The sequence below is a fragment of the Heterocephalus glaber genome, unplaced genomic scaffold, assembly GCF_053883595.1.
Source record: "Heterocephalus glaber isolate CG9 unplaced genomic scaffold, H.glaber_assembly_v1.0 deba00001503, whole genome shotgun sequence".
NCBI lineage: Eukaryota > Metazoa > Chordata > Mammalia > Rodentia > Bathyergidae > Heterocephalus > Heterocephalus glaber.
Genome location: NW_028258323.1, coordinates 2,921,248 through 2,989,820, shown reverse-complemented (window position 1 = coordinate 2,989,820; position 68,573 = coordinate 2,921,248). Strand labels below are relative to the sequence as shown.

Below are 68,573 nucleotides of genomic sequence, written 5' to 3'. Positions count from 1 at the left end.
GCTCATTGTAACATCTCATGACCTTTGGTGCATTCATCTATGGGTTTGTGTGTAGCAGACATCCCTGCCCAGTACTAGCAGGCTATGAATGGCACATGCTTGTTGCCTCCCTTAATTTGGCTATATTGTTTTATATCAGGACTCAGACTGAAGCTCTACATGATTCAAATGGGCATGTCAGCTAGTAGAGTTGAGCTAGTATTGCTCCTTTGCTAATGGCTTTCACTGAGGCCTAAGTCCTGGTCTGTGAAGTGGCAGGGCTCTGCTGAGTTATATGCAGCTGAGGTCAGCATGATCCCAGTTAAAATCCTTTTCCCTGAATTATGGCTTCTCACTGACCCAGTAGGGTGCTTCCAAATTGCACCCAATCCCAGTACCTGTTCTATCCAAGCTATATAATCAGTGCTTATTCCCTAACAGCCCTACCTGGAACCATTATGCCAGGTGTTCGACAGTATTTCACTAGATGCCTTCAAAGCATACCTGGCTCCCTATTCCTTCCCATGATTTTATTCAATAAATATTGGATGAGCTTGAGGGCCTTTGTCTTTGTTGCCCAGAGCAGTATTGATTAGGTCCCAAGACCCAGTTTCTCTAGTTTCATTTCCTGTCTTTAGCCTTGTGCTATAGTGGCTCACAGGAGGCCAGGACCCACTGCATGGGCTCTGGCAATGTCCCCTTCACCATTCCCTATATTTGTAAACCCAATTTAATACCTGGGCTACACAGTAAGTTCAAAACCTGCCTCAACTACACAGTGAGACCCTGTCTCAAAAACAAAACAAAACAAAAACACCAAAAACCAAAACCAAATTTCTTGTGAACACCTTAAAGATAATTAACTCTTAAACTGCAATGATAGGGTTAATATGTCATGCAAACATCAAAGAGTTAACTCCTAAACTCATCTGAGACTGAGAAAGACGAAAAAAAGTAAAAGGGGCTTTTCTTTAACCATGCTATCTTGAGAACAGCTTCACCTGAAAAATTTGGTTTACATTCTTCATAAGACTAAAATGAATATTTTAATGTCTTACCTTTCTCTCTTTTTATTTTTCCTAGATGGGAGAAAATAGAGCCGCTTGGTTGGACTAGCTCATCCTTCCCAGTTATTAAGGGTGAGCAGCTCACTGCCCCTGCTCCATGTCTGGATATTAGAAAGCACTTTGACCTGTCTGTCCATGAAAGCTCTGGGAGTACTAACCTGAAATCTAGGTAGTATCAGAAGACAGTTGCCTCTTTTCAAAACAGTAAATGACTAAGGGATGTTCCTTGCCTACCTGTGTGAGTGTGCTAAGAGCCACTTGTGATTGGCTACTGTATACAAGCATGGAAGTTCACCCTGCTGCTGGACCTGTCCATCCTGTACACATTTCCCAGTGTGCATTTCTCTTACAGAGCAGAGGGGGCAGGGATTGGCTTCTCACTGGGAGACTGGGGCAGCATCAAGTTAAATTAATAGACAGCTACACAATCCTAATGTCACCCCAAAAGCAGTCTCAATCTTAAGCCCAGGCATTGTACTTCCCACTAACACCAAAGAACACATTCATGATTATATTCAGACAATGGGACAAGTTTGTTCTAGCCATCCTGATCTAACAGTCCCTGGAGAATACAGGTCTGGGGATGCTCACACATATGAGCAGTTTTGTGGACCAAGGAAAGAACAGGGTGGGGATTTGGTGTAACCTAGGAAAAGACAATGGAGCAGCAGCCCTTCCCTTGATCCCTCTGGACAGAGAGAGGTAGCTCATAGCTGTGACAAGTGCCTTCCATTTAGGTAAGAACAATTTTCACTGATTCCAAATATGGTGTTGGTGGCTCATGCCCACGGAGCCATTTGGAAGAAGACAACACCCTACATGATTGATGTAGTTGAACACCTTTTGCTTTTGTCTTCCTTTTGCTTTCCACCTTACAGTGTATATGGATGCTTTTAGACTTTACTACCTGGCTCCTTTTTATGGTAATATTTGTGTACTTCAACTTTCATTCAAGACCCAGCTCTTCCCCGTCTCATGTTCCACTTGACCAACATCAGCAAGGACCTACTACTAGCTAACTTGCTGGCCAGGGAGCCATGGGTATTTCTAAAGTGAGTGCTAACCTATTTCATTTGTCCAACTCAGATCTACACCTCAGATCATCAAGAAGCCAGAATGGTCATTCCCCCAATTCCCTCAAGGATTATGAACGAACAAAGACAAGGAGATGGAAACTAAGGAAAATCATGCATAAACCTAGCTTTACTGAATTGCTTTTAGTTGGATGTAAGTATCACTGACTTTGGAGGTCTTGCAGCTGAGCTACATATTACTAGTCTCCTACTAGCTTTGCTGTAGGTAAAAATCTCTGGCCTATCAATTATAATAACCATTCCCTGGGTTATTTCTAGGGCCTCAAGGGCCATTTTTTTTGAAACTGCTGACTGTTCACTTGGGCCTGAGCAGTTGTCGTATGGATGACGTTTTTAAAAAATTATTTTTATTTGTACATGTTTGCAATTCATGTAGTTTACAATCATCTTGCGAGTGGTTACATGTACATATTATAGCTTGTTTCTTTTTTTTTTTTAATCCCTTTCTCTTTCCTTGCCCCTCCTCTTCCCTCCCCATCAGTTTCCCTATCCCCTTTTACATGCTTGTTGATATTTTTTGTTTTAGCTCCTGTAATGGCCTAGAGTGTTTACATTAATTAGGGTTATTAGGTTCATGTACATGATATATCTTTCTTATTATTTCCCCTTCCTCCTCCTTCCCACTCCTTCATCCTAGTTTCCTTGGACCACTTCCCTTTTTCAAGAGATCTGTCCCCTTGTCCCTTTCTATCCATCCTATATCATTTTCTTTGTTTGTACTTTGCCTCACTCAAGTGAGAGATACCATACAGTATTTAAGCTTGTGTCTGATTTTTTTCACAACATTATATTTTCCAGATGCATCTATTTTCCTACAAATGTCTCAAATCTGTCATTCTTTACGGCCCAGTAGTATTCCATTATATACAGATACCACAGTTTCTTTATCCAATCATCTGTTGATGGGTATACAGGCTGCTTCTAGGATTTAGCTGTTATGAATTGTGCTGCTATAAACATTGGTATGCAAGTATCACTGTAGTATGATGACTTAAGTTTTTTGCGGAAGATACTTAGGGGGTTAGCTGGGCTGTATGGAATTTTAATTTTCAGTTCTTTGAGAAATCTCCATACTATTTCCATAATGGTTTTACTAGTTTGCATTCCCACCAACAACACAGGAGGGTTCCTTTTTCACCACAGCCATGTCATCATTTGTTATTGTTTGGTTTCCTAATGATTGCCATTCTTGCCAGAGTAAGATGGAATGTTAGGCTTGTTTTAATATGCACTTCCCTAATGGCCAGAGACATTTTTTCATATTATCTGTCAATCATTTGACTTTGTCTGTGAAGTTTCTATTTCCTGTGTGATTCAGGTTCTGTTTAGAAAATCTTTCCTACTCCTATGTCAAATGTTTCACCTATTCTATCTTCCAGAAGGTTTAATGTTTCTGTTTTAATGTTTAGATCTTTGATCCATTTTGATTTTAATTTAGTATCATATGGGTGACCTTTGACATCAGAGGAATCAATGCTGCACCATGGAGGAACTGACTTCACAGATTGTGGGTATGACTCCAGTTCTAAGAGGCAGGCCTGAAGACATCCTCACTGTGGCTTAAAAATGAAGAAGGACTAAAAGATATTTCTGCATGAGTCTTTAAGAGTCTTTAAAATGACAGGACAGAGTCCAAAAGAGCAATTTTGCCCAATGTTTGGACACATCATGGAGACATATTTTAATGCTCTTTAAAAGTAGACAATATTTCCGTGTTCTCAGACATTATGTACAGCAATTTTCTGACTTGGGCTCCTAGTCTGACACTGTCCTGTACTGGGGGAGGAATTTACAGAAATTCCCAGTGTGCCCTTGAGCACTCTGATGTTACAGCTTCTGTGTGTAAATGCAAACCAGGCAGCATCTTCATGCAGGTGCTGATTTCCAAGGCCACAGGCAGCAGGGATGTGGGGTGGTGACAGCATGCAGAGGCCCTGACACCCCGCCTGCTGTCCCTGGCCACTTTCCAGCGAGTCCTGGGCCCCTCCACAGCTCAGAGCAGCTCTGAGCACCGCTCCCCTGCGCCCCTCACGGCGGCGCCGCCCACCGGGTCCCCAGCCCAGATTCTGGTCCTGGCTTCCTGGCCCTGACGCAGCCCTTCGACTTTTCGAGGCTCATTCAGAAGCTAAGGGTGGCCAAGACCTCAGTGGCGGGGTCCCTGGTGCCAGCTCCGGGGCAGCTGAGACCGAGCCCCGCCGGAATGCGGGGTCCCCCAGCCAGGACATGCCCATGTGCCCAGCGCCATCGCCGCTGTTCCTTTGGGAAAACGCTCAGCAGGCGAGAGTTTTGGGTTTGTCCCAGGGACTCCAGGACAGGTTCTTGGTGACCTGACTCCGCTGGAGGGTGGCAGCCAGTCCAGTGGGCAGCGCCCCGCCCTGGGACAGGGACTGGGACAGGTTCAGGAACAGGCATCATCCACCCTGCACGGGGCCTCAAACTGGGGCCCCACACCTTGCATACCCCATCGTGTCATCGCCAGGTCCCGCTCAACACCGCCCGCCTGCCCGCAGCCCGGTCGGGTCTCAGTCCAAGGTCCCAGCCCAGCGTGAGTGCAGCGGGCAGGGAAACAGGCCGGGTGTTCAGGATGGGGATGCCGCAGGCCATGTCCTGTGTCCTGCAGACCAGGCCTGGGAGAGGGAAGGCAGGGGCAGGGGGATGCGGAGAGGACAAGCCGGAATGGAGCGGAGCCATTTGGGGAAAGCGCTTAGGGCTGTGCAGGACTGGAAGGGCCAGGCGTGTGGCCACACCTGTAAACCCAGCCACAGGGAGACTGAGGGAAGAGGATCTCTAGAGTCCAGTTTCACTGAGCCTTGGCAGCAGAGTGAGACCCCTTCTCAAGAAGAAAAATGCTAATAAAATAAAACCACCACAGGTGCTTGATCTCATTGCACAGCGGCCCTGTGTGGGAGGTTTGCAAGGCGTGGCTGATCCATCTCGGCTCTATGTCCAGAACTCTGTGCCTCTGAGCCGATGTCTGAGACCCAAGCCTTTGGTCACCTGAATGCTGTGATACCGGGTGAGTAAATTCTGACTATGCGGCCCGAAAGGTCAGTAGGATTGTGCGTACATTTTAGAAAATAGCGCACTGCCCAACAGAAGCAACTGAGTTTGTTACCCGTGCAGTCTCATTTGAAAGTAAGTATGAAAGAGAAGATGTGGGCAACTGATTCCGGGTCTGAAGTGTTAGGGGCCGATGGTGAGGTAAAACTCTGTCTTTCCACAAATGCGGGAAGATAAATGTGATGGCTAAAAATTTACGGAGCAGGGGAGCAACTGCATGCGGAGGAGAGGGACAACCTAGGAAACCCTGTGTCAAAATAAAAATGGTCTGAGAGTGCAGCACAGTGCAAAGGCCCCGGTTCAATCCCTAGTTGGGGGGGAGGGGAGGTTGAGCAGAGTCTCCATTTGAAATTTTCTGTAGTTGAATTTTAATAATTAACTTGAAAAAGTAACAAGCATATTACAATACTTATTAAAATAATATTCAAAAAACTTTGAGCAATAGAAAAATGTAAGGCCAAATTAGATTCTATACCTGACATGTTGCCTGTTTTATTTCTTGCCCTATAATAGAAATGTAATTGCTCTTATGTACGTACTGAGTGGGAAAGAAGGGACTCAAAGTCAACAGTCCAAACAAGTTTATTGCTAAGCCTGAGGGACCTCTCTGTGGGAGCAGAACAGAGAAGATGTCTCCTACAGGCTGAGGCTTTTTTTTTTGGTATCGGGGATCGAACTCAGGACCTTGTGCTTTCGAGGCAGGCGGTGGCACCACTGAGCTAAATCCCCAGCATTCTAAGAGGCTTTTTAAAAAAAATTAATTTTATTGGTACATTTTAGGTACACAATATGATGACATTCATCATTGGAAATTTGCACCTTTACATAGTTTCTCTTGGTTCTTATTTTTTCCTCCTTCCCCTGCCCTCCCTTCAACCCCTCCATCCCTCCCAATTTACAAAGATTTTGTTTCCATTTTCTCATTTTCTCATATTAATTCCATTCCTTTTTTTCCTTTCCCCTACCCCTCCTACTTCCCCTTTCCCTTTGCCCCTTTGAAAAAAGAGGCTTTTTTAAATGGTGTTTTTGGTGGGGTTTTGAGGGGGTGGGTCAAAGAAATGGGCTCATGGCTTGCTGATGTGTCCTCTGTGACCTAAATAAAATGAAACCTACATTTTGCTAACATGGTGAGTGGGCTCATTTGACCTGGCAGTGTCCCTGTCCAGGGTCTATCACATATATATATACATGCATGGTAACACGTGCTTATTGTGCATATTTGTTCCAGGTCCTGGGCATTCTGCAGGGCTCCCTTAAGAAACAATCTTTTGCATCAGGATGTTTAACACACACACACATACACATACACATATGCAAAATCTGTTTCTGCAGTGCTTTCTTTAAGCATTCCTGAAGCATTTGATGTGAGCATAAGTATGATAAAAGGAAAAGCAAATACAACCTGGAATGGAAAGGTGCCATGAGGAACACATTGGAATGGACATGGTGGACTGAAAGGTCCTCTGCACTTAAGGATGCAACCATCCTGGAGGCCATGGTAAAGAGGGAAGGGCCAGTTCAGTGACAATAAAGGGGAAAGCAGGTTGCTCTTCAGATAAGCTTTTCCTGGCATTTACCTTGAGGGAAATGTCTTGTGTGTATGTCACACGGGTGCGGAGGACCTAAAAAATGGCAATGAGAGGGACGGTATCTTCATTGCCACCCATAACACACCCATCAGTGCATGAACTCCATGTGCTGAGAAAGCTTGTGTAGTTGTCATTGGATACCTTGAGCATCTGTCCAAATCCTTTGTGCCACAGGACTCCATTTTGTATCTACTGATGTTTACCTACCAGGGTCTGCAGCTCCTTCCTTGCTCAGAAGCCAACCGGGGCTGCTCTGTCTATCAGAAGTTCTAGGGAATTACTACCATCCTCCCAGAGAGCCTTTCCAACCAAAATCTTATTTCCTCAGGCAGTGTTATGGTTATGATAGGAAATGTTGCTCAAAGTCTGACGTGCTGAAGGCTTGGTTCCCAAAGCAGCAATGTTCAGAGGTGGGACTCTTTGAAAATGACTGTCTTACTTTCATCAGTGGATCGATCTATTCATGGATTCATCATTTGATGGCTTTTCTGGGAGGTGGGGAAATTTATTAGGTGGGAGTTAGTTGAAGGGTGTTGTGGATCATGGCCTTTAGGATTGTATTTGTCCCTGCCACCCCCACTGCCTTTCCTTACTCCCTCCTCCTCTTCTTCTCCTTTCCCTTCTCCTTCCTTCCTGGCTGCCATGATGTTAGTTCTACGTCACTCACAACACCAGAAACAATTAGGACAACCATGGACTGAAACCTCTGAACCCTGGAGACAAAATAAATTGATATTCTTCCTGTAAGCTGTTATTCTCATGTTTGTTTGTTTTTCCACAGTAACAAATGGCAGACTAACACAGGTGGCACAAAACTGAATCTGTGTTCTGTGTCGTTTCCCAGTTTCACCAAAGGAGTAAGACTTCAGCAGTGTGAGCCAGCTTGAGAACACACCCTTCATCAACACCTTGCCTTTCCTGTTATTAGAGTTTATACCTGGGTGTCCTCCAAAACCTTGTGTTTGGAAGGTGACTGGATCATGGGGGTGCTATATTTATCTGTGGATTCATCCACTAATGCGTTCATAGTTGACTTACTATTAGGAGGTTGGGCCTGGTTGGAAGTGAGTCACTGGGGTGTGACCTGAAAGGGTGTATCTCCCTCTGCAACTCTTCTCTTGTCTCTCAGCTTCCTTGCCTCCATGATGTGAGCAGCTTTTCTCTGCACCAGGCCCACCACCATGCCATTTCTGCCATGGAGCCAGCCAACTATGGAATGAACTCTAAAAACCAGGAGCCAAAATAAACCTCTCCCCTTTAAGTTGTAGGTATCTAATATTGTGTCTCAAGATAGTAAAGTGACTAAGACACCTACAGTTTTCCTCCACTCTACTACTCCTATTCCCGGCACCTGCTAAAAAAACCACTCTCCTAGAATCCTTGTCTCAGGCTATCCATTTGAGGGAAAAAACAATAAGACAACATGATGACAGCCCTATGCCTAAAGGCTAGTTACTTGAAATGTGTATTTGGTATAATAAATATATAATTATGTCAATTATGTTGTTTTAGGATATAAAAAGAGAACTTGCAGTTTTCAAAGTCTATTCTTTTACTAATAGGAAACAGAAGGTTCTTACATCTGTTATCACATCAAGCCTTTATTAAAAAGCAAAGTGTTCAGTATTATACAATTAAGAAATTCTTAATTGTTGAGAAAAGTTCACATATGTAATATCTTCATTACAACAATGCAGAAGGGAATATGGTGGGAGAAGGGATGAGGAGTGAATTCTCCATGATGGAAGCTGAAAAATGTATAGAATTTACAGGTACAAGGGAAGAATTATGCAACATTTTACATGTGAAATGAAAGACAGCACATTACTAATAACAAATATAATAAACACTTTCTTGTGACCATGATTGATACATGGCACATGGTCAGTACACATAGACACTAGACAGTGAGGATGCACTTCACAGTGAAGCTTGTTTATACTTAGTAACATGGTACACACACACACACACACAAACGTACACCCAATTCCCCCGGAGTGTGTACATCAGTACCTAGGAATAAAGAAATGTGTGCAGCATATGAAAGATAAAGGTGAAGTCTTGGAGAGTGACACTGAAGAAACCCAGGCTGCTTCACTCCCATAGAAGTCAACATGGGAAGGCTGGTCCACTCACATTTTCACTGGAAATTATACTGACATTTTCTACCCACTGAGTGAGCAATTTGGGAATTAAAGACCCAGCATTAAGAAATAGGACTTTCTTCTACTGGTTCCCCAGCTAAAGATTTCTCACCAACACTGCACTGTCTCTTGCTTCTCCCATAAACTCTCAAAAGGTCACATTATTCAACACTGTTTTAAAAAAAATTTAATTTTTTTTTTGGTACCAGGGATTGAACTTGGGACCTTCTGCTTACGAGGCAGGCACCGGAACCACTGAGCTAAATCCCCGGCCCCCCAAAATTTTAATTTTAAAAATAAAAATGTTTTATTTTTTCTTGAGAAATAGATCCCCCTCCCCCATATGGGTAAATTTATGTCGCTACTAATCCTGATTATCAACTTGACTGGATTAAAAGGCTCCTAGCAGATTAGTAAAGCACACTTATTGGGTGTCTGGGTTGGTCAAAGGGGTGTTACCTTGGGGAGCATATCTGGTTCCAGCCCTTTCCTCTCTGGCCCTCTTTCCAACCAGCTGGGCATCCTGGCCACCATGAAGTGAGCAGCTTTGTTCCACCACATCCTTCCGCCATGATGCTTCTGACTTGAGCCAGCAGACCATGGACCCAGTTTACAACTGTGAACCAAATTAACTCTCTCCTCCTTTAAGTGTTCAGTATTTTGTACTAATGAAGGGAAAGTGACTAATACAATTTTATACTAGCAAATTACTGAAAATGTCAAAGTTGGAAGCAAATTAGGGTTCCCTCAAATTCTCTTATGTTTTAGTAAGAGATACTGTTTATTCTGTAATTGATCTCCAATGGTTTTACTCACTTTATTTCTAATGAAAGATAAAATAATATAAAAAGTGATTTTGTTCTGCAGATATTAGGTATGAGAAAATAACAAAAATTACATAGTACTTAACATTTACATTAACCATTCATACAGATTCTAGTATAATGGCTATATACCCATTCTGTGCTTTGGAGTTTTAGAAAAGTTCACCCCAGGAAGGTAGCTGAATTAAAACTCCTTTCTTATAGGAAAGCTATATATTCAGCTCATGAATAGCAAGGATGCCTTCCTTTCCCTTCATACACTGAATGGAAGTGACAACACTGGTTTTGTGGCTGGAAGTGCAACTCAGCAGCCCCTTGACACTTCTTTTCCAGCTTTAAAAGGCTACATCATTGTCAAAAGGGCAGACTTAGGCAGAGTAGCAACTGGGCATATCACTCTAGTTGCTTTTCAATAATTTCTTTTTCCTGAATTCAATATTTACATCTTGATTTCTTATATGAGAAAATGAAAGAAATCTTTGATCCATGGGTAAAGTTTATATACAATAAATTAAAGTGCAAAAGATTAATAATTGGTCACACAGACCAGTATCATATGTTACTTAGAGCATATAAATAGTGAAATCATTATGGTAATTGGTGATAGCCACCATCTCACCTGCTGGGTGACACATAGTGACACAAGTGTTACACATGGATGTTGGAACTGCTGTTTCCACCCTCACCTTCCAGGCCATCTGCAGACTGGGAGGAGGAAGGGCGAGCACTTCTAGGACGAGGCTGTCCACTGAGTCCTGCTGGTGTGCCTAGACCATGACTGAGCTGAGAAGCTGCATCATCAGATTCCCAGCGCTCCAGCTCTTCCCGCACTAGTCGCTCCATCTGTTCCCTGTGGATGTCATTGTCACGACCCAGTCTTTCATCCTCACAAGAGAAAAAGAAGTTGGATGTTACTGGCAGGGTCATGTACATACAGAAACTGCCTTAGGAAATCTGAGCCACAAATTATTTATAGTTAGGTGAGGGTGGGGAGTTATAGCAAATACAGTGGTACCTTGGTTCATGAATTTAATTCTTTCAGTGATTCTGGTCCCAGAGTGAACTGGATAAGAACTGAATCAAATTTCCACTTAAGGCCAACAAGGAACCTAACCATTAAATTTGATTTGGTTCTTGTTCAATTTGGTGTGTGACTAGAAGTGTGGAAAGAATTAAGCTCGTGAACTGAGGTATCACTGTAACAGCAATTTTCAGACTCACTGGAGTAACTGTTCACCAAATTCTACTCTCCAGTGAAGGCTGGGCCAACTGTATGCAGAAGGTTGAGACAGTCACATCTCCAGATGATCACTGATTTGCAGTTAGGAAGAAAAGCATGTCAGGGTAAGGGTTACAGAATATGACTACCCTGATAGTTTATAGAATCAAAAAGTGTTTCTGTTTCAAAGGGGAAGAATATTTGAAAATGAAAATGGATGGAAATTATGTTGTGAATGTCTGTAATCTTTCTTTTTTTGTTTGTGTATTTTACTTTTCTTCAATACTTAAACTAGAAAGCAGTGTCACCGATGTGTCCTTTCATCAACAGTACTCTTGCTCTCTGGTCAGGTGTTTTCCAGCTCACAACCACTTACCTCAGCCACTCCGTCCAGCAGTCTCCCTAGCACCTCCCGCCTCTTCAGTTTGGCCTGCTCCATGATCTCCAGCTTTACAATAACAGCATCAATCTTGGACACAATGCTGCCAATGGAGTGCTCCATGCGGTCTACTCGTCTCACCAGGCTGGGGGAAATCAGAGTTTAGAGGGGGAATGATCCTCTCATTGTCTTTTTCAGCCCAGCTGGCTCTTCAAAGGGAAATGTTAGAAATTTTTTCTTAAACAGTATGATAAAAATCTTTCTTTTTTTGCACTGAGGGGAATGGAACTCAGGTTCTGAAACATGCTAAGCAAGTGATCTACCCTTGAGCTACCCCCCAGCCCTGCTACACTTCCTAAGTGGTCTCAAGCTTAAGATAAACTCTCCTATGCTGCTGGTGTGATGCTAATTGGTGCATCTTTCTGCCAGTCAAATTGTATCTGGAGATTTAAAAATTTATGTCCATCACTTTGTTCAGATGTTTTATTTTTAGAAAATTTTCTAAAGCAGTTTTATATATGTAATATTTTACTGCAAAGATATAAACTAGAGTGTTGCTTTTTAATAGTGCATCACTAAAAACTGATACATTAAACAATCAATAAGAGAGACTATTTATACAATGAAATTCATAGATATCATCAGAAATTATACTGTGACAAATAGTGACACAGAACTGTGCTCACCATATATTAGATAAAACACTTATGATTTCTGTTTTGAATAAAAAATATATAAATACCTTTAAACCATAAACTAGAGACATCTAGAATGGTGGCATTAGAGTTCAATAGATTAACTCCTCAGTGAAACAGTTATGACTGTGTAATGTTATTTTTAAAAATTCAAACATTGAAGTGCTCTAGAAATTTTCTTAAGGGTATACAGCCATTGAAAAAAATCAACTAAATGTCAGTAAGAAGACAGTCTATGGAATTTAAGAAATACAGCAATACCTCAGTCCATGAATGCTTCTGTTTGCAGTTTGGTTCACAAACAAAAGTGTTTGGCAAAATTTTGCTTGCACTCAAACTCTGCATCTGGTGACAAACACAACCATGGCCATCTTCCCCAGACAAACACAAACACAGCCATCTTTCCCAAAATCATAAAACAAATTAAGTCTGTAAACCAATGTACTACTGCATTTGCAGAAATAGTATTTGGAAACCTCCAAAACTTGGTGAAAAATATATATCCAAGAAACTTGTAGAACTGAAAATAGGATAAACTTGAAATGCTCACCCAGACATACATAATAAAAATGTTGAAAGACAAAGATACAGTATGTGAAAGCAGCAAGAGAAAATGGACTTATCATGTACAACAGACTCTCAATGAGATTAACAGCTGCCTATTCATAAACAGTGGAGGGCAGGGGTACTGAAGATAACATGCCCAGATGAACCCAGAAGGGGAAAATTCATCGCTAGCAGACCTGCTTTAAATGAAATACTACAGGAAAATCTTTAGGCTGAAAGCAAGTCCCCAGAAACTAATTAGAATATTTATAAAAAAACAGAATACAAGTAATCATGTAAGTATAAAATATAAATAATATTTCTTTTTTCTCTTTTTACTAGTTTTAAAAAAAATTGCTTAAGATCTGTACATAATTCGATTGTTGGGCTTATACAGAAATGTAACATATTTGACAACAGCTGGCCAATGGAAGTAAGTAATAGCCAAGTTATATTGGAGTAAGAAAATGGCATCAGACAGAAAGTTGAATTCAGAAACACATGGAGAGAGTCAGATATGGTAAGTAAGAATGTTAATATAGTAAATACTATAAATACATAATTTCTCTATACAGTGATAATTATAGCAATGCAATGTTGGATTTGCAATATATACTGATGAATATATCTATATATCTAGCACAAAAAGGGGAAAGAAGGAAAAGAACTATAGAAGAGAGTTCTATATGTCACTGGATTAAATTAATAGAAGCTAGAAGCAGGTTCTCATAAGTCACTCTGTACATGTTAAGTATTATAGCAACCATTAAGAAAATAACTTAAAAACTGAAAAAAAATTAAAGGAAGTAAAATGGTACACCAGGAAATATTCACTTAAAGTAATAAAGGAGGAAGAAGAACAAAAGGAACACAAAATATATAGAAAAGAAAAGGTAATATTGTAGATGTAAATCTATATCAATAACATTAAATATAAATGGATAAAAAAATCTAAACCAATGACAGAGACTGTCCAACTGGATAAAAAGTTAAGCTTTGTCATATGTTGTTTACACGAGACACGTATTACAAAGAGATATAAAAAGGTTTAAAGTGAAAGGATGACAAATTGTATGTGAATAGCAACCATAAGGCTGGAGTGGCTACAGTAATATGAGACAAAACTTTAAAAGAACACATTTTACTAGAGGTAGGGTGAAACCATCTTATAATTAAAAACATGATCAATCTATTAGGAAGAGACATAACCATAGAGTTCCAATATCCACAAAGTAAAATCTTATAGACTTGAAAGGATAAATGGGTAATTTAATAATTGTTGGAGACTTTAATACCCCACTTTCCAAAGTAAACAGAACAAACAAGTAGATCAGCAGGAAAATAGGTGAGCAACTTGACCTAAGAAACATCTATACTTCCCTAAGCAACAGAAGTGTACACATTTTTCTCAAGTCATCCTCCAGGATGAACCACATGTGAAACCATAAAACATATAAAAATACTGATGAACACACAAAAAAGGAGATACAATATTAGTAGATATTGTGGTTGGTAGAAATATGGGAGACTTTCATGTTTTACTTTCTTATAATAAACTCATTTTTTATAAAGAGAAAAAATTACCAATAAAGTTACAAAAAACAACTGGTGATTGGTAATGGAAAAGAGTGAATTGAAAGAAATGAGGGTAACTGCTATGTCACACATGGACTCTGGTCAACCCAAATTTTGCCAGTTCCTTTATACTCACACTTGAAACTCCTCATAAGAAACCCCACTGGAGATGCTTCCCCTCCTCCTAGAGCTGTGTCCACTGTCTTCATCATCATCCTCCTCAGAATCATCCAGGCTCCTTGGGAAACTTCGGCTGCTCATGGGTCGTGGTAAAGAACTGTGGTCCAAGTCCAGGTCCTCCTGAAGAACATGGGGTCATCAGGTGAGGAGGAGGCACACAATACCCCACACACATGTTACCAAGGTCTTGGGCTGGAAGGAAATGAGTGTATGCTGTATATCTAGGACAGTGATGGCGAATCTTTTACAGTTTTCAAGGATAATAAATGGTGGGCTGCAGCACATGTACCATAGGTTCGCCACCACTGACCTAGGTTTTCTTTGTATTCAACATGTTTTCATGTCAGTTTTGCTTCACTCTTCACTTTGACTTCCTTACACTCATGCTATTTTATTTCATCTTAAATAATTATGATATCTTTTTTGGAATAAGCTTTGTACTAATACATAGATTGACTGAAGGAAAGAGTGATATATAATAGCCCACCACTCTGTGTAGGATCTGACACATGGAAGGTGCTGAATGAAATCAACTACCCCAAGATTAGACTCACCCTCTCTTTTTCCAAGTCATCTCTCATCTGCTGATGCTCATGTTCGGTGAGTTCTTGGTCTCCATCTTGGTCATACTTGGTGAATATTGCTTCAATCTCCGCATCAGTGTGTCCTTTCCTGAAATGGTTGAGAGGGACAGATGAACTTATCCTGTATGTGGTCCAACCCAAACTCAGAGACATCAAAATGCAGGAAGAAGGATGAAAGAAAGCACTGGGTGGGGCCAGTCTTATAGGATATTACAGAAAGATACCTGCCTCTGAAGAAAAGCATCTCTCTATGAGTACTTGGGCCAGAAACACTCTTATCACCAAGAATTTATCTTCAGAAGCAGGAACTTCAGGAAGTATGACTCTTACCCTTTGAGATCTTGCCGAAGTTCATCAAAATTTAACTTGCCTCCCCCTTGCCGCAGACTCTCTGAAATGTCATCCACAGTATTTTTCTTCAGCTTTAGTTTGACCAAGGCTTTATGGTAGCCCTATTTTGGAAGGAAATTTAAAAAAATATGGGAAAGGGAACAGAAAAGGGAAGGAAAAGGGGAAGGAAATAAAAATTAAAAAATAGAAAAGGAAAAAGAAAAAGATCTGGCTTAGTTTATTCTCCTTTTGCATTTACTTTACGTTTTATTTATAAATCCAGTAGCTGGTAGAGCATGGCGACTCAACAATGTGTGTTAATGAATGAATAATGAACATAAAGAGTTATATGGAAAGACTTGGGGTTTTTCAATAAATCAAGAAGAACTGAGGCTCTTTTCCTCATATGTGTACTCAAATTTAGGTAACAGAAGTGAAAATCACTACATATTCCATAAGGGTCTGCCCTAGAATATAGGAATATGTATTATTTCACAAGAAGACCAAGAAACCTGAGACACGGATTGCTTATTTATTGTTTATCATTTTATTATTGAGGGACTAGGTCTCACTACGTGGCTCAGGCTGACCTTGAACTCCTTGGCTCGTGAATCTCCTGCTTCAGCATTTTGAGAAGCTACATCTACAGGGGTGTGCCACTGCACCATGTTTGACTATTTAATTTTATAATATCTCATAGCCATTATTGCCTTATGTATATTAAGTATGTAAAAACATCCCAGGGAAATATCAGTGAGGATTTTTCACTAGTAAACTACAGTGAAAGACTGTAAAAGCTGAAAAATCAACTGAAAAAATTTCAACCTTCAAAACTCTTACTCAAAACATTAAAAACTCCCTTGGTATCAGTTATAGATTTAGAGAGAAACAGGAATAAACCTAATTATTTTAGTACACAGAAATTTAAAACATTACAAATATTTAAAGTACTTTCTTCGTAGAAAGCATAACCTAAGTAGCAGAACAGTGCTTCCTTCCTCTTCGGAGTATTTCCTTATCTGTTGGACATGTGACCTGAGTGTATTTACTATGAGTTAGGGACGGTGACATTCATTCTCATTATAGATTAGCCTGCAACATTTTTCTTTTGTACACTAATTAGTATTAAATTTCTCTGGTGTTTCTTTAAAATGAAAGTTTTGGGTGATGTCACCTCCTCCAAGACATCGTCATTTTTTTCATCACAAGCGCAATCCTCATTTACATTGACAAATTGGCCCTCACTTAAGTTCTGTTTTCCTGGACCTCTAAAATGGGGGCAGTGTCAACATTCCCACAGTTAGCCATTTCTTCTATAAATCCATGTCGTCTGGTTTGATCTCACTTCCAATATCATCTTTTGTCTCTTTGATGTACTTTCCTCTTTGCTGGTCAATTCTATTTTTCAATTATGCATTTGCATAAAATGTAACAAGGGTTCATTATTGACCAACAAGAAGCAAAACTACACTCTGTGCATGAACTCAACACATGTCCAAGGACCAGTCAACACCCCACTGAAAGCAATGTCCCACTGGTCACTCAATGCCATGGACATCTGTTACCCAGGTGATGGATGTATGGACTGAAGAGCCTGGAGTGGAGTTTATACATGTGCAATATTACTCATAGGTAATCTGCCCTCAGAGCTCAAATTTGAACCCTGTCATTAAGGTCTGGTATTGATAAACAAAGCCAGGTTAACTGAGCTTGGTGTATCTCAAAACCATATCGTGTGCAGTGCGACATACACAGCAGAGCTTGGCTAAAATGTAGTTCACTGTGGTGCAGAACTCAAGATCATGTGAATCTTAGGTCCCTTTAAAGGAGCTCTGCTGTAAGCTGAAGTTTTCCCTTACACAGGATCCACATACAACATGGGCAGGAGCCTGGTGTCAATAGAAACCAGAGTGAAGGTGCCACTGGGTTTCACCAACATGATGCTGGAGAACAAACTGTGTACCTCACATTCCTTATTGTTGTTGTGTAACTTTTACTCTAAACCAAATAGTAAAGGCATACTGAGAAGCACAAAGCCATCCCACTTTCCTGTCCTGCCCTCTGTTTAACAAACACCTCCTGAGAAGGGAGGCAGGAGATGGTTTCAGACCCCAGGCTGCAGCCTCCATTCCAGGGACCTTCTCCTTCAGCTATTTCGTAACTGCCCTAGAAGGTCCAATGTAAATGACTACATTTCCTCTAAATGTTTTTAAAGTGGTAATTTTGAAAGAAGTAGGAGAATTAGATGTATCTTTATATAATTTTCCCTTCCAGTTTATTCTGAACTCAGGATCTGGAAGTGACAGTCCATAGAGGAGCCTTCACAACACAGAAAGACACTCAGCTCTCAAGTCACAGGATTATTGAGCACTAGATTCAGGGCATAAAAGGATTCTAGAATTTAAGTCTGAACTACCAACATATCCACCAAGCATCCAAACAGAGAGGTTTTAAATTATTCTTGAAATACAGCAATCTACTATTTCTTTTAAACAGTGTCAGTGGATTAATGGTGTCTTGGAAATTTGGCTGAAATAATCCTCATTTTATGTAGGAAGTAAAAAATATTTTGAGAAATAAAGTTTAGCCTACCTTTCTGATAAGATCTGAGAGTTCCATTTCAGCTTTCTGCTGGGCCAAATCAGATTTCACTTCTGAGTAAGTATCATTGATGATGGCCAAAAACATATTCTGTTTGTAAATCAAAGGAAGGGAGAAAATAGAGAAAAAAACCCAAATATATTTCTAATAATTAACACATGCCTTTTTAGTTACTTTTTTTTCCAAAGTCTGAATGCTTTATAAATTAATAGTTTTGCTACTGTATTCTTTGATAACACTATTTTCCACTGTCATGCCAAAGGAAATATTATATCCTTACTTATAAAGCCATATATTATAGTTTTTAAAAAGACAATAAAATAAAGTGCTAGTGTATTTAGTATATTTACTTATGAATAGTGGGATCATTTTTTTCTAATTTTCTGTACATTTCAAAAATTTAACGTTATGTTGTAGAGCTGTTTAGAAAAGCTATTTACATTTCAACAGTCAACACAGACAAGAATAATCCTGTGCTTACTCTAAATTTTGTTAAATAATCATACTTGAGATGAACAGATCATGCTTCAAAAGGTTAAGAAGACCTCTGCAAACAGGAATGTAGTAGAAATAGAGTAAAGAAAAGCTTTGTTCAGAAGATGAAGACATTGTAAGTCAAGCAAACTTGGGTTTCAGTCTGGAAAACACCAAGACTAAGGCCATTTGAAAAAACATTTTTTTTTCATTCCCTGGTGTTGAATCCAAGGCCCTCAATACTGAGATCCATCCTGAGTGCTGGGATTGCAGGTGTGAGTGACGCCTGGCTTTAACTGTTTTAAGGCTCATTTGTTTGCTTTTGCATTTATACACTGGGAAAGCAAACAGTCCATTTCTTACAGACTGGTTGTGGGAGTTAATAGAGTAATCTGTGCCCTGTGCTCAGGACAGGCCCTGATGCACTGTGGGTGTTACAGCTGCCGTTGTTTCTTGACAGCTGGCACCCTTTCCTGACCGTTCCCTCCCCAGTGGTAAAGTTTCTATCACCAACATGTTTCCAACAGACATTCCTGAAGCACTGTGCCAAGGAGTGCAGGTCCCTCTTTCACAGGTCCTGAGTTTTTAGGGCATAACATGTTTGTAACTATAAGCTGGTGTGTTTCATTATGTCGGTTTTCCCCACAAGTCCAGGCAATCTTCATCAGGGTCGGGTCAGGGTGTTTTCCTTACCATGGTATCCTCAGTATATAGCACACTACCCCATCGTGTGTAATACATAGTAAGTAATAATATATATATTATATATAATATGCATAAATACAGGAATATAGCTGCTCTATAAATATTTATTAAGTGGCTGATGAATGAACAAGTGAGAGCTCTCTTATTAGTAGGCTACTACATCTCTATCCATTAAGGCAATTTTGAGAACCCAACATAGAGAATACCTAAGTTCCTGGCTACATACTCTATTCCAAGGGTGGAGAATGTCAGTTTTAGTAACATCTCCCACCTTTGGCCTCTACCTCAGGCATCTCACATTCTATAATTTCTTCCCCATGGCTAAGTGATGCCTGGATGTCTTAGGTGAAATGGGTCAGAGCACTCAGGAGATTGAGGAAAGCAGACAGTGGCAGAGAAAGGCTCTTGAAGGTGTGAGGACAGGAAGTTCACCTGCCTCCTTCCCATCCTGGCAGTCAAAGGGCCCCCTCATTGTCAGATGGGCCCATGTCCTATGAGATCTTTCCCTGGTGTGGGTTGATGGGGAATTCTGGCTCAGCTGAGCCATTTCACACCCCCACTGGATTCTTTCTAAACAGAGGAACTAAATTAACACCAGGCAGGCAGCCCAGGAAGTGTCCAAATCTACCCTCAGTTCCTCATTTCCTTCAAAGACAAGTTTGTATTGGAATCAGCCTCCCCTCCATCTGTCTACCTGTCTTTCTGCTGTCTGTCTGTTTCTACCTATCTGGGGGCAGGGGGTGGGTGGATATGAGAAGAACAATTCCTTTTTGTGCAATACTACGGAAATTATTGTAGGATAAAAACAAAACCTAAGGGCTTCTTTTCCTGTTTTGGTGATTGATTTGATAAAATGACCAAGTAACATAGAAGGTGCTGCCTACTAAAGCACATTGTTCTGACAAGTCCTCAGCTGAGTCCTTCAAAGCCCCAAACTGTGTCCCTCATTTAGCAGATGACACACTCAGAAAACCAGGTTGCTCGAGGTCAATGGAAGGGTCACTGCAGGACTCTCCATTCCTGGTCTGTATGTTCTTAGAAATTCAGGTGCCCCAGCATTGAAAGTAGCAACCATGTTAGTGAGTGAGAAAGGCTTATTCATCCCCTAGGACAGTGGTGGAGAACATATGGCATGCATGCTGCAGCAGGTTGTTTGTATCATTGAAAGCTCTAAAAGATTTGCCGACAACACTGCCCTAGGATCTTTACTATAACATAGGAAGAGGATTAAATCTAAAACCTAGCCACAGTGCATGTATGCAGTAAGCTAAGAGTGGACCTGCACTATCCTGCAGTTCCCTGTGCAACCAATGAACACGTTCGCCAACACAGGAACACCTGGGCAAATTTGGAAACTTCCCACTGAATTGCTGAAACCTATTAAAAAAGATCTGTGAAAAATTTACTAAAAATGGAAACAAATTTGTTATTTTATTAAGATAATTCTTTATGTAAGGAAAGTCTTATGTGTTAGGGTGTAGAGGTAAAAAACCCACTGCCTAAGTTAAGCCAACTTAACTTTTTATCTTCCAGTGGACAATTTAATGCAGGCAAACAACCAAACACTTTTCAAAGAATCTTAACTTTGGGCAAAAACGTAAGTGTTAATGTGTGCTGAATTAAGAGAACAAAAATTTATTTCTGAATATAATTTTTAAAGGAACACCCATTCATTGTTGGTTTTAAACTTATTATTTAAGTATTCTTTGTAGGCAGTCTCTAGATAGTGTAAAATGTGAATAAGTTAGAATGTCTTCATTTTGACAGGCAAGAATTCATTCAAATATTACTCTTGACAACTTGGACTTTTTGTCAGTTCTTATTTTTGTTTAAAAGAAAAAAGAGACAAAGGAAAAGTCAAGAGAGCAAGTGAATAGGAAAGTGATGAGATTTATGTTAAGCAAATAAACATATTCTATCTCTGAAGCAAAGCACTCTCTGGGTAATTGATAAATTTGTTCTAACTTTTTTTTGGAGATTATCTATCTATCTATCTATCTATCTATCTATCTATCTCCATGAGAAGTTATTTGAGCAATGCTTAAAACTGTGAATCAATAAGAGTAAAACAGGTTTTCTAATATAAACATTTCTTCCTATTTCTTGGGTTTGTATTTGAAATGCAGTGTGAGACAAAAGAGAAGGTGGTGATTTGTGATCATGAAGTTTAAATCACCCCACTATAAACAAAAATGTACATACCAAAAGAATGAAGAACATAAAGAACACAAAGGTAGTGAAATAAAGTGGTCCCAAAACTCGATTAGCTTCCTCAATCTCTGCAAAGTTGACATCTCCCAAAATGATACGGAATTGAGTGAAGCTATAAAAACAAAACAAAACACCACAATACAAAACCAAAGAATGTCCAACGGTTGATGCAACATTTCCTAGGGTGATTTCACAGCTTTGGACCTTTTTGGCAGTTATGGATCTGTTTGCAAAAGTCTTGCTACTTATATCAATAATAGAAGCAATTTAGGATATTAAAACATTTGCTTTCATATGACATATGTCTCCATTTGGTAAATATTAAATATAATCATTATTAAATGACTTATGTTGCAGTTGGCTCTAGGAATCCACACTTAATCTGGGTAAAACATGGTAACTCTAAATCTCCATGAGGTCACCTTACAAGGGTGTGAAATTACAAGCTCTTAAAAGTAAAAAGAGATGATTTTTGAAGGACAGGTAGAATTCTATGTGTTCAAAGATCCAATATGTCCATAGTCACTCAAAGTGAGGTCTAAGTAGCTGAATGTTGCTTTTAGGTCTAGTAAAATCATTTCCATTCCTGACTTTTATCAATCAGGAAGATGAATCAGGCATCCCTACTGACAAGGCCCTTTCAACTTGCTTCTTCTCCTTTCCTAACTACTAATTCCTCATAAATGCCTCAGAAATATGATAATGGCCTCTATTTATTTACTGGCAGTGTTAGGGAACAAACACATGGCCTCATGCATGGTAGACAAGTGTGCTCTAGGCCTGAGCTGCTCCTCAGCTTGGTTTAGGATATCTGAGAACTCTGGAAAAAACCTAAAAATTCCTATGGTGTACTGTTTCTTCTAGAATATTGGAAGTACCTTTTTTCTTATAAAATAACTCGAAGTTCAACATAAATAACTTGAAGTTTATTCAAACTTGAAGTTCCCCATATAGGGCAAGCATATTCAACAGGAATGACAATATTCACAAATGACCCCTACAGAAACCCCAATCTGTGCCATGTGCTAAAACCTCTGTCTTTGGAATGTGCTGGCTTCTCTGGCTGTCTCTAGCTCATTCCTTGAGGGCTTCAGCATTTCAGACTGCATTATCTGCTTTGCCTTTATGGGTCACTGTTTCCAGAAAAAGTAATTCATTCTTATTTTAAACTGTTTTGAACACTTGCTGGTCAAATAGCAACTGAGAAGATTTCTTTATCCTTGAGAGAGCACTGCCATCTCTGATTAAATTTTCTTCTTAATTTCATAAATACTTACATACATTCTTGGAAAGTACTGAAGTCATCGACCTGAGTGCCAAAGACGAGGTACGCCAACTGAGCATATGCCAAGAAAATAATGAAGAACATGAGGGCAAAGCCAAAGAGGTCTTTGGCACACCGAGACATGGTTGTGGACAGCTGGCTCATAGTCCTGTTAAAGCTAATGAATTTGAAGAGCTGCAAAAGAGGCAGATGGTATAGGTGAGAGGACAACACCAGGTAGCACACACCCAGTGGAGTGTTACTCCACTTGGAGGAGGAATGGCATCTGACAGAGACTGCCACATGGGCTCTACAGACATTAAGCCATGTGAGATGGGTGCAACATAAAGATGGAAATATTTCCACTTAGGTGAGGCACCTCCCCCCGAAACAATAAAAATAAAAGGAAAAAAGCCCTAATGAAAACATCAGAAGATATTACTATGAATTGATAACCACTGTTTATCATGCATCTCCTGGGCAGGGATGGCTGTATGTAACTGCTCTGAATCTTCACAACCACCACAACACTGTTGTTTTATCCTCAGCAGTCAATGTTGCTGGGAGCCAGGACCTAGGCCAGCTGTCCCTGTACAAAGCCACCTTGCTGGGGACAAGCCAGGCTGTGCAGCTCACCACACAGGTGCAGGATGACCTAGGGCACTGGGAAGGGCCTTGGTGGGAGAACTGAGGGTCAGCGGTGGAGCTTGGTCCCTGCCTAAAGAACTTAATGGCAGAATTTGGGGAAGGGAAGCAACAAATAAGACCCAACAGCCAGAGGCACAACAAGATGGAAGGGAATCTCTAGAACTTTATTTCATGGTCTCTTAGAAATTGTTCTTGGCCACAGTTAAATTCTTCTGAAGGCTGCTATAATGGACATCACTTAATAAAATTCCTGTTCATCTCAGATTTTGGCTACTTTTCGTTTTATGACAGAGGTTTGATGTGTAGTGAGGGCTTCTCCTGAACAAACAGGTGACTGGACAAAAGCCCTAGAGACATGAGGAGGTGAGGATGTGCCCTTAGGTGAAGCTCAAGTCTTCTGGGTGCAAATGCCACCTCAAGAAGACACAGAGATGGGGGAGAACCTTCCAGAAAGCTGCTATAGGGAACTCCCGTGAGGAAGGAAATGTTCTATTATTTCCATTTCCTATGCAGTAGCCACTAGCAATACAGAGACACTGAGCACTAAAAATGTGGCTGGTGGGGCTGAGGAACTGAATTTCTAATCATACGCCAGCTTCACTTAATTTTAAATGTAAGTAGCACATGTGGTAATAGCTGCCATCTAGACAGCACAGTCATAGCCCGAGCTGGTGGTGATGGGACCAGGTGGATAGCTGCCTCAGGATTACTGAAACTCCTACATCTCCAGAACGGAGGCTCACTGTGCATGAAATGCCCAATCATTCCCACACCTGGAATGCACATCACACCTTGGGAAAGAGGAAAGTGAGCAAGGAAGGGACTCCTTGGAGAAAGTGACTGTCCTGCCTCAATTCTGGTGAACCTTCCTCCTGGCCTCCTGGAGAGAGGCGATCTTTTCAGTGAGCATTTCCAGGTGCAGCTCCTCTTGATCCCCTGTACCCTAACTTCCTCCATTTTTGAGTTCTTCTTCCTCCTCTGCTCACCCCTGAGGGAAACTGGGACCTGCCCTATGCTAAAGCAGCCTGGGCCCAGGCTGAGTGAGCATGTGTTAAAGGAAGCCCAGAGGGACAGACCCTGCAGGAGTTCAGGAAGCAGGGGAAGCAGTCTCATGCCCAGTAAGAGGGGTGGCACAGGGGCCCCCCTGGCTGCCCACTTGAATTTGGTCACAAGGCAACTTCAAGTCCTCTACGCTTTGTGTGATTTATATTAATGCGAAGAAAGAAAAAGTACTAACAACCCAGAAGGTGAAATGTATAAATTACCTTAATCCAGACCAAAAACACTGTGATAGCAGCTATACTGTTGAACTGTATTTGCCAGGATGCCAGATGCTCGAAGTTGGGGAAGGTGTTTTGATCCTCTAGAAAGTACAGGAGCCCCTCCACACTTGATGTTTGGTAGATGTTAATTCCTATTGCTATCCCTGAGAGCTGAAAGGCAAAAGAGTTATATCTCACTATAGTGCTTTAGGAATAAATAGCTTACTATAAATGACCACTTTATTTGCCTCACCACTTACAGGTTCCATGGCTGGCCACTGTGTTCACCCAATGGCACCAGAAAAGCCACTCAGGGTGGCAAGTGCTGAGCAATGCCATAGATGTGCATGAAATGTACTGCTTGTGTTCCCTCTGGTTAGGAATAGAAGCCTGATCAATGTGTGTGTGCATGGCTGTGTGCTCACATATACACACACACCCATACACACAAGTGTGCAGAGCAGAGATGGTACCACGACAAGCTCAATTCAAATGGGCATGGCTGGTTTTCTGCCACTCTCATACAAATCACTTTCTACTCTTCTGTTTGCTTGGCCTCATCTTGGTTTCTGATTTTGTTTGTGGTTTTAAATTTTCTGGTTTCTCTCCATTTTCCAGCCACATATTCTTTCCAATCTTCACCAAGTACCGTGCAGATGTCTAGTTAGACAGCACTGTACGAGGGGCAAGGAGGAATAAACAGAAGTAAGTTTTAAGTAAACACTGCCCTCAAAACATCGTGTTCTGGTTGAAAACTAAATATTATGAGAGGAGCACTGAAGAGTTGGCAGAACATGACAAAATGTGAAGGGTGAGACAAGCTGTACTCACTGTAAAGGAGTGTGTCAAAGGCAAGGAGTGTGCATGGTCATAACAGTGGGAATGCCAGGGACAAGGGCAGAAGGGAATGTGAGCCTCTGCTGTCTTTCACTCATGACCACACATCTTTTCACATCTGCCTTGGGTCCAGGATGCACAATCAGACCTGTGGAGACACAAGCCCCCATGTGGTGTCCATTCCATTGGACTAACAGGTATATGAAGGGTCTGGGTCTGCAATAGGTCGGGTGTGGCAGATGATGCACCCATCACCATCCATTTTCTCTGTCTCCTCAGGTCTGATGGCCATAAGACACTTCATTAGCTCTTCCTGAGGTGGCGTCCAGACCCACCCCAGTAAGCATCACAGCAAGGATCATCTGGCCACTGCACAACTAAAACGCTAATTTCACCACCTTCCTTTCGTTACTGGTGAAAGGTTTACAAAGATGATATTGAATGTGTGTGTTGGTGGTGGGAGTACTTCCTGTGCGCTCCCTGGGATACAATGAAAATGTTCCTCTCCATGGACTCAGCTGTAAGGGAGACTCGGGGGTGGTTGAGTGATTTCAGAGCATCATTTCCATGACAGGACAGTGGGTAGCAGGGATAAGGAATAATATATGCCACAGCTGTGCCAATAAAAATGTTTAAGCACTTAACAATTAGGCACGCTGGTAAGACCTCATAAAAGGTTATCTGTTACTGCTGAAAGAAGAACTTGTGCAAATCTGCTAAGGCTTCTGGAAGGAAGTGATAAAGATGAGGCCTAAGTGATTTAGCTTAAGAGGAAAAAAATGAACAAGTGCTAGAAATTACAGGAGTCTGGGGCAGGCACAGCACATAAAAGACACTACAGTCTTGTGTATGCAACTTTGCCTTATGATTTCTTGCACCTTATGCCCAGCATTGTGATAGGTATATCTCAAATTTTATTTCTATTTGTAGGAAATTTTAAACTGCAAGAGGTTTCCTCTGTCACTCAAAAAGTGCTTGTAGTGTTTTTTCTTGCCATAACTTGACTGATGTATAGGAAGTCATAATTTAATTTTTAGTAGCAGTTGAAGAAAAATATCAGTAGCTAAATCCCAAAATAAATAATTATCTCCCCCATATCTCATATGGCATGCCAAATATGAGTATGAATTATTAAGTTATTCTTATGATTAATGTGGATAACTGAGAGCTTAGTACAAAGGCTGGCCCACCTCACAGTCAGGCTTCTCATGCACACAAGAAAGTAATTTGTAACACAGATACTGACATAAGAGACAGGGACTTCTAGATTCTCTTGTGGAATATCCAGATCCACAATGCGAGCAGACTAAAGGCTGTAGTTAACATGCATTTAGAGTAGAGCTGGGAATTTGGCATTGTTCTCCAACCTACCACAACAATCACAACATCCAGACAATTCCAGAAGCTTCGGAAGTAGTGTAGTTTGTGAATGCGAATTTCCAAAATCTCTTCCACCGCATAGTAAAGGACAAAGAAACAAAAGATAATCTCACAGGCTGCCAGGAAGAAATCAAAAGCTGTGATGTAGCGGATCAGCTTCACAGGCTGAAACTGCCAAGAAGTGACCACACCTCCCGTTGCTGGGAGTTCAACCAATAACCTGCATTGTGATGAGAAACAACATCAACACATGGATATGGTCAGGAAAGGAAGTCCATCTGTTCTGTCCCTCCACCATAAGGCCACTGTGGCTACCACAGGTCACTCCAGCGAGTGGCAAATTATTTTTACCATGGTCAATAACTCCATACTTGGAGAATCCTGTGCTTCCCAAGACCTCCCAACCCAAATGATTCCTTCCTTCTCAGGCTTCCTTCTACTCCTCAGGTATCTATACTGTTCAAAATACTGTACAATATTTTTATATGGAAAAATTAACCAATTTATCTTTCTAGAACTTTTACTGGGTGGAAATCACTTAAACCAGAAACACAAAGAATATAAGAAACACAAGCCACACTCTCAAAACATGTATGATCTGGTTGAGAAGTCTCTACTTTGTAATACATAAATTAGAGGACTGAGTCTCTCATTCATTCATTCATTTGGTAGGTAGCACCTAATTAGCACCAAATAGTTTGCCTCCCTCCATGACCAAGTTGGGAGACTGTGGTGAACTACAGCTCCTCTTCTTTCTCTATCTGCTGGAGTGGACAGTAGTGGCCAGAACCAAACTCAGGAGAGCAGCACGGAGAGCAAGGGGCCTTGTGACACCTCCAGGATGAAGCTGAAAGGGAGCAAGTGGTTTCAGTGGTCAAGTCACCTCTCACTGGCCACATTTGGCACTGCACTTGTCGGCCATGTCCAGAAACTTGCCAAACAGTGTAGAAAAACAAGAGTGACTGGTTGGGCAGTGATCACTCTGAAAATTGGGGAGGAAGGGAAGGACATACAGAAGACATTCTATAAAGAGACACTTAAGTGCCACAGTCACCTGCCTGCTGTCATCCTCTCCATTGCCTCATGGGAATCATTAGAAAAAGCTCAATAATAATTGCAACAAGTTTTCATTCATGCCTAATAATAACTAGAACTTGGTTTAATCTGATACCATCTTCTACAAGGAATGGGAAAATCTGACTGGCCATTAAAGCAGAATTAAGTTTAGCCTAAAGTGATGATAAAATACAGACACTGCCAGTACATATTCCTATTTCGGGTGGAAATGTTAAGTGTGGGTAATCCTTGTGGGTGATATTTAGGTGTTGCCCACATGCCATCCAGAGAAAACTCCACATACCCTTGCCTTACTCTACTTTTACTTTTCTTTTTCAAAAAAGAAATTATCATCTGAAATCCTATATGATTTATTTATCCCTTTTGTTTATTGTTTCCTGAGGGATCCTTATTTCACTCACCAATGTGTCCTAAGGATAAAGCCTGGGCACCTACCAGGCATCCAACCATGAATGGATGAATGAATGAACGAACGAATGAGTAAGAACACCCAGACAAGCCAGGGAGTCACTATCAGTGTTCTCAGTATCTCCTAGAGTGGTCATGATGCAACATCACAGAGCTACAGAAAGGGCTTCCTGTGCCTCTGGTGAGTGACCAACACAGCACAGGCCAGGGCGTCCTCGGGCATGGTCCTCGCTGCTGTGCTCATGTCCTAACAGCATGGGAGTCACCTGAGAGCAGCAAACCTGGGGAAAGGAGTTAAGGTTTGATAGCAGGGGATGTGGTGAAGGAGCATGGATCTCTGATCAGCCTTACAACGGTTGCAATAGATGTGAGAAAACCACAGGGCTCTTTCTGAATGTTTCCATCCTTGTGATCCTAAGTCATTCCCCAAAATGTCCTTATCCCACTAAGCCTGCAGTAGTCACTCCTTCCTTCTGTCACCCAGATCGTTGCACCTCTCTCAGCCAGCTGCAGGCAAGGCTTCTGAACAACAGGGTCACAGATCAGTGCCCAGAAACAGGAGGCATGTAAGCCCTCAGGACACACCTGGCCACACAGAAGAGGTTAACATTGGCGTTGTACACTGAGAAGTCAATAAAAGCTGCCCTGGTTCCTCGGTCCAGCCAGACATTTTTCCTGAGGCCAGCAAGCTGGGCGGCTGTTTCCTCTCTGGTTCTTGACAGATCCAGGTAATAGCCAGCTCCACTGTAAGCTGCGATCACTCCCCAGTGGGTGCTCCCATTTAAGTCCTTTTCACTTGTGTAGATCCAACTAAAAGACAAAACAGAAAGGTAACATCACTGGAGCCCTCTGTGGCCACTACAGAGACAGCCTCTGGCTGCTGCTGAGAGGAAGTATGTAACAAGCCTTATCAAGCTGGCAAGTTCTGACTGAGTTCCCAAAGAGTTATCGGCCCCAGTTTAGGAATGAGGCCCTGGGGCTTAGAGAGGTCACTTTCTTCCCAGAGCTTGTGAGGGTGGACTGGCCATGTTCACAGAGCTGAGCCATCTGCCTGAGTTCTCCTGCTGCTTTCTCTGGCAGCTGCCGGTCTGCCCCGAGGGCCAGTGAGAGCCCAAAGGGAGATATTTCCACCCAACTCCTCACTGTGCAGCCTGTTTTTCCATACATGATGGAGACAATGCCTCTCCCAGAGGTGTTTTGTGAGGGAAGATGAGATGGTGTGTGTATAAACAGCAGTGTGGCATGGAGTCGTGGCTGTATCAGTTTCTCTAAATGACATGAAATAAAATAGAATATTGGAAAAGGAACCACAGATTGGGGGTGTGCTTATGCTTTGCAGTAGTTAAAAAAAGGAGCATGAAAACACGTAATCACTTACACAACCAGGAAAAATGGCCTCTGAGATTGTTCGTGCCTTTGCTCTAAATCTATCTCTCATGTGCTCTGATATAAACAGGGTGGACACTTGGAGGTAAACAGAGAATACAGTCTTCAATATGTCTGCCCCACTGCTAACTCACACATGGGGATTCCAGGGTTTTGGTTCCCAAGAGCAGGATCGAGATAACTCGAAAGAGTTTAGCAGGGTGTGTAAGACAGCTCTGTCCCAGGGACTCACCAGGGCAACACCCCAAGAGGCCACCCCAGAGCTGCCCCACTTCTATGGAATAACTACAATAATCTTAAAAAAGTAACTGTCCTTCCTTAATATCCCAAGTATTTGAGACACAGGTACTGAAGTACACAAAAGACTGTAAATATGCTCATGTACTCATATAAACTGAATAAACACATTTGAGAAGGGTGGGCTTTAAACAACTAGTGCACATTTTGATCACTTATTTTTTTCTCTGTGGTGCTAGAGATGGAACCCAGGACCTCAGGGAGGCTGGGTGAGCATTCTACCTCTGAGCTACACTCTCAGCCCTAGCTCACACTTTAAGTGTCCGTCAGAGGATACTGTTAACCACAAAACAGAATGGAAATCCTGCCACTTGCTTCAGAGTGGATGGACCTGGAGAACATGATATGAAGTGAGATATGCCACAGAAGGGCAAATGCTACTTGTTCTCACCAACAAAAACTAAAACCCTAGAAAACTTCTCAAAAAAGAGAGCAGAAGAGTCTCCAGTAGACTCTAGGAAAGCTGCTAGGAGAGACAACGGGAAAAGTCAGATGAGGGCACAAGACACAGCCAAGTGGGAGAAAAGGCTGCGTGGAAGGCAGCAACAGTGGACGGTGGTTTATGACCTATCTTGCAATGACCAGAAGAGACTGAAGGCCCCAACATGAGAAATGATAATGGTGTAAGTGGATGGAAATGCTAACCAACCTGATTTGATCAGTATATATTGCAGACATGTTTCAAGTTACTGTACTGGACTCCACACAGGTATACACCTATTACATATCAATAAAAATAATTACACCTTAAATAATTGCATTTCAAATAAAAATCTATTTGTAAAGGCCACTAAAAAAACTTCTGTACCAGAAAATTTCCTGATAAGGAACCTAATAGATGGTATGAGAACAAAGCCTCAGCATCTTAAATGAAATGTTTAAAGGCTCAGATAAATTATTGTGGGGGGCATACAGCCAACAATTTAGCCTTTTGAAAATATAGCTACACAAATTAAAAGGGGATTAAGAAGTAGAGAGGTATGGAGATAGCAAAGATCAATTTGGCCCAAGCTTCCATGTAAGCACTGAAGTCCCCGAAAGAATGAATAAATGTCAGACACTTACGCGGTTCCATTTCGTGGTCCAAATGGGGCCCTGTCTTCACTACTGACCGAGTAGACATCATAGCACTCTTTAATTTCATCTCTCAGGTCCAGGGGGATAGAACAGGATCCATTTCTGACTTTGAGCTGTCGGATGCGTGGGACCCCTAGCAACAGGTTTTCATAGAAAATGAAACTGCGGTTGTCCACTTCGGAGTGGTTGCCAGGCTGCGCCTTCCAGTACAGCCCATCCAGTAGGGGGCCCTCTATGAACTGAAAGCAAAGGAAGCATTGGGGAAAGGCTCAAGCTCCAAGGCTGTTCTGGTCTTTACTAGAAGCTGTGTGTGACCAACACTTTGGCACCCGTGACAGGGTTGGGAGAGTAGGCTTTTTTGTCAGAGATCTGGGCGTGGATCTTACTCCCTCATTTGCCACCTGTGAAACCTGCAGTAGGATCCTCTATGCCAAGGTTCCCACATCTGGAGGATCCATCTGCTGTGTGGTCAGGGCACGTGGCACAGGGTTGATACTTGATCAGGGCAACTCTGATTTCTGTACTGGAACTAAAGGCAGCGGGTTGGGGTGTCGTATAAATCCACACCCACCATTAACCCCACCTTCCCTTATGAAAACAGCATCCCACCCAACCATGGTTCTGAAATCATCTGCAGAGAAGAGGCAAGTGTGGACCACCAGCCTGCCACCTGGGCTCTGACTACATGGGGAACCTTTTTCCCCTCCTGCCCCTTTGGAGCTCAGCAGTGATTAAGGAGTTCTCGTGGTGAGGAGTCTTGTGTTAGTCTGCACAATGCACTCTACCTCTAGGGAGGACAGACCCGGCCAATGCTCAGGGTGTGGTCCTGATCAGATGACCACTAGACACAAACTGCTCTGCCCCACCGAGGTGAGGAAGGTTAGCGGTAAGGAATGTGAGGTTGGATGCCAAGTACTGTTAAACATTAATAAGTTTCCATGACTCTGCTTTCTCTATGCTTAAAATCAACAGCTCTGACCCTAGGGTTTAGTAAGAATTTTGCAAGCTATCTCCCAGGGAGAAACAGTCACTTCCTTTTCAATTTCCTTTCCTATTTTCTTAGATTCCAAGCACCACAGAATATTTGTCCCACAGTATCAGTCATTGCTCATACTCTGCTACTAGATTGGAATTTGTGACAACTGGAAAAGGGGCTGGGTTCGATCTGTCAAAGAGTGTGCCTTTCCAGGAGCTGGGGACACAGGCCCTTGTCAGCAAAGACACAAAACACAACAAAGTGACACAGAAACCCAAATTGCCCTCTTGGGCCTTATAGCCTAGAAGATGTGCAATCAATATTAAATAATGGACGACTATATAATAAGCTAAAATGAACAACTGGCTGTCATGCTACAAAAACATCCGTTTCTCATTTTGCTAGCTATGCAGTCTTGTACATCTGAGCATCAGGCTCATTTACAAACTGAGTGCAGTGTTAGCACTTGGGCGGTTAGGTCACTGCAGGGTTTAGACAGAGGAAGGTATGAATTGCTCAGCATGGTGCAAGCCACTTGACCTGAAAGGTTCTCAACAAATGTAATTTCGCTCCCTTTGAGTTGTAACTTCCGACAACTCAGCACTGTTTGTAGCATTTCACAAGTGGTAAACACACAGCAGGCCCTGTACATATTCTTGTGTTCAACTTATGACACCAAATGCACACTTCTGCAGGACAAATATGGACTTTCAAAGTCATGTATAAATACCTTCCAGAAGTCCTCCACTGAAGACAGAGTTCTGAAGTTAGTTTTCTCTGACTTGGACACGGGGGTGTCTAGGAAGAGCTGTGACATCGTCCGGGTGTAGTAGTACACATGGGAGCTCATCATGCCGTAGGTCACTGGAAGACAGAGAGAGAAAGGTGAGCTGCATGGGAACCTGCACAGCTCCACACAGCCAAAGCCTACATGAGGAGCTGGTCCTGTAGAGGGACATCTGAGGGGGACAAGGGTCCACATAAGGTCTCTGTCACCCTTGCCTTCTCCCCCCACCATTTTTCTGGGGTATCCCTATCAGCAGCTTAGAAAAGAGTTATATAAGATGAATACTGGTGCAAGTTAAACTGGCTCACTCTGAGTACTACATGGGCTTTCCATGGTCTTCTCCACCTCTCTGGGCTCAGACCTCATCGGCCCCAGTGTGAGCTACTGTATCCCTCATGCTGTGAATGTGTCCTGTGCTGTTCTGTCCCTATGACATGCACAGCCTACTTGCTTCCCCCAGACCCACTCCTATCCTGTCTGCCTTGCTTTTTTCCTGAGGCTGACCTCTGTGGACTTTATCATCTGACACCCTTGGTCTTCTTCAGGACAGAGGAGAGAGGTTGGGTTGTCCCCTCTCTCCATTGTCCCATCCTCCTCTCCATCTGCAGCAGGTTAGAAGGGTCCTCCAGCCTGGGCCACAGCTGCCGGGTATCTCTCCCACACCACACTGGTTCCCACCATGCCCTTCCCTCCCTGGTCCCCTCAAGCCTGGAGGGGTGACCTTCCTGAATGCCTCACGTGCACTGGTCCTTCCTTTAGCCCTGCCAGTCCCTGCAGAGTCCCTCCTTTCAGCTTCTGTAAGTGCCACTTTGGTCACCATCTCTTTCCTTCCAGGAGCCAGATGACATGGGAACATCTGTCTCTGTCTACCTGAAATCAGATCCTTCGTGGAGCCTCTGACCTCAGGTGTGCCTGCCAGGGACACTTGGCATCAGACTGGATGGCCTGGATGGAGGTCAGAAGATTCCAAGGGGACCAGGGGTTTCATCCTGCCCAGGCTCCCAATGGTCACTGTGAGCTGGGCAAGAGACTGAAACTTCATGAGCCTTGGTTTCCACTTCTGTAAGTCAGAATAAGTAGCTATCCCATAGGAGTTTTTAGTGCTTACCAGAAAGTAACAAAATGTTATCTAGTGCAGTTAGAAATTCCACCCTTAACAAATATCCATCAGTGGCGCTTCTTCCTAACTGGGTTGCTACACCACACCTTGTACACCTTGCAGCACTTTAACAAGTACTGTCTCATGCTGAACAATAACAATTACAGATGTAATGTGCTATAATTCCTGCAATTATCCAATGAAAAGTTCCAGGGGAAAATGGTATGTTTTGCTTTTTTTTTTTTTTTTCCTGAAGTGCTATGGATTGAACCCAGGGCCTCCTCTCTCATGCACTGAGCTATACTCTCAGCTTATATTTCTTTAGAATACAGTTCTGAACACCAGGTGATTAATACTGACTTGATTCTACAATAATCTTTAGGCATCCTAAAATGTATATTAAAACCCGTGTTAAATTATTGAGGGGAACAAATGCTATTCATAAATCTCTTCCTTATATATCCCTCTTTCCCTCTGAAGCATCAGAGAAAATTAAAATTATTAAAGGAAAGGAGTATGTAAGCATTTGAGATTTCATCTCAAGGAACCCCTTAAGAAATAAATATACACAAGAGGCACAACTTGTGGGATCTATTATTTCCAGCCTCCGATTATTACCGGAAGTAGACAGGACAAGAATAGGCCTTGTCAAGTTTCACATGATCCAACTGATACCTCTCAAACTGTACTGGACCCAAGTTAAGGTTTAGGATCCTAATCCATCGACATTTGTGGGACAGGCACTGGACAAAGAGGAACAGAAGGTGACCTCTCCCTCCACCAGAGCTTGTCCCCAAGAGCCAGCTGCCTGCCCAGCTCCCACCTGAGATGGACACAGGGATGTGCAGGTGCTGAGGCCTCCAGTGGGTTACTGAGGCCTCCAGTGGGTCACAGTCAATGGAGGGGACAAAGCTGACATGGAGACGAAGGAGTGAAGGCTCCCCTGAATGTGTAGGTTCATTACTTTCAGTTAATGTGAAGTTGGAATGTATCTTGGATGGCCTGGTTAATAAAGACCACTCCAGAGCTTTTTATCTGTGGATTTGTTGTTGCAAAGGATTTTGATGAATTATTTTAATATTTTTTACTTCCAAATATGGTATAGTAATATATAAATATGTAAATATTTTAGCCACTGATTTAAAAGTGTATCTCCTTTATTTTCCTATTGTGCTTTATTAAATGAATTTCTATTTTAAAAAATCTTCCCACAGATAAAACTCAGAGCCAGATGGCTTTACAAAGTGAATTCCATCAAATATTTATGGAAGAAATAACATCAATATACTCTCACAAAATACAGGTTGTTGGAACATTTCTCAACTCATATGAGCATAATCATGTTGCTAAAACTTTATAAAGGCATTAGAAGAACAGAAAATTACAGACCAGTATCCCTAAGTAACAATGATGTTGAAGCTCTTAAGAATTATTGCCAGATAAAACCTTCCAATATATTAAAAAGATAATATATGTTGACCAAATGAAATTTATCCTGGGATGGCAAGGTTGGATTCTCATTTTAAAAAGTCAATCAGTATCATTCACATTATCAGAATAAAGAAGAAAAATTATATGATTATCCTATTTGCTTTAAGACCCAGTATTTACTTTTGCTCTTTTAATGCTCAGGCTCTGTGTTAGCTCATGGCTTCACTCAGAGGGAAGCCGCGGATGCCCTTGGTTGTGGGGCGTCACCTGCTGGACGGCGAGGGAACTGTACTACCTCTGTATCTACCTCTGTCTAGGTGTCCTGGGATCCTGGACAGCTGCTAACTCTCCTGGGCTTGCACTGTGTTATCTAGGAATTGAGAATAACACTATCGAGGGCTTTTGTGAAGCCCAACTGAAGAAACACACACTATGCATTTGCACACATTTGCACCCAGCGAAGTGCAATGGAAATATGACCATTCCATCCCTTCTCCTTTCAGTCCCCATGAAGAAAGCTCCCCGGAAGGTGGCACTCGCTCTCTCTAGACGAAATGGGTAGGAAAGACAAAGCTTCTACATGAAATGTTAACTTATATCAGGTGAAGGACGCACACGTATCCTGTGTGTGTTAGGATTTAGCTTTTGTCTTAACCAGGAGTTTCCGTTTTTTCATCAACTAAGCCAGAGCAAAATGCATTAAAGCATAGACCACCAAAAATGCAGCACATAGATAAAACAAAGCTGCCCTTAAATCATGGTCTATCTTTTCAAAATAGCTAATAAGTATTATTTTACTATTGCTATCACTGAAAAATACAGGTTCAAATGGAGTATTGTGGAATGGTGTCTACTGTATAAATCCCAATTGTTAGAATAAAGAAGCAAAGGAAGGCCAGGAATTTAGCTCAGTAGTTCCATCACCTGTCTTGCAAGCTCAAGGTCCAGAGTTCAATCCCCAGTACCAAAAAAAAAAAGGAAAGGGAAAATCTCTAATTCAAGAAAAGAAAAAGAAAAATAGAAAATAACAAGAAAGTACAAAAAAAAAAGGGGAAAAAGTAAGGTAGAAATTTGACAAAAACATGCATGAAATGTGAGTGCGTTATACTCTTACTAGGGGGTAAGGTTTTAAATGATTGGTTAGAAATTCCACCTCTAAAATTTCTACGAGAAATCTATACCAAATCAAGTTAAAAATAAAGGAACTAGAAAACATATCAGGGAAAATGTTTTTAGAAAGTTATTGTTCGTGGTATTAAAATCATTTAATAGAGGAGAGTATAAGGTGAATTTTGAATCTATTGAATCAGATAAGAAGGTTATTTAAGTTGGAAAATGATCCCATACAGACTTTACTATCATGAATTCGGTACTGAACCACAGAGCATCTGGAGATATAAAATGATAACTGCTAGTTGTCTAAGGAGAATTAGCAACTGGACAAATTCTGCACTGTAACTGGACAAAAAAGTAGACAAAAATCACTTATACATATTAAGGGTTTGAATCAAATACATGACTTAGTACACTATGTATACAGAAAACTTCATGCAGGTTGATCATCCCTAACCTGAAAATCTGGTACCACTCCAGAATCTGACAGTTTCTGAGCAGTCAACAGAATACCACAGTAGAAAATTCTATGCCATGAAACTTATGTACAAAATTACCAAAAACATTGCATGAAATTACATTCAGGCTGTATGTACAAGGTGTATATGCACTTAGGTCCCACCAAGATATCTCACCATATATATGCAAAGGTACCAACTTCTGAAAAAATGCAAAATCTGAAACACTTTTAGCCCCAATTATTATTATTATTATTATTATTTTGGTACCGGGGATCGAACTCGGGTCCTTGCGCTTGTGCAGCAGGCAGCGAAACCACTGAGCTAAATCCCTGGCCCAGCCCCAATTATTTTGGATAAGGGACACTCACTCTGTCATACCAAAGAGGTCATTTGCATTCTTTTTCAAACATCTGTGAAACATTTACAAAGATTGGTAAAATGCACCAGATTACAAAGAAAACATCAGTAAATCTCTAAAGTTAAAAATCCACTGGGCAGGTGTGCTTGTAAGAGGACAGCCATGTGAGGACAGAGGACTGGAGTTGGACACCTGCACACCATGCAGGCCAAGGAGTGCCAGCCACCACCAGAGCCAGAGGCAGGAAGGCTTCCTGGAGCATCAATGGAAGCACAGGCCTGCAATACCTTCACTTTCGGCCTTTGTCCAAAAATTTCTGTTGTTGTAAGCCAAAAGATAAACATATTCTCCCCTAAAAAACATAAAAGTTCTTAACTAGCCAATATTTTTAAGCCATAAATTCTGCAAATTAAAAGGATAAATAAGCATACACACATAAAATCAAGCCATTTAAGAGGTTTTTTTCAGAAATTTTTCCTGTAGCCCAAAGAGGAAATCTAAACTGCCATAAAAATGTAATGGCACCAGATGTAAAGACAGCAGAACCAAGATGCCCTGGTCAGATTCCAGGCCAAGTGCCCCAAAGTGAGGCAGCCCAGGAAACCTAACTTCTCTGCCAGCTCTGCTGTGTACTGTGTCCTCAAGGGGGTGCAGTGGATATAAAATTAAAACCTGTTCTGAATGTGTCATACAGAAATACAAAATGCTACACACAAGTCAAAGAATGACTAGGCTTGAAGAGATTTAGCTGTGACCAGCTCTTAAGAGCCGCTCGGTGTATTAGTGAAGGAGAAGTACAGAGCTAGGGAACAGGAAGGATGAGTAGGGAGGTGCAATAGTGTCCATAACACTCTTCCTGTGAGCACTGTGACGTGCACCGCGGCAGCACCATCCTTCCTCCCTGAGGGTGATGGATGCAGGAAGCAGTCTCACAGACCAGTGTGGGCCTGTGTGACAGAGGTGGCCCAGGACATTAGCGCAGCCCAGAAGGGCTGCTTGAGTGGGCACCATTAGAGCTTCTCTGGATCTGGCTCCTGAGCTGATCCTGAGGTGAGGAGACAGAAAGACTCTGCTTGGCCAAACCACAGGTAGGCTCCGAACTTCACCTAAGCCCATCTGTGTTTCCTTATAAAATCCATATTTAGTGAAGAACTCTGCTCAGTTGGCTTGTAAGAACCCCACCCTCAATATACGATCATCTTGGATATCTGGTCAGGTTCCTCATGTTCTTCCATCCTCCAAGTAATGTCTGTCACTGTGCCTGTCCTCAGCAAGAATCCTGTCAGATGGGTATAGCCAGAATCCCCTGAACCACAAGGTTTCCTTAGTTCTTTTCCATCCACTGACCCCACCCCGCTCCTTGGATATAAGTCCCCATGTGCCCCCAAACCCTCCCTACCACAAGACCTGGTTCAGTGGTTCCTGCACCTACAGTGATGGTACAGAATAAAAAGTCTACCTTACTGAGCCTGAGCAAATATGGTTAAATACTGGGAACTTTTTTTTTTAATATTGAGAATTAGATTGACAGGAAAAGACATTATAGAAAGCTTTTCTGAGAATCATTATTGGCTTGATAAGGCTGAAGTACCAGGTGTTTATAGGGAATGGCAGCTCTGAAGGAAGAAGTGAAGACTGTGTACTAGTCAAATGCTCGTTTTTTTACCTCTTGATTTTAAAGTTTATCTTAAAGGTGCAGTAACTACAGCATGTCAAGGGAAGAGACACCTGCATTAACCTGGTGTCAGAAACAGGCTAAAAACTGGAGGTCCTAAAAGTCCAGACACAGGGAGAGGGGGTCCCATCCAATCTGTGATGCACATGGCAGAGGCATCTTAACATTTAAATGAATCTTATTAGTCTCCTACTTAAAACCCAACTTCCCACTGACATCCCTTATCTAAGCCCACCAGGATCTGGCCCCTGAGCACCTGCTCCTTTCTTGGCATGCTGCAGGAACTAGGGAATGTTCACTCAACTTCTGGAATGTTCTGAGTGTCTTCCTGCCTCAGATCCTCTACTCACTCAGCTGTCTCCATCTTCCTGGCTCCCCCTTGCTTCAGGCTTCAGAGAGGCCTTCCCTATATGGAACCCTCTTCTGCGGTCTTTTTGTTTCACATCACTTACAACTTAACGACAGGGCCAAATTGTTTGTAATTAAGATATTAAATAGTGGGGCCAGGGATTTAGCTCAGTGGTTCCGCCACCTGCCTCATAATCGCAAGGTCCTGAGTTTGATCCCCAGTACCAAAAAAAAAAAAAAAAAGATATTAGTTATCCAAATGAAAAACTGAACAGGAGAGAAATGATCAGGGACAAAAGTGATGAATGAAAAAGATTAGAGAGGTGCTAAGCAGGCAGAACACTGCCACAAGGAGGATAAGGGAAGGCATCTCAGTTTCCACTCAGGTTTTGGGTGAGGCGTTTGAGTGATGGAAACATTCATTCAGATAGAAAATGTGACTGAAGCGCATGTGGATGAGTGAGGGGATGAGACAAGGTTAGAACTGTTAGGGATGGGATGCGGGTGAGGGATCCCACTGGGATGTCCAGCAGAAGTTGGCACAAGGGGGTAGCTCCTGAAAGGGGTCTGGAGCTGGGAAGAGGGACTTCACGGCCACCATATACAACTACTAACTATGCTTTGCTGTGGAAAAGATCACCTGAAGAGAAAGTCAAAGACACAACTACAAAAATACACTGTCCGAATGTTTCCAAAAGAAGAAAACAAAGACAGTCAATAGGGCAAGGAGCAACAAGAAAAGAAGAAGTTGCAGAAGCCAAACAGGGAACTTTCTAGAATGACAAATCCCATGGGGCCAACTGGCTAAGAGGCTGAAAAGAGAACTTAGCAATGAAGAGATGTTCAGTGACACTGGTGAGGAGGGTCTTTTAGGAAGCAAAACCTTTTGGAGAATTTACATCAAAGTTTGTGAAATAAAGTTATTAAAATCCTCATATATTTTAATCTGGTTTTGGTTAAAATTTCGATGAAAATGCTACATAATAACTTGTGATGAAAATCTTTAATGAGCAGAGGCTGTTGACACAAGAGCTATTAGGAAAGCTGTGTTGGACTAGTCCTTATTTTAGAAATAAGAGAGAAAGATACGTAATATTTATGTATACATTACCATGAGGATAAAAAAAAATCACACAAGTGGAGTAAAAGTTATGTTTAAAGTAATTTCTATGCATTTTTTTATTATCATTGTAAAGTTGAGTTTTTGTCTGGTCAACTTATCAGAAAGAACAAGAAATTTTCCAGCCACAAAGTTTTGAACATTTAATTTCCATGGACTGTGAATTGCGATTTTTCAGCCTGAAGCCCGTGCTGTGGGAAGCTATGTGGAAGGCTATTGGGGTGTCTGTCACCAGACATGGAATTAGCTCCATTACACCCAACTTCAAAGAATTTTGTTATCAGCAATTGGATCTGCATGGACTTGCTGGCAAACCAAGAAAACTATTTCTAGACTAGCATCCTTGCAAGATTTTTACAAGTGACATAAAAATATTCTTCTTCAGGAATGCAAGGCAAAGTCTCAGCAGGGATACAGAAATGGAGACACATACATTTCTTCTAACAAGGGTGCCTTTGCCCTAGAACATATCCTACTGTATTTTTATTTTTTTATTTTTTCATTTTTATTACTTCTTTGCATACCAGAAAGTTTAAAGACTTTCCTACACAATGTATCATATTTTTTACTGTGTAATAAATTACATTTTTTATTCTGTAAAATAATTATAGAATTGTTTTTCCCAGTGGTTTTTCTTTAAAATGTGTTAAAATATTAATCTTTTGTTGTATTTCTTATACAGGTTTTTTACAAGATTTTTTGCATTTAAATTTTGCCTATTTCTTTGAAATACTATTCTATAGAAATTTCTATAGAAATACTACATTCCCATGATGCTGATTCAACTAACTTTTCTGATTTCTATTACTGTGTTTATACTTAAGAGGTCTGAATAACTACAAAATAGAGAGCACAGAAAAGGCAAAGGGCACATTGTTTTTAATCAAGAGAATACCACACACCATCTTATGTTTTTTATAAAGATCTTCTAAAACACTCTCTTTAACTTTAGCATCTAACTCACACAACAGAAATACACTGCTATTTATAACAGTAATCCACATATATCAACAAGCACTTTGATGGTGAATTCATTAAAACCTCAGGTTTCAAGTAATAATAAATCTGAAATTTCAGAGAGAAAGTGGGATTACTTAATTCAAATGTTATTTCTAGCCTCTTGGTATAGTGGACTGATTTGTTTTAAAACAGAGGGGACATAACTAACATTGATAAAATTAAAAATATACTATTAATGGGTGCTAAGCTACTCCAAAGGTATTAGTCGAGACACAATTACAGCGAGTTCCTAGTACCTGGCCCACTGAAGACACATCAGCCTCTCATCAGTTTGGGGGAAGATTTACTTCTTGGTACCACCGTATGACAGACAGCATCTTATGTATTATTTCTGACCTTCATATCAATCTTTCAAAAAATATTTTACAGATGCAAAAACACTTAGAAAGATTACATAACTTGCCCACAATTACCCAGTATGTCAGCATCAGTAGACCTGGGACTTGAACTCAGATCTACTGTATGCAAAAAAACTCAATCAAAAATCTACCCTTTCCTAGTGTATCAACCTGCCTTTAACAACTCTTTTTAGCTATTTTTTTTACTAAATTCTTTTATTGGTACATTGTAGGTATACAACACAATTACATTTCTCATTGGGAATTGTACCTTTACATAATGCATCTTGGTTATTTTTTCCCCATTCCTAGCCCTCCCTTCATGCCCTCCACCCTTCCCTATTTACAAAGACTTTATTTCCATTTTTTCCATTTCTCAGCGTTTTTCCTTTCCCTTCTTTTCTTTCCCCTGCCCCCCCACTACCCCTACTCCTTTGGACCTTTTCTTCCTATTTTATATTATTGATTATTTATTCTAATCATTAGTACATTTTAGGTATACAATATAATGACATGCATCATTGGAAATTTGCACCTTTACATAATCTCTCTTGGTTCTTATTTTTCACCCTTGCCCAGCCCTCCCTTCAACCCCTCCAGTCCTCCCTATTTACAAAGATTTTGTTCCTAGTTTTCCATTTTCTCATATTAATCCCATTCCCTTCTATCCTTTCCCCTAGCCCTCCCACCTCCTTTCCCTTTGCCCCTTTTCTTCCTATTTTACATTACCTATTATACATTTAGTCCTTATTTACACTTTCAGTTTCTCACACCAGAGAAACTATTCAGAATTTATTCATGTGTGTCCTATTTATTTCACGTAAGAGTATCACCTCAATGTGCATCCACTTAGCTATAAATGTCTCTAATTTCTCATTTTTTATGGCTGAGTAGTACTCCGTTTTATAAAAAAACCACATTTTCTTGATCCAGTCTCCAGTTGATGGGCATTTGGGCTGTTTCCAAGTTTTAGCTATTACAAACTGCGCTGCTATGAACATGGGCGCACATATATCACTGTGGTATGATTCTTTTAATTCTTTGGGGAAGATCCCCAGCAGTGGAACAGCGGGGTCAAATGGGACTTCCAGTCCTAGTTCTTTGAGGTATCTCCATACTGATTTCCACAGTGCTTGCACCAGTCTATACTCCCACCAGCAGTGGAGCAGGGTTCCTCTTTCCCCACAGCCCCACCAGCATTTGTTATTGGTTGATTTCATGATAGCAGCCATTCTTTCTGGAGTGAAGTGGAATTCTCACCATTGTTTTCATTTGCATCTCTCGAATGACCAGTGACGTTGAACATTTTTTCATGTATTCAACTGTTATTTCTACTTCTTTGTCTGAGAAATGTCTGTTCATTTCAGATGCCCATTTTTCGATTGGGTCTTTAAATTTGGGAGGTCTGATCTTTTGAAGTTCTTTATAGATTCAAGATAGTAGACCTTTGTCTGAGGAAGAGCAGGCGAAGATTTTTTCCCACATTGTGGGTTGTCTCTTCACATTGCTGGTGGTTTCTCTTGCTGTGCAGAAGCCTTTTAATAAGAAGAGATCCCACTTCTTGATTGTTTGTGCTAGTTCACGGGCAACTGAGGTTTTGTTCATAAAATCTTTTCCTACACCGATGTCTTCAAGGGTTCTACCTAACCTCTGTTCCAACTGGTTCAGAGTTTCAATATTAATATTTAGATCTTTAATCCATTTTGATTTTAGTTTAGTGCATGGTAAGAGATATAGGTCTAGTTTTAATCTTTGTCAAGTTGAAGCCCAATTTTTCCAGCACCATTTATTAAAGAGGCTATCTTTCCTCCAGTGAGGGTGTTTGGCTCCTTTGTCTAAGATGAGATGGCTGAGTGTGTCTCGCGTTGTTTCTGCATCTTGTAATCTGTTCCACTGGTCCTCAAGTCTGTTTCTTTGCCAGTACCTTGCTGTTTTTATCACAGTAGCTTTGTAGTATAGTTGCAGGTTGGGGATTGTGATACTCCCTGCCATGTCTCTGTTACCTAGAATTGCTTTTGCTATTCTGGGTCTCTTCTTGTTCCAAATGAATTTTTGGATTGTTTTCTTGAGGTCTATGAAGTATGCTGCTGGGTTCTCAATTGGAATTGCATTAAATCTATATAGCAGTTTTGGAAGTATGGCCATTTTCACTCTATTAATCCTTCCTACCCAGGAGCAGGGGATGTCTGTCCATTTTCTGATATCATCTTCAATCTCTCTTTTCAGAGTGCCATAGTTTTCAGAGAAGAGGCCTTTGATTTGTTTCATTAGGATGCTTCCTAGGTATTTCCGTTTTTTGGATGCTATTGTGAAAGGAATTCTTTGCCCTATTTCTCTCTCAGTGAGTCTGTCATTGGTGTAGAGGAAAGCTATTGATTTTTGTGTGTTGACCTTGTAACCAGCTCCTTGACTGAATTTGGTGATTAAGTCTAGAAGACTTTTGGTGGAGTTCTTGGGGTCTTCTATATAGAGTATCATGTCATCTGCAAATAATGACAATTTGACTTCTTCATTACCTATATTTATTCCTTTTATTTCTTTCTCTTGTCTAATTGCTGTGGCTAATGTTTCCAGAACTATATTGAACAAGAATGGTGATAGTGGACATCCTTGTCTTGTTCCTGATTTTAGTGTAAAGGATTTCAGTTTTTGACCATTTAGTATGACATTGGTTGTTGGTTTTTCATAGATGGCTTTTATCAGATTGAGGTAGAGACCATCTATTCCAATTTTTTGTAGGGTTTTTATCATAAATGCATGTTGGATTTTGTCAAATGCTTTTTCTGCATCTAGGGAGATAATCATATGGTTTTCGTCCTTGGCTGTATTGATATAGTGTATTACATTGATTGATTTGCATATATTGAACCATCCCTGCATCCCTGGGATGAATCCCACTTGATCAGGGTGTATGATCTTCTTGATCTTCTGCATTCTGTTTGCCATTATCTTACTAAGGATTTTTGCATCTATGTTCATTAGTGAGATTGGCCTATACTTCTCTTTTTCGGTTGGATCTTTCTCTGCTTTGGGGATCAAGGTGATGCTTGCTTCCAGGAATGAATTTGGGAGTATTGCTTCCCTTTCAATTTCACTGAAGAGTTTAAACAGTAGTGGCAGCAGTCCCTCTTTAAATGTCTTGTAGAATTCAGCAGTGAAGCCATCAGGGCCAGGGCTTTTCTTAGTTGATAAGTTTTTAATTACATTTTCATTTTCACTGGTTGATATTGAGTTGTTCAGAATTTTTAGGTCTTCTTTGTTCAACTTTGGTAATTCATATGTATCTAGGAATCTGTCCATTTCTTCTGTGTTTTCCATCTTATTGGCATATAGGTTCTGGAAGTAGGTATTGATGATCCTCTGGATTTCTGCTGGGTCTGTTGTAATTTCACCCTTTTCATTCCTAATTGCATGGATTTGGGTCTTTTCTTTCCTTTTTCTGATAAGGTTGGCTAAGGGTTTGTCAATTTTGTTGATTCTTTCGAACAACCAACTCTTGGCTTCATTGATTTTTTTGTATTGTTCTCTTAGTCTCCATTGCATTGATTTCTCCTCTGATCTTTATAATTTCCTCCCTTGTATGAGCTGTGGGGTTGTCCTGCTCTTCTTTTTCTAGAAGCTTGAGGTTCAGCATCAGGTTGTTTAATTGGGCTCATTCTGTTTTCCTAATATGTATATTCAACTGGTATGAATTTCCCTCTTAAGACTTTCATTGTGTCCCATAGATTCTGATATGTTGTACTGTCATTGTCATTTAATTGAAGGAACTGTCTGATTTCTTCTTTAATTTCCTCTGTGACCCATTGGTTATTCAGAAGTGTGTTGTTCAATTTCCACCTGTTTATGAAATTTTTTGAGTTTCTTTTGCTATGGATCTCCAATTTCATCGCACTATGGTCTGATAATATACAGGGGGTAACTTCAATTCCTTTGCACTTACTTAAACATGTTCTATGTGTGAGTATGTGGTTTATTTTGGAGAATGATCCATGTGCAGCTGAGAAGAATGTGTATTCTGATTTTGTGGGGTGGAAGACTGTGTAAACATCTGTTAAGTTCATTTGTTCAAGAGTTCGATTGAGTTCTAGTATTTCATTACTTATTTTTAGTCTAGTTGATCTATCTATTTGTGATCGTGGGGTGTTGAGGTCCCCCACTACAATTGTATTAGTGCATATATGACTCTTCATGTCTGTTAGTATTTGTTTTATATAGTTGGGTGCACTAGTGTTTGGTGCATAGATATTTATGATCATCATCTCTTCCTGTTGGATTCTTCCCTTTACAAGGATGTATTGTCCTTCTTTGTCTCTCTTCATCAGTGTTGGTTTGAAATCTACTTCATCTGCCAAGAGGATAGCTACTCCTGCTTTTTTTCGCATTCTCGTCACATGGAGTATTGTTTTCCACCCTTTAACTTTCAGTCTGTGTTTCCTTTTGAATTAAGTGTGTTTCTTGTAAGCAGCATATTGTTGGATTTTGCTTCTTGACCCATTCTGCCAGTCTATTTCTTTTGATTGGTTAATTGGGACCATTAATATTGATAGTTATAACTGAAACATATTGACTTGTCATTGCCATGACTTTTTCTTTTTGTTGGGTTCTTCCCCTTTACATTTAATTTCTTGTCATGCCAGGTGGGTTCATTCTGCTTTGCTTCCTGGGGTTGTGATCCTCAATGTCTGTTCCTAGGATATTGTGTAAAATTCCTTGGTGTGTTGGGTTGGTATTCACGAAGTTCCTAAGGTGCTCTTTGTCTTAAAATATCTTATTTCACCATCAATTTTGAAAGATAGTTTTGCAAGGTACATCAATCTGGGTTGGAGGCTGTTTTCTTTTAGGGCTTGGAATATGTCACTCCAAGCTCTTCTTGCCTTGATGGTTTGTGTTGAGAAGTCTGCTGTGATTCTGATGGGCTTTCCTTTGTATGTGGTTTGTTTCTTTTCTCTGCTTGGAGAACTTTGTTCTTCTGTTGTGTTTCTGGAATCTTAACAATTATATGCCTATGTGTAGATTTTTTTTGATCAAGGCTATTTGGAGTCCTATATGCCTCACTTATCTGTATGTCAAGCTCTTTTCCCCTGCTTGGGAAGTTTTCTGCCATTTTTTCTGTGAAGAGATTTTTTATGTCATCTACACTCTCTCCTGTTTCTTCATTGAGCCCAATCAGTCTTATGTTATTCTTCTTTGTATCATCTAGCAGCTGCTGGATTGATTTCTCATTTTCCCTTCTCATTTTGAAGCAATTTTTCTTTTCCTGGTCACTGATTGCAATCTTATCTTCTATATCTGAAATTCTGTCCTCACATTGGCTCATTCTGCTGTGTAGACTTTTAATGGAGTTTTTCATGTCCTGGAAATCTATTTGCATCTGTTTTATGGATTCCATTTGTTTCCTATGTTGGGATTCCATCATGTTCCTGAGCTCCTCTCTAGATTTATTAATCATGTCTTGCACTAGGGGCACAATTTCTCCTGTTATCTGAGAAATTATTTCTGATTTCATTTTTTCCAGATCCCCTTTTGTTGCCAGTTCAGTGTGTCCAGGTGGTTGAGTATCAGAGTGTTCCATCTCATTTCCCTTTGGGGTTGCTGTAGGTGATCTGGAAGTCTGGTTTTGAGACTTATTTATGTGTTTCCTCATTTCGACTGGGGCGGGGAGCAGCGGTAGGGATGATGGCCCAAAAGCCCTTTCCTGTGGGCTGGGAGCAGCGGGAGGGATGGTGGCCGGGAAGCCCCTTCCTCTGGACCAGGAGCAGTGGGATGGTGGCTCAGAAGCCCCTACCCCTGGGCTGGGAGCGGTGGGAGGGATGGTGGCCCGGAAGCCCCTTCCTCTGGCCCAGGAGCAGCAAGACAGAAGATGGCCCAAAAGCCCTTTCCTCTGGGCTGGGAGCAGCGGGAGGGATGGTGACTGGGAAGCCCCTTCCTCTGGACCAGGAGCAGTAGGACGACAGGTCAGAAGCCCCTACCTCTGGGCTGGGAACAGTGGGACTCAGTACCGTGGTCTGGTGGTCTGCTGTCCTCTGCGTCTTTGTAGTGTGGAACCAGGTGGCCGCCTGTCTGCAGCAGGCTGATTCGCCATCTTCTGCGTGACTCGGGAGCTCGGTAGGGCGTGCGCAGACCTGCCTCTCTGCAGCCGGGTGATTCGGTGTCTTCCTCACAACTCAGGACCTCTGTAGGGCATGCACCTGCCTTCTACAACTCTTAAATACTTGATATCAAGAGCTTCCAACATGTAAAGATGCACAGGGTTAAGCATGTGATTTCATTGGCAATAGATATACCTGGTCATTTGATGGTTCTTTTGCCAAAAGATTTTAGAACTAGTAATTAAAAAGATGGTTTTTGAGCACTAGTGAAAGAACTCAACACTAGGAGCCAGTACGGCTCCATCAGAAGTGAATCATGCCTGGTTATCTTACTTACTATTTAATTTAGTCAGCAGCTGGTAGCACAAGAATGGTGCAGCTATTCACACAGGCATTTGAAAAACCCTTCCCATTACCCTGTTTCTTGAACACTGAGCTGGATAATAATACAGTGAAGCAAAAAGATCCAACCAAAGGGCTTTAATGGGTTGATGTTCTTAGGCCAGTATTTTAAAATTTATTTATTAATTTACAAGACTAAGGACATGGATGATGAGTGCAGTGATACCATGAAGCCAGGAGGAAGAGCTGATATGTGAGATCTAGGTTCAGGATCACTTCAACAGAGTGGAATGATGAGCAGGCCCTAATGAAATGAAATGTAACAACAGAAAGGGAAGTCTTGCAAATGATCCAGGGAAAAGTGCTCCAATAACAGTTAGGGACACAGAGCGTTATGGCTGTGGTGAAGACGCCACAGAGTCACTATGATGAGCAGCCATCTCGACCAGTCGTGGTAGGAAGTGAGAGGCAGTGCACCATCTGGATGAAGCTCATGGCCCCATTGTGAGGCCCCAATGGGAACTCTGATGAGTGGAACACATGCTGGGCAAGTTCCACCTAGGAGACAGGTATCCAACACGGCATCAACAGCTGAAGGAACTGGACAGGTCTGTCCTGGAGAAGACAGGGAGTTGGAAGTCTGTCTGCAAATTTCCAATGGGCTGACTTGGAAAAGGCATGGGAAAAGTACTTGGTGTAAGGAGGCTTGGAGGGTGGAGGGAGGGAAGCTAACAGGAGTAGTCTTTGTTTTCATAAGTTCTAATTTAGCCACAGCAAAATGAAATGAAGTTAGATTTTAAAACTAGAATTCTTGCTCAGTCAGAGGCAAGATGACTGATCATCTGGAAGGATGTGTGGGGGAGATTATAGTATTCAACTGAGGTTTGCCCACATGATTGCTAAGATCCCTTCTTAACCACAGATGCTACAATATCCTAAAAATAAAAGTTACTTACGTAAAATATATCTATTGATATAAGAAAAAAATGTGATTACTGCCAAAAAAAAAAAAAACCCTACGTGTAAACATTCTAAAATAAGAAAACACTGTAACTTTAAGCAGGATAGGATTTTAGGCAGGTTTCCTATATACACCCTAGGTCTTCATTTTACCTCTCTGGCATAGTATCTGATCTTACCAGTATATCTGAAAACTCAGGTCTCTTGGCCACATCTGGGAGACTCTATAATTTATAATTATTATAATTTTTCAAAATTTTCTTGGTAATTCTGATGCTCAGGCAATCTGAGGAACCACTGAAACTCTAGACTTACAGGGTTAACTTATTTGGCCTATGAAATATATGTATATGTAATGCTTTAAAAAGCTTAGTAATCCTAATCAGCCTGTTAATATTTCAGACCCTCCAGTATCATATTTAGTAACTATCATTTCTATGCAGGAAACAAATGCAACCTCAGTATTCTAAGAGTTTAGAGCATAAAAGTTGAAAATATCACATCACATGCTTAGCAATTTTTAATGTAATATGTAGATCACGTCTAGCTTGTTAGCATTTGTCTTATGTAACATGCTTTAAAATGTGTTGTATCACTTTTAGGAGAAATCTAACATAGATGAACTCATAGAAGCAGATAGTAGAACAGTAGCTAGGAATGCAGGGAGGAGGTATTAGTCAAAAGACATAAAAACCAAACTCCCCATTTCACCTCCCCGCCAAGCAAACCAAAAAGCCAGCAGACTCTAGTGAACTGAAAGTTAAGAGAAGCATGGATGATGGCAGCACTGGAAGGAGAAAGGGGCTGACTATTAAATGCAGATGACAGAGGACAGTTTAGGAGGTATTTTTTAAAGTGATGGAAACATTATAAAATCAAATTGTGGGGACTGCACAACTCTATAGATTTATAAAATGAAATAAATGAATTGGGTATTTAAATAATTAATTTTAGGGTGGTTAAATTATATTTCCATAAAGCTATTTTAAAAAATAGACAAAAAACCACATAAATTTTCTTTTAAAAAAAAGTAATGTTATTTTTTGAAGTATGAGACATTTCTTCCTAAACAAGTAGAAGAAAATGTCAAGGTTAGTAGAAAAAAAATAAGGTGATATTTTTCATACACATATCATTTTAGTTTAAATAACATGTTTTCCTTAAGTTTCCACGTGGGTAGGCAAAATTTCAGAAAATGTGAAAAGAAGACATGTTTATAAGGCGTATTAGGAGCTCACTAATGCAGTGAAAATCAGTGTGGGATTTTCCACGTTCAATCAATTGCAATTACAAATACAGAAGTCCAAATGTTTCCTTGATATTGTATGTTTGTTCAACTTATCATTGTTTTTCCTGTATCTCAAGGAAGCTTCCTTCAGCACTTAAATTCAAGGTGATCAGTTGTAATATATGAGGAATGGTATTACCAAAGTGTTGATTAAATTCTGGTTCTCTCCATATATCACAGAGGAGTTTGGTGAAACTAGGGGTGGGATGGAAACCCATCCTCCAACCTGCTCTGAATCTGGGGCCAAGTCCTTCACCTGCGACTTCCTGGACTTGGAGGCAAATCGTCTCTGAGACTGTTTTCTGGCTACATCCACCTGCCTACCCACCAAGGGTGTGCAGACAGACACACTGAAGGAAGAGTAGATCACAGAGCAAAGACATCGGTCCGTCTGGGTCTGCATGGGTTTCCTGTAGAGGAAAAGCCCCGCAACTACTGAAAATTTGGAAGAAATAAGGAATTAGAATAAAGGCACTGACACACCATATCCAAATCCAAAAGGAGACTTTTAAACATGCAAATAATAGTAATATTGGTGGGTTGTTTGTGTTTCCTGAAAGTTAAACTTAGAAAGTCAATCTGCTGAAAACAGTTCTTACACTGACTTTTTACATTCACTGGTCTGGTTATTTATTGTTTTGAAATGCTAAAATCCTTTTAATTGAGTTCTTCATGTCTGACAGGTTGCCACATGCTTCTCATAGTGAAAATGGTCACAACTCACATCGAACTAGCTAGTCAGATAACTGATTTTTTCATTAACATCTGCTAAGGTGGTGATGAGAGGATCTTTACCAAAGTTTAAATTGGAATTGAAAACAAAACCAAGAAGACAACTGTTGACTTGACCCTTTAGGTACTGATATACTTCCTTTTAATTACGATTTTGACAGGGCAAATGTTTTCAAAACTTCTCCATGAGTGGAAGGAAACTATCTACTTACAGATGCACAAGACTATGAGGAAAAGGAGGTATGTGACCAGTTCCCGCAAAACACTCTTAAGGTATTTCTCTCGATTAGTGCTGCTTTCCTCCATGAGTCTTGTTCCCCAGAGACCTTTAAAATATAATGGGGAAAAAAGATGTTATTTAAGAATGCTCATGAATAGCAAAAGAGAAGAAAACATGAAGTAAACAGTGTAAGGCATAAGGGAGGTTCTCATTCAGAAACATAAATATATATGAAGATATATATTTTAACAAACTCTAAATGCAACTGTGAAACTGGCATAGCAGGAGTACTTTATAATTCACAATGCACCAAGCAAAATACAAGGCAAAGATCCAGTCATTTTCTCAACTCCCAAGACCACTAGTAAATGTCTTAGTAAAAATGCAGGAGGGCAGGAAATGAGGACAGTTTAAAAGAGGAGAGTTAGCCACCATGTGCAACACACAGCTCTTCATATGTGAGCAAGGACATGACCTGTCGTGCTACTATCAAACCCAGTTAAGGAGGTGATGTGACTACATTGCAGATGGCCTTAGAAGCCACCTCATGAAAAAGTTCTGGTTGGTGCGACATGGCAACTTCCAAACATCCATCAAGTGCCTATCACACAGGCAGAGGAGCTGCTCTGTGCTCATCTTTGTCCTATCAGGAACTCGATAGGGATTGCCCATACTAAGTCTGTTTTGCTTAACTGATTTATAAAATTTCAATTAACATGTACTTTTAAAATTAAAAGCAGCTTCTCTCTTTCTAAGGGGAAAGAATAAGATCAGCAGCCATGCTCTATGTTTTAGCGGATGGAAAAATGTTGGGCTGGCTGAGTGAAGATGACATAACCCTGCGTGAGCCTGCTGCAGAAAGTTACAGTTTTGGATTCAGCCAGCAGGCAGACATGGTGGCCATCCAACCCCCTTTTAATAAACAGTGCGGTCAAGTCACATTACTGTTTCTTTAGAAGAATCTTAATGTTTCCAGAAAAGACAAGCTTCTCCATTCTTTCAGTTAGATTAGCATGGCTGCTGATGGAAACCATCCTGGGCCTGCAATGCTTTTATTCTACAGACCTCAGCCCTTCAATAACTGAAGCTCACACTGCAATCATGCCAAAGAGAGAAAAGGGAAAGTGTCTTTCATTCAGAATAAGTGATTTCATCATCTGTGTTCATGCATGTTTTAGATCTTACAATAATGCATCAGTTCTACTCCTAAATTTGAGTATTTCATTTCCTTCTTTCTCCCAAATTTCCTTTAGGAAAATCACCATCTGAATTCAAAGACACTGTGTTACACATCATAGGTTTTCACCATGCTGGAAGTAAGCATAACTTATGATGGAGGTGCTGCTGCCAAGACCTGGAAGCTGTCGGGGAATGACTCATACAGAAGAAATGCAGTGAGCAGAATGTTTGTTCCTTGAAACTCTATCATACTGAAGAATTATTACAAATGTAGATGACATGGAAAATTACAACTCCGAATAGCCCAGAGGCAGCCAAGAATTAGGCTCAGTAGCCCTGGATACAACCACATCATCTCTTTGGGTGGACTTCTTTTGGAGACCAGGCCTAACATAGACATGGAAGCAAAGATGGCTGGTCTGTACCATCAGGAAACACTGTTTCCCTGCCTTTCTTGTTTAGAGGTTTCATTCTTTTCCATGGGTTATGGACAACCAGGCACTAAGGAAAAGGCAAAACTTTAACTTTCACAAATGATACTGCTTGGCCTTTAAATAGAAAAACAAACTTCTATCAAGCTAAACTTACAATGGCCCATGATAACTTAATTCTTGCCCTTGAATGAGACATTTCAAATAAAAAGAAACAAGTCACCTTATTTATAATTTTATATATTATTGTGACTTTTATTTTTCTAAATTATTCAATCTACCTCCTTATGTATTTATGGCCTTTACAGTTTTCATGCCATTTTCTCATTGAGTGTATATGTAGGGGTTATCTTAAAAGACAGGGACTTCTTTACATTCAGATAGGTGAGAGATGGCTTCTTCACAAACAGAAAAAATAATTTCCCTGTTATTAACTACCTAACTAGTTCCCATATTTAACACAGCTGACAGGATAAGGATGGAGCTCAGATGCAAAATAGCGGCATTCTTCAAAATCTGCTGCTGCCTTTTCTCATGACTGTCCCAGCATGATGGGAGTATTTTCCAGATACCCATGTTCAGCACATATGGTGCTTCTAGCCATTTAGGAAAACATGAAATGAGGGGCACACTGCATAACTCTCCAACTTCCTTTATGTTTAAAAGGGTGTTTAGCTTATGCCAGAGGCCAAGTCAAAGTACATTGTCTAAACAGTGTATGCCTCTGCACAATGCTACTTCTTAAATATGAACATCAGGGTCTTTGGAATGGGTAACCCCAAATGCAAGATGTTTTGAAGATAAATAGCTGGTTTTGTAAACAAATGCTCTTTCCCCAACAGCTTTATACAAATGTTTTCAAAAACTTACCATCTTGGAAAATATTTGAAAATACCACAAAGAGAGAATGACATAATGCTCTTCTGTATCCATCACCCATCTCCAGCAATTATCAACTCAAAGCCAACTCTGATTCATCTAAACCCTACCCATTCTCCCCAATTACTTTGCAACTAACCCAAGGTTCAGTGGGGTTTTTTTTGCCTCAAGTTCATATTTTCCCACCTGAAATACATGAACTCTCTCTGACTTACTGACATGACATGGTGCAATGTAGGACTCTGGAGTCATCTACTGTCCCTGGGGGCTCAGCCACTTGTGAGCCATGAGCCGTGAGACCTTACCTAATGTTAATATTCTCCACTCCCTCTAAAATCGAGCAGGAATTCTTCCTCATGGGGCTCTCCTGGGAATTAGAAATATTACATGAAGAGCATGTGAATTATAGGAAGACTTCTAGAAAGTGAAGCTGGTTAGCCAGGTGTGGTGGCACATGCCTGTCATCTCAGCTCCCTGGGAGGCTGAGGCAAGACTATTACATGTTTGAGCCCAGCCCACGGGGCAACTCAGAGACTTAGCAAGACTCTGTATCACTAAAAAAGCAAACAAACAAAACTTTAAAAGGGCTGGTGATACAGCTCAGTGTGAAGGCCTTGGGCTCAATCCCCAGTACCACAAAAAGAAAACAAAAATAAAAGAGAGAAAGGGGACATGACTTTTCACTATTATTGCTTCATTTTCACTAAAATAGTCAGTGGCTACCTGACTAGAATATTCAGTGACTCCTGAATCCTGTAATCTCAGCCAGCATTCCCTGAGGTGTGGACAGGTATTGACCCCTGTTAATAGTTCCCTCTGCACATGGCTCACACTCACAGGCCCAAAATGAAGCTCTTCCTTCTTCTAGAAACCTGCTCTTCCTATTTGGGTTTGCCCAAGAACAGGCCCTCTCTTATCCCTCCAGGGAGCTGGTTTGGCAATTCTGAGTTTCAGGCTGTCTTGAATCTCCCTCCATCCCTGCTCACCTGCCTGGTTCCAGCCCTGGGCATCGCTCTCCATCCTGGCCAGCCCTCTCCTGACCAAGTCTCCCAGCCACCAGCTCACCTCACTCCACCCTCTGAGTCCTTCAGACTGCCATGGGATCAACCAGCCTCCAGTCTGAAGCTCCCGACTCCAACTGCCAACAGGAAAAAGTCCAGTTCCATAACTCATGCTGTAGGTTTGCTTGGTCTTGCTCCTGCTATTGTTCTCTCCCAGAATTTCCTCCTCATTCTTCAAAATGTAGCTCACATTTGACTCTCTCTTGAAGGCTCTTCTGACCTCCTCAGGAAGAGCTGCTCCTCTCTTCCTTGGGTTCCTCTCATACCTAGGACCGACCACTGCAATTACTCACCCCTGAAAGATGGAGCCTTCTATTATTTGTCTTGTGTCCTTATGACCCACCACAGAGAAGAATCTCATAAAAAGGATTGTTTATTGCATGAACTCTTTCTAGCATAACCTTGACACAACCCAAAGAGTAGCAACCATCCCTCAAAAGAATCCTGCAGTAATTAAATACAAAATCTTGTTTGTTCAAAATAATGCTGCAAGTAAAAATGAAAAGGAAAAATCGATGGGGTGAAGACTGGATAAAAATAAAAGGAAAATCATTAGAGCCAAAAGGTCAAAAAAAAAAAAAACCAAACTGGTAAAAAAACCTAACACACCCATGTCCACCAACTAAGGAATGAATGAACAAAATGCGATACAGAGTACAATGATTCCATCATTAAAAGGAATGAGGTGTGCTACTACATAGATGACCCTTGAAAACATTATGCCACGTGAAATAAACCAGGTTGAGAGAATGGCAAGTTAAAATGGTGAATTAGTCTGTGTTGAAGGTCACAAACAGCACACTAATTTCAATGTCCAGGTCTGATTATTTTAGGAAAAATAAAAATAGGCCTCCTATTTCCCTTGAGCACCATTAAAGTAACAGAATTGATAGCTGGCCATCCAAATCCATGCCTTCCCGTCTGGATGCAAGGCTACAGTGCATTTTACAGACTTCCCTGCAGGTGTCTGGGTTACACGAATAAGAACTTGGCCAACAGATCATGAGTGGAACAGATGGGAGCTGCTTGAAGGACCGGGACTTTAAGACAACAGTAATCTTCTTTCACCTTCCTCCCATCAGAACTGGGGTGTCCAGCTTTGACCTTGCATATGGTGACAGGGCCCTGGGAAAGGTGCATGAGGGAAGGAGCTGATGTTCCCAAATATAAGCACAAAGAGGAGAGCTGTTGCTCACCTGGAATACCCTCCTTAAGTGTTAGTGTGCAACCAACCTCTTATTCTTCTGGGCACTGAATGGGAGGAAGGTGTTTATTTGTTCTGTGGCATAGCCCACCCTTACCTACACAGTTAGTACAAGTCAAGCATCCCTAAGTCAAACATCTGAAATCAAAATACTCTGAAGTCTGAAACTGTGTGAGCACCAACATGACCCCTCAAGTAGAAAATTCTACACCTGACCTCATGTTGATAGGCTGCAGTTAAAACACAGGTGCACTCAAAACATTGTATAAAAATACCTTTAGGCCAGGGGTGATGAACCTATGGCACATACAGCCCTCTCTGTCACAGGAGCAAAGTGTATGAGTTTTTTTTTTCTAAACTAAAACCTTAGTATTTAATTGCAGTGTTGGCACTTTGAGATGAATAAGTGGGTTTAGGGTTGCAGTTTGGGCACTCAATCTCTGAAAGGTTCAGCATCACTGTTTAGGCTCTGGGTACAAGGTGCATGTAAAACAGAAATGAGTTTCATGTTTAAACTTGGGTCCCATCCTCAACTGTATCTGCAAATATTCAAAAATCTTTAAAAAATACAGACTCCAAAATGTTTCAGGACCCAAGCATTTTGGCTAAGGGATAATCAACCTATTCTTTGTGATTTCTCTAGGAACAGCAACAAAAACAGCAACAAAAAGCCCAAGCATCCATGTTTAAAACAACAAATAGAAACTGACTCTTGCAAGCTGACTCACTAATAGCAAAATATTCAACTTTAGAAAGTCAGACGATTTGATAAACAGACTGCTACATTTTACTGCCGGACATCTCCTGGTCTGGGGCATTGTCTGTAACCCATGAGCTAGTCTTTGCTTCCTCTGTTCCACGCCATCAGCATCTCCTCCCTGGCTGCCAGCCACCTGGTCTACCTGCCTTGGTGTCTCCTCTGCAGGCCTCTTGGACACTGCAATGGTGACTCCATTCCCCACCAAGACTCCCTGCCCCTGCTCCTGCTCAGAAATGTTCATCTGCTTCTTAATATGCAGGGATGCAGCCTTGGTTCCTCGGTTAGATACAAAGCACTCCTACCAGGCCTCAGGCATTTTTTCTTTCTTGACTATACCACTTCTGCTAAGGCAGCAGAGTAACGTACTGACCAATGAACGGAAAGGACTATTTGCTGTCCACCTGGAATTGGTGTTATTAAACAACAACCAGAGTATGCTGAAGCTACAAGCAGTCTTGGAGATTCAGTGCAACTCCTTCATTATAATCATTGAGTAGCAGAGGCCCCAGAGGTCTGAGTAACTGTATAAAGATCTCTGGGAAATGTCTGACCACTCTAAACTTCAGTAATCTCCCCTACTTTAAAATTTCCAAAAGTGGCTGGCTATTGTGATCCTAGGGCACTGCCTGTATTGTGGTGCATCCAACATTTCCATCACTTATTCCAAGAGGGGTGAAAAATCACACCTTCTTCATTAATCATCTTACATTTCTGGATTCTAAGGTAAATGGTGATACACTACTCCAGTTTATTTCTTTTTGCAGCTGCCAGCATTGTGTTATCTTCATCATAGGTACTAAGTATTTAATAAATGTTGCTTATTTAATGGGTGACAAGAATGTCAACTATAATTTCTTCACTACAGAAACTGATAAAATGAGATTTAACATTTTTCTATAATTAAAAATTTCCTCAGTCTGGCCCCCTATGAAAGAATGAGATCACTGATATATGTGCTATTATTTTTTTACATTTACCAATTATCAAACAGGATATCACCAGGGAAACAGATGAAGAGCTGTCTGGGCCAAGTCTGAGAAGAGCTGGGGCTTCCGTGGCCTCTCAGGGAGTGCCACTGCCAGGACCCTTCAGTGCTCAGCAATCTGGAAGTTCCCACAGATACAGCTGGACAAGAGGTTTTAAGAGTATGAGCTTAGTAACTATAAGCTTCTTGAAAAAACACTTTAAAAGAAATAAACATGTATATAACTCATATAAAAATATGTATTTCATATTTTATTCCATTGAGTTTAGTAAAGGTTATGTGTGCTGTCAAATGCTCAACCTAAGTTACTAGGATCTTGTGACTGGCCACTATTAATGTGGGAAACTTCCGTCTTATCTCAGTGAACACTTTTTAAAAGCACATTTCACATAGGGTAAAATGATACATAATTTGTTTTAATACAGTTTTGAACCTTACAAAGTACTAGTGTTTTATTCACTTAAGTTATCAAAAGGATCCTTTCATTTCCATTATGCTCTGAATCAAATTAACCAGTATAAGCATGCATGTAAAAGAAGGGCCCAAATATACTTTTATGATTTGTAAGACTTATGGAGCACTCACAGCATGGCACAGACTTACTACCTGTTATGGCTCATATCTAGATGTTCCCCAAAGCCTTATGTGTTCAGAGGTGTGGATTTAGGGAAGTGGCTGGATCATGGCTGTGTGATACTGGGTTAAGGGTTTGATAACTGGATCAGTGCTCTAATTGGATTAGCATAGTTCTGGATGTGGCTGAATGGATTTACTGACGACAGAAGATCCACCCTGCTTGTGAGCAGCACACACTTGTAGCCTGAATGTAATAAAAAGGGAAGGAAGGCAGCTGCTTGTTGCCTTTTTCAGCCTAACATACCATGGACTGTTTCTCCTTCACCATGCTACCCTGCATTGGAGCCACCCTTCTATGGACTGAAACCTCTTCAAACCGTGAGCTAAAGTAAACTTTTCCTCCTTTAACTTGTGGGCATCAAGTATTTTGTTCCAGTACCCAGAAAATAACCAAGACACTACTTCACTTCTGATGTCTTATTCAAATTCTTCCCACAAATCAAGAACTACGCACTAGGATTATCTCTTTTCTTTTTTAATAGATGCAAAATTTAAGGATCAAGCATATGAGGAAAAGTTAAATAACTTGCTCAAGGTGTTAGAGCCAATGAGTAGCAGAACTGAGATTTAAATGTAGACTAGAGCTGTCTTATTTATGCTGCTACAACACCACCTCTATGGGTTGTGCGCACAATTTTCAAAACTGACAGGGAAGAACAGGGAGAATGTCAAAAGAACTGAGAATGAAAACTAAAAAATGAGGATTCATTAGATTGTAGTGGCGAAACAGGAGATTCACAAGTTGGAAGGAAGCCTGGGAAACTTAGATGAGACTCTGTCTCAAAGTAAAAAGGGCTGGGTGTAGCTCAGCCCCTGGTAGAGTGACCCTGGGTTCAATCCTGGTGCTGCCATCACCACCACCACCACCACCACACACACACACACACACACACACATACACACACAACAAACAAAAGTGGGTAAGACTCAATACAACACTCTAAGGACGACTTTACAAAATTTTGTAAAGCAGGATCCCATTTGCTACTGGAAAATCTGCCTCCTCTTACTAGGCACTGGCAAATCTGAAATTTTCTCCCTTGCCCTTTGCAGAGCTGGGTGAACGAACTCCACACATTGATCAGCTGGTATGTGGAGATTTCATTATTTAGTTGGCAACGCAAACAACACTGTTATTTAAAAACATCCAAGTTTTAAAAACATACTAGCAAGGTTTTAAAACAATGTAACCTTGTCTTTGCAACTGTTTCAGAAAAATGTCTAGAACTAAAAATGGTTAAACATTTATTTTTATAAACATTATTTTATTCCATTCGTGATACGGTCAACAACTCCTTCTTGACCAAATAATCATAGGCAACATCACCAAAACAACATCGTCAGTGACAACCTAACGGCACTTCCACGAATTTAGATAACGCTATAGTTACTCTTCCTTGAACAGGGTGAGACAACAGCGGAGCGTGAAGGGCATCATGCGTGCTCGTATTGTACAAAATTCTTTGTGATTTTGTGACATAAGCAAACATGCAGTTTAGTTGTAACCACCATGAGTTGTACTAGAAGCAAGACTCATTCTCCCCCTGCAAGGCCCCCTACTATGGCTTTCACGTGCTTTCAAAAGTCAGCAGAAGAGAGGCAGGCGCCAGACCCTACACCCCACCCGGGCGCAGGGGGATTCTGAAGGGCGCGGGGCGGGCTAGGCTAACAGCCTCCACCCCAGCTCTGGGCACCCGAGGCCGCGCTTACCTCGCAGCCCGCGGACCAGGCGCTCGGCCCAGGCCACGCGGGGCGGCTGCCCGTCCAGGGCCAGGTGGCGATGCCGCGCGTCCCCGCCGCCGGCTGGGCTGGGGCACGAAGCGCCAGGGTCCTCGCGCCGGTGGCGCCGCGCGCCCGGGGGTCCCGCGCCGTGGTAGCCGCCCAGAGCCCGGCCGCGCACGCCCGCAGAGCCCACGGCCGAGGACGCGGCCGCCCTGCGGCTGCCCGGGCGCCACTCCACGTCCATCTCCACCACCATGCCGCCCTCCTCGCCCTCCACCTCCTCGTCATCGTCCTCCTCCTCGGCCTCGAAGCCGGGGTTGTCGCGGCTCCACGCCTGCCGCGAGCAGGCTGAGGGCGGCGGGGACGGCGAGGCCGAGGCCCCGGCTGGGGGGTCGCGCGCGGCCGCCTGGCGGATGCGCTCCATCTCGATGTCCAGGCCTCGCGGCTCTCGCAGGCCTGGGCCGCCCAGCCCCGCCATCCGCCCGCCCGGCCCGGGCGCTCGGGGCGCAGACGGCTCAGCGGCCCCGGGCGGCTGCGGCTGCACGCGGCTGGCGTTCACCATCGCGTCACGGGCGCCTGGCGCGCGGGCCTTAGCGCCACACTCGGAGCGCGCGCCGCCCAGGCCACCGTCTCGCTTCCTTAACCGCCCCGGGGCCGCGCTAAGCCCCGCCCCGCCCCGCCCCGCCCCGCCCCGTCCCTGGGGCCCAGGCCTGGTCCCGCCCCGGCCGTGTAGGTCCTCCCTGCGCCCAGCAGAGCCCGAGCCCTGTGCACGCCACTCACTCTCCGATCCTGAACAGCTCGGGAGGAGTGCGCCCGGGGACAAACAGGCCCTGGAGATAATGCTTGGGTCCGGGTTAACCCTTAGTCATTTGTGCCTCGATTTACAGAAGTGAGAAGAGAGAAAGATGGAGACCCTTCCGTGGGATGGTGTGAGATAGTGAAATCGGGCTGAGCGAGGATCTCTAGAGTGGGCCGAGGTGCCTTTCCCACATTTGGAGATCTCAGACAAACCAGAGCTGACTTGCACCGCTTTCCCCGACCCCTCTGTGCTTTGATGTCCCTGCTGTCCACGCTGTGGGCGTCCAGAGGATTGGGCCTGAGGACTAGCAGATGGCTGGAGCTTGCACCGGGAGCTCCTGTCCTTCCCCAGCACTGGCCTCTGAGGAACAGGATCGTGCATCAGGCCCTGATCCTGGAACTTTATTTCCCCTTGGCTGCACATCCAGCTCTGCAGCTGTCTCAAACTCAGCCTACTCCAAGCTCAATGTCTTATCCTCTCCCTTGTCACTTCCTGTATCCCTGCTGAGGTTGGGGGCGGCCTGCCTGCGCTGCTTCTTGATCCCATTTGTCTGCTCTCCACCTCTTCTCTAGATTTCGTTCCTCCCTTTTGCCCACAGATGTTGCCCCGATAGGCTGTCAGCTTTTCATTCCCGGGCCGTATTTACCTCTGTGTGTGTTATCCCACATTGGAACCAAGGGTCCCTTTCCACCTCTATTCTCCATGTGTCCCCACTGTTTCCGGATTATATTCCGGAACCAAAGCTGCTCATTCCTCACATTGCTGCTTAGACAAGAGTATGAGTTTCCAGCAGCTCAGAGGGTAACATTTAATCTGTGTAGTTGGGTTTAGTAAGGTTTGGTGATCAGCTTGTATGTTAGCTTCCTTGGGAACCTAACAAACTACCACTGGCAACGGGGCTTGACCGATACAGAAATTAATCTCACAGCATGTTGTTTTCTTCTGAGGCCTCTCCTCTTGGCATGTGTGTCCCCTGCTTTTTCTCGGTTCCTCACATGGTCTTCTAATCTCTTATCGGAAGGCCAGTTGGACCGAATTACGGACCATCCTAAGGATCTCACTTAATTTAATTGCCTTTTAAAAGGCAAGTCCAAGTTCAGTACTGTTCTGAGGTACAGAAGTAGGGGTTAGGATTTCAACCTGAATTTTTGGGAGGACACAAGTCAGCTTATGGGTTATGACAGCTCCTAAGGTACTTTTCTAGCATGATTTCCCATGCTGCCCATCTCCTCATGCGGCATTATCTGCTGGTTTCTATGAACTCACAATATGCTGCTCATACTCACAAATTTGTAGCTCCTATCACTTGATTCTGCAGTTTATGCCAGTAACTGTCCTTTACCCAACTGTGAGCTTCTCAAAGGCCGGGCTGGCTGTGGGTCCTAAGCACAAGCCTGGCTTGTCCTGCAGACATTTCCCGGTGCACCCAATGAGGAGTCAGGCTTGTGAAGCAGAGTATGATATAGGCTTGGCCTTGAGAGGAGACAGATCAAACAAAGATTAAAAACATAGAGATAATTACTGTCCTGAGTAGGGGTCCCAATGCCTGTCATCCAAGAGACTGCTAAAGATGGCGAACAGCACCTCCTGCACTGCATTGTCAAAGCATTCTGAATAGACATGGGGCCCAGAGGGAGTTGGGCATGGACAGAGCACAGATCTGAGCCAAAGGGGTCCCCGGGGGAACAGCTCTAGCTGTGTGTTTTTTTCCAGTACCGAGGATCAAACTCAGGACCTTGGGCTTATGAGGCAGGCAAGGTGGCCCTGAGCTAAATCCCCAGCTCTCTAGCTCTGTGTTTTCAAAATATGACCTAAAGACCTCCAATATCACTTGGAAAACTTGTTAAGGATACATCCACTCTAAAGACACACTAGTCTTATTTGTTCAAGAATTCTAGAACTTTAGACCTGAAATTCTGTATCTTCTCAGAGTTTGGGGGCTACCCTCAATTTGGGAAGCACCAATGTATTATGAATTTCCCCTGTAATCCCTGCTTCACTATCACCAATGATCCCATCATCTAGAATCCCAGACCTAAAGGAAACTTTGGTGAAGTTAGACTATCTTTGGCTGGGGCCTGCTCTGTGCTCATTTCTTGCAGGGACCCTGGAGGCGGGGGCCTGGGCTTTAGGTCTTGTTCTCCACTTCCTGCTGTATGATATTGGTCATGTTTCTTCTCTTTTTGTTGCTTGTAAAGATGGAAATAATGATAGTGCCTATCTCATGGTGTTGTGAGGATTAGAAGACTTGATACATATAATTGCCTTAATCCGTCTGTACTGATTACTATCGTAACAGTATTCTTTTCTTGTAGTTTTGGAAGCTGGGTAGTCCAAGGTCATCATACTAGCAGATGTTGTATCTGGTGAAAGCCCACCTTCTGACACAGATAGCACCTGCTAGCTGTGTCCTCACATGGTGGAAGGGACTGAAAAGTTCCATTATGGTTTGGGTTGTAAAAGTCCTACGAAGGCTCATTCATTGAAATCTTGGTCGCTAGTCTACGGTGCTATTGCAAAGTGGTGGAACTTTTTGGAGGTGGGGCCTGGTGCAAGAAAGTTTGCTCCCAGGAGTGCATGCACCTAAGCGGAATGTGTGGGCCCCAGCATTTTCTCTTTCTGCTTTCCAGACACCATGAGCTGAGCAGCTTTGCAACACCCGTGTCACCTGCCATGATGCTCTGCCTCACCAGGAACTCAGCAGCAATGGAGCCAACTCATGTGGGCTGAAACCTCTGAAACCATGAGTTTGAATAACTTTTTCCTCCCTTTAACTGGATTTTTCTCAGATATTTTGTTATCAAAATGGAAAGCTGGCTAACACAAGCTTCCTTGGGCCTTTTGAAAATAAAGACCTTAGTTCCTTTCATGAGGGCTTCATCCTTACAACTTAATCACTTCCTGAAAGCTCTACCTTCTAATATCTTCACTGTAGGAGTTAGGGTTTTAGTGCATCAATTTGGGGAAACACCAACGTTCAGATTGTAGCAGTGAGGCATATAGAACCCTGCCTGGCACATGGTAAATGGTAGCAGTATTAGAGCTCTACTGATTCGTGTACTTCATCTATTATAATTGCTCATTTGGATATCTTTATCCCATTTAGACTATGAGCTTCTTGAGGACAGGGGCTCCATGCCCAGCACAAGATTCTGTAAACAGTACTTTGTGAGTACCTACTATGTATCAAACACAATGCTACAAGTAAGAGAAAGCAGTGAAGCAGGTGCAAAGCCTGGCCCTCCTGGAGGAAGGCTTACCTTCCACAGGGATTTGTGAAGTTAATGAAGACTCTTAAGTCCCTGCCATCATCTTCAGTCACAGAGCTGGACCTTTGACCTAAACTGGAGTCTTCTGACTCTTCAACTCCTTAAATGTTTACGGCCTGCCACTTCTCCTCTGAGTCCCAGGAGCTCTGGATAGGTGTTACGCCCACAGGAACCTATGATTAAATCACTGGTCAAAATGCTATCTTAAATGTTGGAATATTTTCCCCCAACAGTGGTGTAGCTCCTCACAATTCAGGCAGATTACTTCATTGCAGATTCTGCTTCATGTTTCCATTTCTTGTTTGCTCTCAGTTTTTTGTTTTAAAACAAAATCTGAACCAGTCTTCCTGTGACTATACTTTCACCTTTAAAATATTGATTGAAAATGTGTACATACATAAATTTAGTGTTAGATGTATGCTTACCCACAATTTTATTTAAGTTACCAGAAGAAATGTAATATAAAAAATTCATGGTAATTTTTATGTAGTAGAATGAGTAGTATTTAGTCCATTGTATCTTAAATCTTACATTCTAAGAGTTTCACTATTAATTTTAATCTAAGCTTTATAAACTCAACTCCTGTTATCAGATATGTTTCCTGCACAAATATCTATTCATTCCTTCTGGTTTCCTAATGTTCCCTTTTGTGCTTTTACTTTAACATTATATCCCCCCTGCAAAATGCCTAACTTTTGCTCAAGCTGGCTTAAGTTTCTCTTCCTATACATAGAATTCCTTCTTTTAATAGTTATCTTAAAAATCCACTTCTCATAAAAAGTGTTCCCTTATTACAAAGTGAAATGCACAAAGTTGTACTTTTATTTCTCTGACTGCCACAGTCCTAATGTCATGTCACAAGTTTCAATAATGCAGAGTGTGGGGTGCTGTGTGAGATAGATAACATAGCCAGAGTGCTCTTTGATTTCATCTCATTGAGGATTTTTCTGGGGACACACTCTATGAACTCCTTACTTTGTCCTCACGCCAAGGGGAACACTCAGCTGTTTAAAAAGCCAGTATTATGAACAGTGCAGTCCAATTTAATACTTAGTAATTCCCATGCCTCTAACTTCTGTATTGTTAGAATCATATGTTTTCTGGGTTGCTTCTATTTTCCAGTGAGAACTGTTGAGGCAGACACAAGCTGAAATACCCATTGGTCTCACTGTCTCCACATTCAAGAGGAAATCCAAAAGGAGTTTCTGGCATGTGTGGTGTTGCTTAGCAATTCACTCAAACAAATATGTTTCTCTCTCATTTTTTTCCCAAGCCCTTATTTATTCAAGAACATTGTAAAATAAATTTTTACAACTTGACATCTGAAATCATTAGAAGAAAATTTGGTATTTGGGGCTTTATAAGAAGTGCTAACCAATGTAAAACTTACTTTATTTCTCGTTTTACTTCCTAATAAGGCAAGGCTAGGATTTGCAATGTTCTTCATGTCTGAGTTTTGGTTTGAATTGGCCTATGTGTCCTTGTCTCTGTCGGGATTATCTTGGCATCATGATTGGCTGGCACTGTGATCTTGATGACCTAACCTCCCTATCTTTGTTTCCATCTCTAAAAAAATTGAGGTTAAATATACTTGTTTTTCAAATCCCCCCAAGGAATATTTGTTGAAGACTAATGAAGGAATATTAAATTCATCAAACATTTATCAAGTGTCCACTAGACTTCAAGCACCATGTTGGATTCTAGGGAGACAAAGATAAGACATGACTTCAAGGGGATCAAATCTTGTATTCCATCTTTCAAGTAGATTACCTGTTAACATATCCCTCTTCTACCCTACATAAAAACTTAGGAATCTTTCTAGTCTCAGACATCTCCTCTTCCTGGAATCTTCTTGAGTCATAATCCTGACCTCCAACCTGAATATACTGCTCCTGTATATCTTCATCTCCACATCGACACCCTGTGTTAGGAATATCTATTCATAGTTGTCTTCCTGAGTGTCCTGTAACTCCCAGTGAGCAGGGACTCTGGCTTCTCAGTTATTGTTTAGCAGCGCAGCTGCTAAACAGGTCTCCTAGGGAAAATAGGAACCAAGCTTTCTTTGGAACCCTCACTCTCCTGAGTCTGTGCATAACTCAGGTGTGGCTGACACCACCACTAGCTCCCCAGTGGTGATGTGGAGCTCACGCATGGCCAGTGAGAGCACGAGTCCCCTTGGCCCCTTCACTTAACAGTGACTATGGTATTCAGTTGTATTCAGTGAAAATCAAGGAAGAACTACCTTCCATTCATTGAAAAAGAAGAGCTTTTCTTCCCACTAGATTTGAATTTATAAGGATGTAGATCCAGACAACATGGCAGCCAAAATATTGACATTCAGGGGAAAAATGAAGTCCTCAGTACATATACCATAAAGAACACATAGTATGAGGACTACAAGGATACCATAATTGAACTAATGTTTAATGTGGCCAGGCTCTTCAAGGACATTATAATACACATTTTTTATGTTTAATCTTTTACTAATACTTTTCTGGCTTGTTTACAGTAGCATTTCCCATACTGTTACTGGCCACACAAGATGCAGTATTTTAAATTTTAATGGTTTAAAAATTATTTCCATAGTCATTCTGAACCATAAAGAACTGCTCATTAGTTTTTTAATGAGTATTAATAAGGCACATTGGGTTTCTATCCGAATGTTATTTAGAAATCACTTAAAATGCATGGTTAAATGAAGCAAATTTTAAAAAATAGACTATTTTTAAAAACATTTTTAGGTTCACAGGAAAATCAAGTGGAATATACAGTGATTTCCCGTGTACTTTTTGTGTCCACACATACATAGCTCCCCACTATGAGCAGGCCTCACCAAAAATAGTACATTTGTTATATAATTGGTAAACTTACACTGACACAACATAATGAGTTTACATTAGGATTCACTCTTGGTGTTGTATATTTTATGGGTATGAACAAATTTATCATGACTTATGTCCACAATTATTTTGCAGAGTAGCATCACTGCTCAAATATCTGCACTTTGCCCATTCCTTTGGCCCTTCCTTCCATCTCTTGGCAACCATTGATATTTTTTTTCTGTCTCTCGAGTTTGCTTTTTGTGGAATGTCAGATAGCTGGAATTGTACAATATTTAACCTTTCAGGTTGGCTTCTTTCATTCAGTAAATGGATCTGAAGTGTCCCTACAGCCCTATATGTTGAAAGCTTGTTCCCAGTCTGTGAGTGCCATCAAGAGCTGATAGGACTTTCAGAAGTGAGGCCTAGTGGAAGGAAATTAGGTGAGCTTGCCCTTGAAGGAGATATTAGGACACTGGGCCCTTCCTCTCTCTTTTTCCTTCCTGGACACCCAGGGGTGAAGAGCCTTCCTCACCACATGCTTCTGCTGTGATGAACTGTGCCACCATAGATCCAAGGCAACAGGGCCCAGGGACCATGGGCTGAAGCTTCTGAAACCATGAGTCAGTGTGACCCTTTCCAACTTGTGAGTTGATTATCTCAGGTATTTTGTCACAGTGACATGTAAGTTTCCTCCACACCTTTTCATAGTTGATAGCACGTTACTTTTAAGCACTGAGTGATAGACAGTCCATTGTTTTGCTGCAGCACAGTTTATCCATTCACCTACTGAAGGATAACTTGGTTGCTTCTAAGTTTTGGCAATAATAAAGGAAGCTGCTATAAACATTTTGTACAGCTTTTTTTTTTGAGTAAACCTAAGTTTTCAGTTGCTTTGGGTAAATACAAAGGGACACAAATGCTGAATTGAACGGTAAGACTATGTTTAGTGTTGTGAGAAACTGCCAAACTGTCTTAAAAGGATGGTACTATTTTGTATTCTTAACAACAAGTGAGAGTTTCACATCCTTCCCTGCTTTGGTGTTGTCAGTATTTGGAATTTGGCCATTCTAATAGGTGTGTAGTAATATCTCATTGTGGTTTTTAATTGCAATTCCTTAATGGCATATGACACATGATGTCTTTCAAACACTTATTTTTTAGTTTATATCTTCTTTGGTGAGGTGCTTGTTCAGGTCTTTTGCCTATTTAAAATTGTTTTTTTCTTATTGATGACTTTTGGGTTCTCTATATATTTTGGATAATAGTCTATCAGATATGCCTTTTGCAAATATTCTTTCCCCATCTGAGGCTTGAATGCAGTAATTTCATTTAATATGTCTATTTTCAGTAGACTCTTCTTAAAGATTAGGATATCAGAAAATGCATACTTTCAACCAATAAAAACATTTTAAAATAAATAATTTTATACTGATAAAGTGTATAAATTTATAAATTTTCATTTTGTTATAAAACAATAAATAAAATCATTTTTCTTTATATATAAATATACTCATTGTTCACTACTAGTATGTTTAAAGCACGTATTTCCTTTCCTTAAGTGTATTTCTCTTTCTTGA

At 41.5% G+C, this 68,573-nt stretch overlaps 1 protein-coding gene across 2 annotated transcripts; it reads right to left on the bottom strand.

The window, feature by feature from the left end:
- Positions 1–8,370: 8,370 nt before the first annotated feature.
- Pkd2 (polycystin 2, transient receptor potential cation channel) lies at positions 8,371–60,728 on the bottom strand. Of its 2 annotated transcripts, XM_004870559.4 has the most exons (15): positions 60,095–60,723; positions 51,242–51,355; positions 32,599–32,732; positions 30,881–31,131; positions 28,718–28,942; positions 26,639–26,867; positions 24,434–24,601; positions 22,534–22,715; positions 21,248–21,368; positions 17,858–17,956; positions 15,266–15,387; positions 14,906–15,023; positions 14,308–14,471; positions 11,353–11,500; positions 8,371–10,642 (listed from the first exon to the last, which is right to left on the bottom strand). In XM_004870559.4, exons 1-15 carry the CDS (start codon positions 60,666–60,668, stop codon positions 10,406–10,408), a joined length of 2,886 nt encoding a protein of 961 aa, XP_004870616.1. In that variant the 5' UTR covers positions 60,669–60,723; the 3' UTR covers positions 8,371–10,405. The 2 variants fall into 2 exon arrangements, with proteins under 2 accessions (XP_004870616.1, XP_087042062.1); XM_087185936.1 differs by lacking the exons at positions 21,248–21,368; positions 22,534–22,715 and having other exon boundaries at positions 60,095–60,728.
- Between the last annotated feature and the right edge of the window lie 7,845 nt (positions 60,729–68,573).

Coding starts and splice junctions, on each gene's coding strand:
- Pkd2 (XM_004870559.4), bottom strand. CDS start 60,668: ATGGTGAACGCCAGCCGCGTGCAGCCGCAGCCGCCCGGGGCCGCTGAG. Junction 32,733..51,241: donor CCTCATAGTCTTGTGCATCT/GTAAGTAGATAG, acceptor TCTGTCTTCCAG/TGACCTACGGCATGATGAGC. Junction 11,501..14,307: donor TCTTATGAGGAGTTTCAAGT/GTGAGTATAAAG, acceptor GATTTCCCCCAG/CCTGGTGAGACGAGTAGACC.